The 67,009-nt window shown below is 41.4% G+C and overlaps 3 protein-coding genes across 3 annotated transcripts; 1 reads left to right on the plus strand and 2 right to left on the minus strand.

Moving 5' to 3' along the window:
* The first annotated feature begins 19,947 nt into the window (after nucleotides 1-19,947).
* Nucleotides 19,948-20,439, plus strand: LOC143019920 (uncharacterized). The gene has a single exon (XM_076175896.1). It carries the CDS (start codon nucleotides 19,948-19,950, stop codon nucleotides 20,437-20,439), a length of 492 nt encoding a protein of 163 aa, XP_076032011.1.
* Nucleotides 20,440-52,788: 32,349 nt separating this feature from the next.
* On the minus strand, nucleotides 52,789-56,633 carry LOC143019921 (uncharacterized). The gene is made up of 3 exons (XM_076175897.1): nucleotides 56,579-56,633; nucleotides 53,328-54,313; nucleotides 52,789-53,173 (listed from the first exon to the last, which is right to left on the minus strand). Exons 1-3 carry the CDS (start codon nucleotides 56,631-56,633, stop codon nucleotides 53,165-53,167), a joined length of 1,050 nt encoding a protein of 349 aa, XP_076032012.1. The 3' UTR covers nucleotides 52,789-53,164.
* A 2,239-nt stretch (nucleotides 56,634-58,872) lies between these two features.
* Nucleotides 58,873-60,409, minus strand: LOC143019777 (uncharacterized). Its single transcript, XM_076175760.1, has 2 exons — nucleotides 59,560-60,409; nucleotides 58,873-59,316 (listed from the first exon to the last, which is right to left on the minus strand). Exons 1-2 carry the CDS (start codon nucleotides 60,267-60,269, stop codon nucleotides 59,025-59,027), a joined length of 1,002 nt encoding a protein of 333 aa, XP_076031875.1. The 5' UTR covers nucleotides 60,270-60,409; the 3' UTR covers nucleotides 58,873-59,024.
* Between the last annotated feature and the right edge of the window lie 6,600 nt (nucleotides 60,410-67,009).

Consider the following 67,009-nt stretch of genomic DNA (forward strand, 5'->3'; position numbering starts at 1 on the left):
TATGACAGTGAAGAATGGAGATGACCTATGGGGAAATGCATTACTTGATATGATTATTGAACATACAATGACACAATGGATACAAGAGAATACTAGGTATAGAAATGAGGAAGAACCATCGAGACTGGACCTAATAATCACATCAGAACCTGAAATAGTGGACAAGATTGAATATAAAACACCAATAAGTAAAAGTGACCACATATTGGTTGAACTGGAACTAAACAAAGAAAAATGCATGGAAAAAAATGAATAATATAGAAAGGTAAGATTAGTGTATGAAAAAACAAACTTTGACAAAATGAAAGAATTCTTTCAAAAAGCTGACTGGGAAAGAATACAAGAAAGAAACAACAGTAGAAGAAAAATGGAGTATTTTGACAAAAATTTATAAAGGAGTGGAAAAGTATGTGCCAAGACAAAAGCAAGAAATAGGATATGTAAAATGTTGGTACAACAAGAGATATAAGGAGTTAAAAGACAAAAGAGATAAAGCTTGGATAAAATGGAAAAAAGACAAAAAAAACTGAAAAATGGAAAATATATAATTAGTTATAGAAATGAATATGTACAAGTGCGCAGAGAAGAAAAGATAAAATATGAAAAATATGTCATAGAAAAATGTAAAGATCAACCAAAATTATTTTACAGATTTGTAAACAACAAACTGAAAAGCAAACAAGAATTAGAGAAACTACCAAAAGGAGGAGTCGAATACACAGAGGAAATAGAAATGGCAGAAATTATGAATCAGCATTTTAAATCGGTGTTTACAAGGGAGAACATACAACCTAGAGATGTCGAATGGGAGGAGAGAGTTCCCCCTATGAAAGAGATAGAAGTATCAAGAAATGAAATAATGAAACACTTGAATAATCTCGATGTAAGAAAATTGCATGGACCGGATGAAATGGCAAACTGGATTTTGAAAGAATGCAGGAATGAACTAACAGACAAAATACATAGCCTAATAAACAGTTCATTGAAAGAGGGAAAAGTTCCAGAAGATTGGAAAAGAGCAAATATAGTACCTATATATAAAGAGGGAAACAAAGAAAACAAAGAAGACTATACTAACTATAGACCGTTCTCCCTTACAAGTATGATAGCTAAAATCTGGGAAAGAATTATCAAAACTAGATGGGTAAAGCATTTGGAAAAAAACAACGTACTAAATCCAAGACAATTTGGATTTAGACAAGGACGATCATGCATCACAAACTTAACGTGTTTCTATTCAAGACTAATAGATGTAATACAACAAAGAGATGGATGGAATTGTGCATTTCTAGACCTGAAAAAAGCTTTTGATAAGATGCCACATAAGAAGTTACTTAAAAAATTAGAAACTGCAGGAGGAATACAGGACAAACTACTGAAGTGGATGGAAGACTTCTTGCATGAAAAAAAAAATGAGAGTGGTGATAAGAGACAAACTCTAATTGGGATGAAGTGATGTGGGGTTCCACAAGGAACAGTTTTGGCCCCAATAATGTTTGCTATATATATGTTAATGATATGGATGAAGGAATTGATAGTCATATGAGCTTCTTTGTGAATGATGCAAAATTGTTTAAAAAAGTGAACACTGAAGAAGAATGTGAGTTGCTACAGAGTGATCTCAATAAAGTATGGGAATGGAGTAGGAAGTGGGAGATGGAATTCAGTATCAAGAAGTGTAGTATAATGGAATTTGGAAGAAGCAAAAAAAGAATAGTGGGATCATATAAATTGGGAGAAGAAGAATTAAAGAAAAGTAGAAAAGGAGAAGGACCTGGGAGTCATTATTATGAATAATATGTTCCCTGAGAAGCATATAAACAAGACTTTTGGAGAAACTTAGAATTTAATAAGAACAATCAAAGTGGCTTTTACATACCTGGACAAAGAAATAGTGAAAAAAATACTAGTTACCTTGATAAGACCAAGATTGGTATATGCAGCGACAATGTTTTCACCAAGTACAAAAAAATGTATAACAAAACTTGAAAGAATACAAAGAGCAATTACAAAACTAGCACAAACTCTCTCAGAACTATCATATAAGGAGAGACTAACAAAACTTGAACTACAGACATTAGAACTAAGAAGAGAGAGAGGAGACTTGATAACTATTTATAGAATCATGAAAGGCATAGAAACTATTGATAGAGAGGATCTCATAAAATGGGATAGTAGAAATACAAGAGGACACAGAAAGAAAATCAAGAAAGACAGTTATAGAAGGGACCTGAAGAAGAACAGCTTTCCTCACAGAGTAATAGACACGGAAACAAGAGGACACGGAAAAAAATTGAAAAAGGATAGTTATAAAAAAAACTTGAAAAGGAACAGTTTCCCACACAGAGCAATAAATACATGGAACAAATTAGACAACAAAACAGTATGTGCTAACACTATACAAGATTTTTAGATAAAACTTGATGCAGAGAGATACAAAGACGGGTCACCACGAGCATAGCTCCCCTCCCATATATTACAACTAGGTAAATACAACTAGGTAAATACCTGGAACAAGTTGGATGAAAAAGTGGCGTGTGCAAAAACAATTCAAATGATAGGTACAAGCACAAACAGCTAAATATAAATATATGTATATATATATACAGGTACACCTCACCTTACGTCGTTAATTGGTTCCAGGAGACACGACGTAAGTCGAAAAACGACGTAAGTCGAATTTGCTTACAAGTAGGCTAGGTAGGCCTGGTGTAGCCTAGGCTAAACTGCCAATAGCCATTTTTCAGTACTTTATTTTACTTTTGATTGCATTTTTTATTAAACAAGGTTAATAAAAATCTATTTTAAGTTTCCAAACAGAACATTTATTTATAATTTTGTAATAAAGTATAAAAAAGTACCTGTACTTATTCATCAATACGTACAATTTGCTGTACTTTATGAATGCATTGTCAATTACATACGGTGAAACAAAACAAAAAACAAATAAATAAAAACTAGTTTAAGCTTACAATAATTTTGTAATAAGTGAAAAATTGAATAAAGTATTTTTAATTTACCAATGCAGTACATACATTATGGCGATGTTTACGCGTTGCTATTTCGCGGTGCTGTACTCTATGAATGCATTGTCAATAACATACGGTAAAACAAAACAAAAAACAAAGAAATAAAAACTATTTCAAGCTTACATATAATCATATTGTAATAAGTGAAAAACTTTAATGTATTTTCAGTTTACCAAAACAGTAGATACAATATGTTGATGATTACGTTGTAGACGTAGATGGCTGGGGATTGTCGACATCAACATCAGCTGATTCTCGTCGTTCGACGCGTAAAAACTGGTCAAGAGTGCCTTGAACCGTCTTCTTGTTCTTTTCTTCAAGGATTAGATTATAAGGAGCAAAAGCTTCATAACAAGCTCCCATTATCTTGGAAAAGCGTTGAGCATTTGGATCCATATCCTCAAACATAGCAAGACCTTTTTCGATGTGCGCAAATGCTTCCTCCATTTTCTTAACCCCTTCCATACGGTGCCGCACAAGTAGGCGTCATGGACTTAGATATAGGTGGCAGCAGCCAATGCCAGCCGTACGACGTGTCGTAATAATACTCGCATCATAAAATATAGTCACCGCTTATATTGATCGTTCTCTCTTCACCCGTGAATTCTGATAACCATAGAAAATGCGATTACAAAAGAATTAGAAAGAATGTCATTATGGAGGGGCGACTACAATATATATAATCAAGACGCCGATATGGCAGCCTCGCGAATACACTCGCTCCCCATGACGCCTACGTGTGCGGCACCGTATGGAAGGGGTTAATGGTGAAGTGGCGTGGCTCAGATTCATCCTCCTCCTCCTCTTCTTCTTTCTTTTGTTGCTCCTGAAGTTGCATCAAATCCTTGTTTGTCAGTAACTCCTTGTCTTTTTCAAATAAATGTGTGAAATCCTCTTCCTCCAAATTCATATCAGCTCTTTGCTCATTGTAACCAAATCTTTGTTGACAACAACAGTATCGAAGCCCTTTAAACTCGTGCACAAATTGCGGGCAAAGCTTTTTCCGTACACCATTCATAGCAGTGCTCTGAAGATCATTCCATGCTGCTGCTACATTCTGTAAAGCTTTGTAGATGTCACATCCCTTCCAAAAGTGGCAAAGTGTGATAGACTCATCCATTTGAATTGCAGCTATTGCTTGCCGTAGCGTACGCTTCATATAACAACATTTGAAGATAGCAATTATCCCCTGATCCATTGGCTGGAGAATAGACGTAGTGTTTGGGGGGAGGTATATGACGGTAATGTTGGGGTGAAAATGTGCAATGTTTTGTGGGTGGCCAGGAGCATTATCTAAGATAAGTAAAACCTTATAAGGAATCCCCTTCTCCTTACAATACTTCTCTGCTGCTGGGACAAAATGATTGAAAAATCAATCTTGGAAAGTAACAGTGACCCAAGCTTTTGAGTTAGCCATCCATATAACAGGGAGAGATGCTTTGGGTATATTCCTGAGGGCATGGGGGTTGTGTGCATGATAAACAAACAGAGGCTTTAATTTAAAATCTGCACAGTTACCTCCCAACATTATGGTCACACGTTCTTTTGAGACCTTGTAACCTGGAATCGTTTTCTCTTCCTTGGAAACAAATGAACGATCTGGTAATTTATTCCAATATAATCCTGTTTCGTCTACGTTGAAAATTTGCTCAGGAAGAAACCCGTTTTCTTGGATGATTTTCTTCAGTGTAGCAGGAAATTCCGCTGCTGCTTGTTCATCAGCTGATGCGATTTCACCTTGTCTTTTAAGGAAGTGATAATTTCTCCTGTTTTTATATCTCATAAACCATCCAGGACTTGCTTTGAAATCTACATCTTTCTCATCTGGATATTTTTCCTTTAGGTCCTCAAACAAAGACAACGCTTTTTCCTGAATGAGCTCTTGACTAAGATTCGCATTCTGACGATTCCTCCTATCAACCCAAATCGAAAGAAGATTTTCCATTTCTTCAAATATCTTTTCTTGTTGATGATCGTGTTCTTCATCAATGGGGCTTCAGATGTGACATGTGTTAAAATCTTGTCTTTATTATGCACAATCGTTGATACAGTTGTCCGACTTACTCCAAAACATGGTGCAATCGATACAACTTTTTCACCATTACAATGACGTTTTATCATTGCCATTTTCTCCTCCAGCGAAATAGCATGACGCTTAGCACTTTGACTAGAACTTTTCTTAGGAGGCATGGGGGCAAATATTACAGTTACAGGTGAATGTTAATGAGAAAATTGACAAAACTTGAGTAAATAGATAATAATCCAAAAGAATTGCGGGAGTGGAGACGCCGCTTACGGTAAATACGTATTGGCAGTACCGTTGCGATTATATGTTCTAGTGGACTAGGCCATACTACTTTATGGTATATATTTTAGCAGTTACTGAATCTTGATATAATTTTACATGCTTTTATTCATATTTATTGTAACATGAATTGCTTGAAACGCTTGAAACGTTTTTTGGTGTTTATGCGATTCCATTATTGGCTGACCGACGTAAAGTCAAGTAAAACGACAACTTGAATTTTTTTCCATATTATTTTTGAAAACCGACGTATCTTCGAAAACGACGTAAGTCGAAACGACGTAAGTCGAGGTGTGCCTGTATATATATATATATATATATATATATATATATATATATATATATATATATATATATATATATACATATACATATATATATATACAAATATACATATATATTAATACAAAAAGGTAGGGAGGTTCTTAGAGTGAACTCCTTGAATGAGAAGGAAAAGGAGAAGGAGTACAGAAAGAAGCTGAAGGAGGAGTGGGAGGGAGTAAAGGGTAGAGTAGAGCTGGGTGTGGAGGAGGAATGGGGATGGTTCAAGGAGGGAGGCATAAAGTGTGCAAGGATGGTGTGTGGAACAAGAAGGACAGGGGGAAATAGAAGAAAGGGTAGTGAATGGTGGGATGAGGAAACAAAGAAGGTTGTAGAAGAGAAGAAGCGAGCTTTCACAGATTGGTTACAAAATAGGACGAGGGAATCATATGAGAGGTACAAAGAAAAGAAAAGAGAAGTAAAGCAAAAGGTAAAGGTTGCAAAGAGGAGAGCAGATGTGAAATGGGGTAAGAGTTTGACAGAAAATTTTGAAAGTAATAAAAAGATATTTTGGAAAGAAATTAAGAGAGGAAGAGGAGGCGAATCAAGTAGAGAAGAAAAGGTAAAAGGTGCAGATGGAGAGATGATAATGGAAGAGAAGGCAGTAAGGGGAAGATGGGCAGAATATTTTAGGGAGTTGCTAAATGTGAAGGAGGATAGGGAAGAAAAGATTGCTGCTGTGGGAAGTGCGAAGAAAATGAGAGTGATGAATGAGGAGAATGGAGGAGAAATAAGGAAGGATGAGATGAAGGCAGTTGTTAAGATGATGAAAGCAGGTAAGGCACCTGGTCTGGATGGATGCCATGCGGAATGTCTGAAAAAGGGAGGTACAGTGATGGTGGACTGGTTGGTGAGGTTATTTAATGTTTGTTGGAGAGAGGGTGGAGTGCCGGAGGACTGGAGGAGTGCCTGTATAGTTCCTCTTTACAAGGGAAAAGGGGACAAGTGTGAATGCAGTAGTTTCAGAGGGATTAGCTTGTTGAGTGTAGTTGGGAAGGCTTATGGGAGGATCTTGATTGAGAGGATTAGGAGAGGAACAGAGGGAGTAATTGGTGAGGAACAGTGTGGCTTTAGGACAGGTAGAGGTTGTGTAGATCAGATCTTTGTGGTAAGACAGACATGTGAGAAAGCTATAGGAAAGGGGAAGGATGTTTTTTGGGCTTTTATGGATCTGGAAAAGGCTTATGATAGGGTAGACAGGAAGGCACTGTGGGAGGTTATGCAGATATACGGGATAGGAGGAAAGCTTCTGGGAGCTGTCAAGAGTTTTTATGAGAGTAGTAGAGCTTGTGTCAGGATTGGAAATGGAGAGAGTGAGTGGTTTGAGGTAAAGGTGGGACTTCGTCAAGGATGCGTTATGTCGCCCTGGCTGTTCAACTTATACATGGATGGGGTGGTGTGAGAGGTAAATGCAAGGGTAGTGGGCAAGGGATTGGAGATGGTTAAAGAAAATGGAGAAAAGTGGGAGGTGAGCCAGCTGTTGTTTGCGGACGACACTGTGCTTATGGCAGGATCGGAGGAGGGATTGAGGAAGTTGGTGGCAGAGTTTGGGAGAGTATGTGATAGAAGAAAGCTAAAGATAAATGTGGGTAAAAGTAAGGTGATGAGATGTACAAGGGGTGAAAGTGGCAGTAGACTGGAAGTGAGCATTAAGGGAGAGCGAATGGAGGAAGTGGATAGTTTTAGATACTTGGGTGCAAATGTGGCAGGGAAAGGTGGAGTGAAAGTGGAGGTAGAATGTAGATTGAGAGAAGCGAGTAAATGCCTTGGTGGATTAAAGAGTGTAATGAGGAATAGTCATTTGGGAATGGATGCTAAGAGAAGACTGTATGAAGGAGTGATTGTGCCAACAGCACTGTATGGGGCAGAAACATGCAACATAAGAGAAGAAGAGAGAAGGAGTTTGAATGTGTTTGAGATGAGGTGTCTGAGAAGTATGATGGGGGTTACTAGGCTAGATAGAGTGAGAAATGAGGAGGTGAGGAGGAGAACAGGGGTGGAAAAAGAGCTGGGAGATAGGGGTGATGAAAGAATATTAGGATGGTTTGGACACATGGAAAGAATGAGTGAAGAAAGACTAGTGAAAGAGGTGTGGAAGGCAGATGTGGAGGGAGTGAACAAGAGGGGACGTCCTAGGATGAGGTGGATGGATGGGGTGAAGGGGGCTTTGGGGAAGAGGGGAATGTCTGTTGAGGAAGGACGGGAGAGGACAGAAGACAGGGGTGAATGGAGAATGGTTGTATATGGATTATGTTGTGATTGCATGAGGTGGAATGGGCAGGTGGATGGGGGGTGAGGTAGTATGTGTGAGCAAAATTTGACGCAGCCCGAAGGGATTTCTCCCCATCCTCTCATTTTATGCAATGGGGGACGGAGAGGGGGGTCGCCGATTTAATGAAGCGGGCTTGCTGTGGATGTGCTGTGTCTTGCGACACTGCTTCTGACCCAGGGCAGTGGACAAGGTGCAGGGATGACCCATCATTTCAGGAGGTGCTAAGATAAGAGGGAGCTTGGAGGGGTGTGGAGTGTATTCAGGGATGGAATGATTTTATGCCTTTTTCTTTTTGGCTACCCCCCTTGTAAGGGGGAAAAAGCCTTGGTATATGTATGTATGTGTAATACAAAAAACATACAACAATCTACCACCTGTACTATACATACTCTGACCACAAAACAAATTTCATGACAGTCCACCAAACTCAATACTCCACCACTCCCAACCCTTAATATCATCCCCACAATAAAAAAAAAAAAAAAAAATCCTCTTATGTGAAGCAAGAAGTACATTAGCACACTTGAATTTAGCTCGAAGGAATCCAGTTCCAAGAAAGTATTAGCACAAAATAGGCCTGGCAACAGTATCAAACTGCCCTAAATGTATCCATCACGCAAGAGACAATGAGCACCTTACTCTATACTGCCCTACACTATCCCTCAACAGATGCAGGATATTTCTATCCTGAGAACCTGGGTTTCCTGCAAGAGAGACTTTTGGCAAAGGATTGATTAATTGAATAAATAACACTATTTGAATGAAAAAACATCACTATGGTGAAAGGATTAATGTCACTTGGGGCAACTTGTCTTATTTCTCGATCCATTCTCTCACTCTAGTAACGTGATCAAAAGTTTGCAGATCTAACATTTGCTAAGTTGTGGGTTTGAATCCTGCACTCCTCTGATTCCCAACAGTCCAAACACATATCACAAAGGTAACAGCTTCAACTACAGCTATGTGCCTCTTCACCACCTACTTGAAAAGAAAGAAAGCCACTTACGTCGACATATGACATCAACCATATTGTCAAAATTGTCATACAAAAGGATGGTTTTGTAGATGGGTGTGTTGCATGCACACACCTTTTTAATGCATACGACTGAAGGGGGTTTACAGTCAGCATCATTAATGCAAGAATCAAACACATGGGCTGTACCTGAAAAGATACAAATTTACTCATTCGAATACCTAATTCCAAAGAAAATAAGGCAGTTATATACATTACAAATTTGAATTCTCATGGAAAAAAATTATCTTTTTGACAAATACTACAAAAATACTGTATATGTACGTACATGCTGCAATAAAGTTTAATGCACAATAGCATGTTTGCTTTTTATCTCACTTTGTAAAGCTGGAACCATACATGAATCTAAAATGAGTATGATAACAGGAGAGTAAAAGATAGGACTCTATCAGCAAAATTTCTTTCCTATCTACAATTAGGTGATATTATAGATATAAGTACCTGCAAACAATGGTTCCTTAAAGTGCATCAAAGAGAGTAATTTCCCTGTCACCTATCTTCAAAATTTGTCAACTACCTCACCTCCATCTGAAGGTGCATCATTGGTCTCTGAACCAAGTTTAAAATTTCTATTAATTTTGACTGTACTTCCTCCTTTTTAAATAAGGAGAGCTGATTGCTCCCCTCCTTGTACTACTATAAGTAGATGATATAAAAGTCCTGTTATAGTACAGCACAGGCAGCAGTCAGAGAGTTCTTTGACAAGTCTTAAGGTTCATTGCCAGCTCCTGTGAAACTCCGGTTTTCCAGTCCGTGAAACTTGAAGCAACAACCATTATTACTGGTAAATGTGAAGGCTCTGATTTGATTCCCCAACAGCTACTGTTGATTGCAACCTCCTTGTACTACTATAAGTAGATGATATAAAAGTCCTGTTATAGTACAGCACAGGCAGCAGTCAGAGAGTTCTATGACAAGTCTTAAGGTCCATTGCCAGCTCCTGTGAGACTCCAGTTTTCCAGTCCGTGAAACTTGAAGCAACAATCATTATTACTGGTAAATGTGAAGGCTCTGACTTGATTCCCCAATAGCTACTGTTGATTGCAACCTCTGATAGAAATTCAAACACATATAGTCTTGGCTGCAGCTAAAGGCCCGCAGCCTGGTGGACTACGCTGCCCCAGCTCTCATAAATGTGGCGACTGCCAAGCTTGAAGACCTGGAGCCTTGCCAAAATGCCGCAGCAAGGATTATCTTGGGAGCTCAACCTTGGACTAAGATCGTTAACCTCCAAATGGAGGCTTCACTGCCTTCATTAACATCACGGGTCAGAAGGCTGGAGGTCGACTTTCTTGGCAAGTTGGTCCAGAGCCCCAGGATAACTGAGCTGAGTCAGAACCTTGTAACAGCTCTGGGACGGGTGGGTACTTTTATCCACTCTGATACCTGGCTGTCACAAGTGGCTGGGATCCTGGACTCCTTCAAGCTCACCAGCACTCTCCTGGAGAAGGGTAGGGACTCTCCACACCCAGAGTTCAAGCCCCCACCACCATGGCTGTCGATACCTGCTACCTTCGTTGTCACAAAGCTTCCCAGTAAGAAGTTATGTGACCAGGAAAGAGTATGAGCGCAGGCCCTACAAGGTGTCCGCGCACTGTCGAGACCTGGAACGGCGGTCTATTACACGGATGGCTCCGTAGACCCCAACAGGCCTCGCAGTGCGGGGGCTGCTTTCGTGACGGATGGTTTGACCTACGGCAGGAGAGTATCCGATCATGCGTCCACTCTCCAAGCTGAGGCCATAGCGGTACAAGGAGCGTTAGAGCATGCTCTAATATCTCGAGCTGGTCCTGTGGTGATCCACACGGATTCACAGTCTCTGCTAGGCAGCTTAGAATCGACACAGCCCAGCGACAATGTACGCCTACTGACCTCCATCCTAGCACTCCTGCTGAACCTGCATCAGCAAGGCAGAAGTGTTACGCTCAATTGGGTGCCAAGCCACGTAGGTGTCCCAGGTAACGAGCTAGCCGACGCCGCAGCAGAAGCGGCGCGCCAAAGACCCGAAGTCGATGTTGTCGTCCCTCTTAGCAGAAATCAGTTGCGCCTGCGCACCAGGGCCCTTAATCAGGTGCAACGGTTCCTTCAGCACGGACTGGAGGCAGAGGAGTCAGAGAGGGCGAGGTGGTGCAGGGCAGTCACAGACTATGAACCCCTTGTACAGTACTTCCTCGCTCCACACCTAGAAAAGTGGAAACTCTGCTCTTCCGTCTGCGGCTGGAGGACCGTTGCTTCTGGCAAATAAAGAACAACCCTTCACCTGAAGAAAGAAGATGCTGCCATTGCAGCCACCTAGAAGCCACCCTTGACCACTACCTCAAGCATTGCCCCGCAACTGCTTTTCTGAGGAGAGGGCCTCCGACAACATCTGAGGGTCTTGTGCGCCGCCTATGCAGCCACTTAAGTCCGTTCGAACTGCGTCGGCTGGTGGAGTGTCAGCCCCCCGTTTAATATATATATACATGTTTCAACCTTGTCCGGAAGGGTGAATTCACAGCGATGTGTATACGTATATTGCATACGTATGCACATCTAACGTATGTATGAGTGTGTGTGACCAAGGCCACACACACTCATACATTGAATCACCCCCCCTTTTATAATTTTTATGTTCTACTCCGGAAGGGTGAATTCATAGTGATGTGCATACGTATATTGCATACGTATGCACATCTAATGTATGTATGAGTGTGTATGGCCAAGGCCACACACACTCATACATTGAATCACCTCCCCCTTTTTTTTCCTATAATTCTATGTATTAAGATGTCACCACATATACATCCGTAACCAGTTATATCGAGAAGGGTGCATTCACTGAGATGTGCATGCGCATTTCGTATACGTGTGCACATCTTGTGAATGTATGAGTGTGTGTGGTTGGGCCCACACACACTCATATGCTCAATCACCCTCCAAACGGGCTCCCATCAAAAGCCCGTGGGAGCTTAACTCCCAAATTTAATAGACTAGACTGTGTGACGGCCAGTCTAGTTTTGACTAGCGGCGCGTCAACACTAAGGACATAGTGAACTATCAGTGTTGAATGATTGTTAAATTATGTGGAAAGGTCGTTTGACCAATCCACGTGATCAGTGGTTACTCACGAAACAACTGTGTAAACGGCTGAAAAGACATGTGGGGGAAAACTGGAAACCAAATGCCCCGTTGAAAGCCAGTGCCCATATTCCCGAACCGTGACCTGGAAGCACAGGACTTATTCGTTCGACTCCATTCACCAACGGGCGCACCAAGAGGGCAAAAAGGTGCTTGCCTAGGTCCAAATGGTTCAAAGCCATCATCACTGAACCCACTCAAACTACCACCGGCATTTGTAATTGTTATTTCGAACTATGTGTTCTTTTCTTTATCTGCACTTCATGTATAATGATTCAATGCCAAATGAAATTAATTATTACTAATCCCGCCAGCCAACAACATGGATCCCGGAGCTTCCTCTCTCGGAAAGCAGGCCGAGACACAGCACCACCTCGAAAAACGGCATGGAAAATGCCCCCAACAACCTCTTCCTGCCCTTCAGAAAATCCACCACTCACCAGCACCATGAATGACTTCACATAGTACGCAGCCTTAAAGAGGAGATTGCCCGCTTCCTCAGGCACCGCGTATCCCGGATGGAATCTTCATGATCCTTCAAACGGTTATGGACATTGCTAACCATGGCTGTACTTAGGATGCTTCAGTGGAACTGCAAGGCTATCAACACCACCCGGAAACTCTTTGTGGCTCACCTCGTAGAGCACACCTACAAAGTGGTTGCCCTTCAATCACTCCGAAGACAGCCACGTAAACTGCCACCCCTGCCAGGTTTCCACTACTCCTCCTTCCTCGAACAAATTGAGGACGGCGATGTTCATATCGCCACGTTCGTTTCCATGGAGGCACAACATGGACCCCTCCCGCCCCCAAACTACGAGGTAGGGCAGTAACGTGCACAAACATTGCAAGGGGCAGGTGCTTTGGGCTGGAAATTGGGCACTTCACTCTTTTGTATTATTCGTATTTGGCAACTATCTGGTAGGGTGCAACACCATTTTCCACATTATAATTTCTGAATGGTAAGAAAATGGAAAAAAGCCTGTGAGAAATCATTTTTCATTCATTTTATTATATTTTTGTGAAGGGCATTTTTGGATAGGTGCTCGGGCACCCCCAGCAACCCCCCTCTGCACGGGCCTGAGATAGGGTGTGGGGGTGTTACTTCCATCAACATTGAACGCAGCAATATTATAAACATCCTAAACTATTACAATCCCATGATGACGCGGGTCTTCAACTGCGTATTACTCTCTCCCTACGTCACTTGGCCCAAAGTAACACACACATGCACGCGTGCATAGTTTCGATGTAAACAAAGAGGACCCGTCTATATCTTCGCTCGGAATTGTAGAACATCAAAAGTTCGTTCCTTTCAGGAAGTATTTTAGATGTAGATGAATTAAGGAAATCGAAACATGTTGTTCATATAAAACTGATTGAAAAAATTACGGTTCTTTTGAAATCAAAGTTAATTAACTATGTGTCTCAAGGCAACCAATGAAAATTTTGACAAATATAAACAACGAATTCTTTAAGCTATTATCAAAGTAAATAATATATGGAAAACAATGAAAAAAGAAGAATGTCAAAACGTGTGGTTCATACATACATATACCAAAGGCTTTTCCCCTTACACGGGGGTAGCCAAAAAGAAAAAGGTATAGAAATCACTCCCACCCATTCCATTTCCCATATATTCCACTCCCCTCCACCCTCCTCCCTCCCTCCTATCTTGGCACCTCCTGGATGACGGGTCATTCCTGCATCCTGTCCACTGCCCTGGGTCAGAAGCAGTGTCGCAAGACACAGCACATCCACAGCAAGGCCACTTCATAAATTCGGCGACCCCCCCTCTCCGTCACCCCATGCAGAAAAGGAGAAGATGGGGAGAAATCCCTTCGGGCTGCGTAAAAAAAAAAAAAAAAAAAAAAATCCATACATACTTCCTCACCCCCCATCCCCCCACCCACTCCCCCTTATGCATGACAGCCTCATCTATACACAACCCTTCTCCATTCACCCCTATCTTCTGTCCTCTCCCGTCCTTCCTCCACAGACATTCCTCTCATTTGTAAAGCCCCTTTCACCCCATCCATCCATCTCATCCTAGGACGCCCCCTCATATACACTCCTTCCACCTCTGCCTTCCACACTTCTTTTACTAATCTTTCTTCACTCATTCTTTCCATGTGTCCAAACCATCCTAATACTCTTTCATCAACCCTATCTCCCAGCTCCCTTTCCACCCCTGTTCTCCTCCTCACCTCCTCATTTCTCACTCTATCCAGCCTAGTAACCCCTATCATACTTCTCAGACATTTCATCTCAAACACATTCAAACTTCTTCTCTCTTCCTCTCTCATGTTCCATGTTTCTGCCCCGTACATTGTTGTTGGCACAATCACTCCTTCATATAATCTCCTCTTAGCATCCATTCCCAGATGTTTATTTCTCATTACACTTTTTAATCCACCAAGGCATTTACTCGCTTCTTTCAATCTACATTCTACCTCCACCCCCACTCCTCCCTTTCCTGTCACATTCGCACCCAAGTATCTGAAACTATCCACTTCCTCCAGTTTCTCACCTTTAATGCTCACTTCCAGCCTACTGTCACTCTCTCCCCTTGTACATCTCATCACCTTACTTTTGCCCACATTTATCTTCAGCCTCCTTCTTTTACACACCTTCTCAAACTCTGTCACTAACTTCCTCGATCCCTCCTCTGATCCTGCTACAAGCGCAGTGTCGTCAGCAAACAACAACTGGCTCACCTCCCACTTTTCTCCATTTTCTTTAATCATCTCCAACCCCTGACCCACTACCCTTGCATTCACCTCTCGCACCACCCCATCCATGTAAAGATTGAACAACCAGGGCGACATAACACATCCCCGACGAAGTCCCACCTTTACCTCAAACCATTCACTCTCTCCATTTCTAATCCTAATGCAAGTTCTACTACTCTCATAAAAACTCTTGACTGCTCTTAACAGCTTTCCTCCTATCCCATATATCTGCAGTACCTCCCACAGTGCCTTCCTGTCTACCCTGTCGTAAGCCTTTTCCAGATCCATAAAAGCCAAAAAAAAAAAAAAAAAAAAAAAAAAAAAAAAAAAAAAAAATACGTACCTTTTCCCATAGCTTTCTCACACATCTGCCTTACCACAAAGATCTGATCTACACATCCCCTACCTGTCCTAAAATCACACATTTCCTCACCAACTACTCCCTCCGTTCCTCTCCTAATCCTCTGAATCAAGACCCTCCCATAAGCCTTCCCAACTACACTCAACAAGCTGATCCCTCTGATACTACTACACTCACACTCGTCCCCCCCTCCCTTGCAAAGCGGAACTACACAGGCATCCCCCAGTCCTCCGGCACTCCACCCTCTCTTAAACAAATACTAAATAACCTCACCAGCCAGTCCACCACAACTGCACCTCCCTTCTTCAGACACTCTGCACGGCATCCATCCAACCCAGGTGCCCCACCCGCTCTCATCATCTCAACGGCTGATCTCACTTCATCCTTCCCTATTTCTCCTCCATTTTCCTCACTCATCACTCTCATTTTCTTAGCGCTTCCCACTGCAACTACCTTTCCCTCCCTATCCTCCTTCACATTTAACAACTCCCTAAAATACTCTGCCCACCTTCCTCTCACTGCCTTCTCTTCCATTATCATCTCTCCATCTGCACCTTTTACCTTTTCTTCTCTACTTGATTCGCCTCCTCCTCCTCTTTTAATTTCCTTCCAAAACATCTTTTTATTACTTTCAAAATTTTCTGTCATACTCTTTCCCCATTTTACATCTGCTCTCCTCTTTGCTTCCTTTATCTTATGCTTAACTTCCTTTCTCTTTACTTTGTACCTCTCATACGATTCCCTCGTCCTAATTTGTAGCCAATCTATGAATGCCTGCTTCTCTTCTACACCCTTCTTTGCTTCCTCATCCCACCACTCACTACCCTTCTTTCTATTTCCTCCCGCCCTCCTTGTTCCACACACCATCTTTGCACACCTTATGGCTCCCTTCTTGAACCATCCCCATTCCTCCTCCACTCCTAGTTCTACTCTATCCTTTACTCTCTCCCACTCCTCTCTCAACTTCTTCCTATACTCATTCTCATTTTTTTCCTCATTTAAGCAGTTCACTCTTAGTACCTCCCTACCTTTTGCCCTTTTCCTTTCTCCATCTATTCTCCACTCTCAATTTACCTTCCACCAGGAAATTATCTGATATTCCCCCACTCTCTCCCCTTAGCACATGTACATCCTTAACCCTTCCTACCATACTCCTGGTCACCACTATATAGTCCATTAACGCTCTATCTGCCACCCTTCCATCCACCACTCTCTCCCATGTGTACTTATGCTTGACTTTCTTCTTAAACACTGTATTTGCTATCATCAACTCTCTTTCAAGACACATCTCCACCATCAATTCTCCACTACGATTTTTACCTGGAACTTCATATTTTCCAATCACTCCGTCAATTGGTTCATTTCCTACCCTAGCATTTAGGTCTCCCAATACAACTACATTGACATTTCTCCCTAATCCCTCTATGCACTCATTTATATCCACCCAAAAAGCCTCCCTTTCCTCTACGCTCTTCTCACTACCAGGCCCATACGCACTTACAAAAACCCACATCTCCTTTCCCAGCTTCTTCTTCATCCACATCAACCTTGATGACACTTCCATTCCACTACCCGCTTACTTATCTCTTCTCTTACTAGTATAGCCACCCCTTCTCTCCCTCGTCCCCTCTTCACTCCTGAGTACCTCCCAGCTACACTCCCAAACTCACAGTTTCCCTTTCCTTTCATTTTAGTTTCACTCAAAGCCAGTACATCCATCATTCTTCTCACAAACATACTGCCTATCTCTTCCCTTTTACTCTCATCTGTACCACATCCACGAACATTAAAAGAGCCAAACCTTAGGGTACTGGTTGGAAAGCTCCCAGACCCTCTTATGCCTTTACTTTCTTTTTTTTAGGAATATCCCCTTTTGGAGCTACAGGTAGTAGGACTCCTAATCCCATCCCCCATCCCTTTTTTTTTGTCGCCTTTTACGACTCAAGTGGAAATACTTGGTGGCAGTATTCTTTTGCCCCCACCACAGGGTAGGTAGGCGAAAAAAGGAAATGAATATTCAGAGAAATGGTACAGGACAATAACAAGGGGTTGGGGGACAGCATAACGGAGGGACAGTCGTAGTATAAAAGTGTCATCATTTCTCTATGTACAGACTTTTCCTCCATCACAGACAAAATGATGTGTGGCTCTGGTCCGTAGGGGCGCCCCATATAGACCCTAAAGTATCAACTGCATGCTACTCTGCCACAATAGCATGTAGCCAATACCCCAGACGGGAAGGGAAGGTGTGGTTCATATAAAACATTGTTTGAAAAAAATGTACGTCCTTTTGAAAACGTAAATATGTGAGTCTCAAGCAAACCAATGAAAATTTTGATAAACAGAAACAGCACGAATTCTAGATACTACCAAAATGACTAATACACGGGGGGGAATGCGAAATTTCCAATAATAGAACTGATCGAATATAATAACTTACACACACACAAACACACACACTCGACCGCGCAGTAGTAGCGTTCGCAGCAGCCACTACGGCGGTCGGAGTTCGAATCCCGCCCAGGGCTGAAATAATTTCAGTATCGCTGCTCTGCTAGTCTTTACATCCTTTCAGCATCTTATAAAATGGCAATTACTTCTTTTTCTCAGTTCTCCTATTCGTGCAGCCAACTGCGCAACACGTTCGAGGCACATGTGAAGCAACAGTACCGTATGTTTTGCGAAATAAAAACTATTTCTTGACTACATAGATGCGCGCACATCGTTTCAATGTAAACAAAGGGAACACGTTTAGCTGTTGAGGTACATAATTTGCAAAACTGATAAAAAAAAAATCATGCATTTCTGAGTACCACCCCTTCTTACACAGATGCTCCTGAAGATCTTAACCCAGTGAAAATTTGTAATCAAATTGTTCAAGATTATATTCGTGATAAATTCAATATCCACAAAAACCATACGAGTGATTAGAATAAAAAACTAGTGTGACGTTTGATCATAGTGTGGTGAACAAAGTCCCCCACATGTGCTTCGACGCGGTATTTTAGCTTATAGCATCGCTGCTGCAGAAGTGGAAGGGACAGGATATTTATATGTTGTGTAGAAATAGCTGGCCTTTGGCCTTGTGTTATATTTGTGTAGGTTAATTCTATATTACTCCTGTACTACATGCATATATATCCTCATGAAAGCACAACCTAGGCCCTGCCGAGCCATGTTTCGGTCAGGATGAGTCGTGTGCTTCTTTAGCGTACGCATGAAGAGTATATAAGGACGCCATATTTGGGTGTCCAGCTAACCGGACAATGGGTCGTCCTTGGAGACTTTAATCGCCTAGACGCCCTGTAGGAAGATGGCTACCCCACTCCTCACCAACCATAGCCTCACAGCTGGATCTGGTTGACCTAGTCCTTCTCAACAACGGCAGTCACACCAGGATCCCTGATGTCTCGTCCCACAGTACGTCAGCCATTGATCTCTCCTTTGTGTCCCCAAACCTAGCTGGAGCGACGGACTGGTCCCCCCTGGATGACCCCCTTTCTTCAGACCATCTCCCCATACAAGTAACGATCCACCTGGCACCCACAACCTACCTACTTCCAGCAAGACAGCAGCTCAATCTAAATAAAGCAGATTGGAAAAAATACAAAGCATCAACTCCCAGTACTGTCCGGACCTCACAAGAACAGCGGATGATATCAATGCAGAATTTACTGAACTTCTGCTCATCGCAGCACGCCAAGCCATCCCACTGACGAGGGACCTCCAGGGTAGACGTGGACACCCCTGGTGGACTCTCTCGTGCAAAGAAGCGGTTCAACGGAAACGACGAGCCTATCAACGCTTCATGGAGGAAGGCTCCGACGCCAGTCACAAGGAAATGAAACAAAGTAAGGCACAATGCAAAAAGATCATTGCACAAGCCAAACTACAATACTGGGAAGACACCAAAGGGAAGGACGAAGACCTCGGTGCAGCCTGGAGGAAACTCAAGGTACTCAAGAGGCGTTACAACCCCCCCGACAGGAACCTGACCACCACAGACGGGAGAATCCTTCGCACACCTGAAGAAAAAGCCGAAGGATTCCTCCACCACTTCGGGAACGCCAGTAGCACGGATCACCTACCAGAAGCGCAGCAGAGCAGGCGCCGAGAAGAGGAAAGCCACATGGACCTCTCTCCACCAAAGGGCTCGGACACCCACCTTACATTGTTTGAACTTCGCAGAGCCTTGAGGGTCACCCAGGGTTCCACGGCATCCCCGGGAGCTGACGAAATCACCTACCCCCTACTGAGACATCTCCCTCCTCCACTCCAGGACACCCTCCTGTCTATTTTTAACAAATATTGGGCAGAGGTAATGGTCCCGGGTGCCTGGAAGGTAGCCACGGTCACCCCAATCCCCAAAACCAACAAGCCACGTCACATGGTGGCCAGCCACAGACCCATATCCCTCACCTCACACGCTGGGAAAATCTACAAGAGGATGGTCTTAAATCGCCTCACTCACACCATCGAGACCAAGGGTGCACTCCCGAAGCTTCAAGCAGGGTTCTGAAGAGGAAGAAGCATCAATGACCACATCGTGCGACTCGCAGAACATGTCCGTAAAGCCCAGTGGCAGAAGAGGATTCTGCACACCTGCTTCCTGGACATCGCCCGAGCCTTCGACACCGTATGGCACGCCAAACTTCTGCTGAAGCTTAAATCTATCGGAGTCTCCCCAGCGCTGTATTCCTTCGTTCGCTCCTTTCTCTCCGGCCGCTCAATAACAGTCCGCTGGAAGGGAGTCCTGAGCGGGCGAGTGCCTGTCGACATGGGAGTCCCCCAAGGCTCAGTAGTAGCACCCACTCTCTTCGCCCTAATGTTAGCCGACATCGGGAAAGGGCTGAGGAAGGACACCACCATTACCGCCTATGCCGACGATATAGCCGTATGGCGCCGATCAAGGCATAGACGTCCGAAGAAGGACTCTGCTCAGCACAAGGCAGAACTCCGCCTCTTCCAAAGTCAAGTAGACAGTGTTGTCCGCCACCTCGAAAACCTCGGCTTCCTACTCTCTCCAAATAAGACAGTGCACATGCCTGTGCACCTTCCTGGCTACAGCAGGGGCCATTACCCAACCTGGAACGTCCTCAGCATCTGCGGCACAGAAGTGCCCCCCTCACCCTCAGTCAGGTGCCTGGGCGTCATCTTTCAAAAAGATGGTCGCTGGACTAGTCAGGTCCAACAAGCCATAAATAATGCAAGACGTGCCCTTAACCTCATTAGGGCCGTCCGACACGAACCATGGGGGCAGCGGAGATAAACACTCATCCACCTCACTCAGAGTCTAGTCCGCTCCCGGCTTCTGTTTGGTGCAGCTTTGCACGACCTGCCGATGTCGGCCATCCGTCGCATGGCTACAGTCGAGTGCCAAGCACTTGCTAGGACTCGGACTCTCAACTTACCTTCCACCAAAAAAAGATCTAATCTTCCCCCACTCTCTCCCCTTAGAACATGTACATTCTGACAGTGTTCCAGCCCTTCTGAATGAACAGGGTTTAAGGGCAGATTTAAGGTCTAGAAAAACACTTAATTACACATACTTATACCAATGGCTTTTCCCCCTTACAAAGGAAGTAGCCAAATCAAAGCCATAAATTCACTCCCACCCATTTCATCGCCACATACTCCACTCCCATTCACCATCCCTCCTTCCCCCTTTTCTTGGTTCCTCCTGGATGATGGGTCATCCCTGCATCTCGCCCACTACATTGGGTCAGATCCAATGCGGCAAGAAGACACAGAGGCATGAATGATGACTTAATCATTAAATATGCTACTATAGTCTGTCTATGAGTGAAAAGTGCATAGAAACAGGGTCCTCACATGCGTGATGGCAGGGGACGCCCGGGACGGGGCATATGCTCGGGGGCGACAATTCCAGCCTGACTCGCCCACAAGTTTGACAAAATAATGATAATATAAAAAGAAGTCAAAGAAGCACTGAATATTTTACCGAAATCTACAATTTTTGCGTAAGAATGAAATAAACATGAAATATCAACCCTTATTATTTGCGCAGTAGGGACACTAAATTCAAAATTTAAAAACCGTTCGATTGTTTTGAAAGCCAGTGGCTAAAATGTCTACGTGAAAAAACGAGTAAGTTTAGTTCATTGCTTTCATTGAGAAATATTGTAAAGGATTCGTTAACCTTCGTGTTCAACTGAGACTTTTACTGAGGATATCAGTTGCCTCTTGTGAAAGGTCTTTCAGCAAATTGAAGCTCATCAAGACATACCTGAGGAGTCCCATGGGCCAAGATAGACTGACAAATCAAGCACTACTCAGCACTGAATCTGACACTGATTGATATGAACTTTGATGACATCATTCATGAATTTACCAGAATCAAAGTAAGAAAATTACTAAAGTAATACATGATCAATCATTATCTTCTGATCTTATTCCTATAGTAATTGTTTTATTTTGTTTGAGGAATGTTTTTTCTATGATGAACAAATGAATTATACGGTACAGACACCAAATACATTTTTATTATGTATACCGAAATCCTATAATCACGTTGCACAAATTAGGGTAATAGACAATAAGGGATGGTGGAGGTGGGAAATAGTGATGGGGGGGGGGGGAGCATCACTGAGAACTTTGCCCCGCGGCGACACTTGCCATGTAGGAGCTCTGCGTGGAAATTGTTTTTTTTTAACTTTGACTTATCTTCGCTGCCTTCATTATCATTTCGATTGAACTCCTGCCCTATTTTGCGTTTCTTATCTTGTTGCAACCGAAAGGACAACATTGACTCCCGTTCTTAGCCATAACCTACAGTACGTACTATCCTACGCCTGAATGGTCTTAATAATATAACGCAGGCTTCACTTTTTGCAGACTGACAACAATAGAAGGCTCGATCCAGTCTTTCTTTGAAATCAGTGGGAGAAACTTTAAAATCTGATAGGATTTGTTGTATACAAACGCAACTGTATACAACAACGTATTTCTTTTTTCTTTCACTACATTCTTTGGTATATGTATGTATGTACACTCTTCAGTGCATGATTCTTCGTACTTGTTGATGTCTGTGAAGACTTTTCAATCTCGTTTACTTACCGACCGTTGTGTTTATTAGTACAATATAAAGAGCGGAACAATATAGCAACTGCATGTTATCTTCATGCTTGAGCACTAACTACGTTTGTGGCACGAAATCTGTCCGATCGATTTCTAATAGTATGCTTAAGGTTATGTGTACACCTCGTTCCTAAGCAACGATTGCACAGCCAAGTTTGTCTATATTATGAACACTTCAACAACGTTAAATATGTTTAAAATTCTAATATATTTAGATGACCTTATAATTACATCCTATGACTTTTACTTTTTAATAATAGAAGTACTGACAAATATTCTAAAATCCCATGTATATTTGGATGACCTTATAATTACATCCTAAGACTTTTACTTTATAATAATAGAAGTACTGACAAATATTTTCATATTTTGTCATTACACAAAATAAAGCTCAATGACGTCATGAGTTTTTCTTTTTCAATTAATGCAAAATACGCGTTCACGTGATAGCGTTACCATTGTAGTAGGAGGACGATACTTGAGTTCATCATAGGGGAGTGTTATAATTTCAGAGACCCTCCAAAAATTGAGTTCCCCCAAATCCTTCAACAAATGCCCTTGTGGTTCTGAAATCCCAGTAAAGGCGTATTGATTGATGTCTGTTTTCTTTCTATTCCCATAATTCTCTCGTTCGTATTGGCGAACTCGCCACTAATGTGCAAGTCACTATCCTATCCCTGTACGGAGAGTTTTTTTTTAATTGCCTCTGATCCCTTTGCACTGGGACTTTCAAAAAGGGATTTTAAAGGTAAATTTTATACACCGGCACTTGACCACGAACTTAGCCGCTCTTCGAAATAAACGTAGATATCAGGGTTGCCAGATTACTGAAGCAGAAAAAAGCCAAAGGTAAAAAAAAAAAAAAAAAAAAAGGCCAAATGCACTACAGAAAAAGGCCAAAAATATGCAGTAAAAATGCCAAACATTTAATTATTACACTTCTCAATTCACCAAATACTATACGATATGTACTGAGCACTGAGATATGTCTACTGGAGTGGCGATCTGTGTATACGTAGTTCGTCAGTCCTCCGCCTGGGCAACGGGTGATGCAGTGGCCGCCATATTGGACCCCCTATGATTATATTGCGTACGAACTTAGATGTTCTATATATCTCAGTGGTACCAAGTAAAATATCATATGCATACAATGAATTAATGGTTCTTTATTTTTCATAAATAGTATTAAAAGTAACTCAAAAGTATGATAATTTGTTTCATAATCCTTTTAATGAGAAACAAAAATTAAATTAAATTTGTAGTTTTTTGCAGCATGCAAGTTTCATGGTTATTTTTTCCACAAACAATATAAAAAGTATAATCCTTTTCATGAGCAACAAAAAATAAGTCAAAATTATATTCTGCATTATAGCACCAGACTTTGGTAACCAAGGAAACATAACCAGTTTTCAGACATAGTCAATCACATCATCACATACATCATATTCATCTCCATACATATTTGCAGATGAAAATAAGCGGTACATATCAGGTGTGACCACAAAATTCCTGCAACACAAACCTCTGAAGTGAAGATGGTTCTGATGCGAATAATGGCATCTAGAGTTCTTGTACTCAGTCTGTTTCTTAATTTTGTTTTAACTATTGTAGCATGAGAAAATATACGTTCAACAACAGCATTGCTAACTGGTGTGACAAGACAGGACAATGCATATGTTGCTAGGTCTATAAAAGATTTGTTACCAAGTGTATCATAGCGATTACCTACTATCCAGAACTGAACAGAGTCATCTGGTATTTTGTTGTCAAATACTGCCTCTTCAACCCAGTTTACATGTAATACATTCCTATACTGCTGTTCAATGGCATTATATTTATGTGCTCGTAAGGTAGGGAATGGTAGATCCTTACATGGCACCCTTGCTGTTTGACTCAAAATTTTTGATGGGTGAAGACTACTGAGACCCTTGTATATGTTCCTCGTAGTAGGCAGACGTTTCTCAACTTGCTTGATGGCCTCCACGAGAAAGCTGTAACATCGAGCCTTGACGTCCTGAACTTTTGTTTCACCACTAACTTGATGCATCTCGATATACATCTCCACTTCCATGGCAAAGTGAGCTCCAAAATCTATTTCGGATATAACTAATTCACTTCCATCTGGGCTGAAAACTCTTGCCCGTAGACTATGATGTTGAGCAAGCTCACTTTCCATGCTCTGAGGATCGGCATCCGTGGCTTGAAAATATGAGTTGACGCGTTCAAACTCCATAACAATGGGTGTGACACAGTGAAAATACCAATAGTTGATTGGGTCATTTAGGATCTCAGAAATCATACGTGCCTTATACCTGACATCAGCTCCACTAGCCTGCTCAGCACACATGAAGTATGCCTTCAGTTCTTCCCAGTTCATCAAGATGCTGTACATTACTTTCCCGCGTACTAGCCATCTGGTCTGAGAAACTTGCTGAAATGGCAGCGAGGTTCCTTTTCTTTCTTCAGTTGGGTCCATTATGCTAAACAATTGTTTGTAAGCTGCCCTCCTTACTGTACTCTTGGAAAACCATTTTCATATTTCTGAAATTAAAAATCCCAAGCATGAAGGCAGCTTCTCAAATGCATGCTTCACACACAGTGCTAGAGTGACAAATACATTTTACTTGCACAAAATCTGGAGACTCCTGCTGTATTCGGGTCCAAACAGTTATTAACTCCAATCATAACTGAGGCCCCATCACTTGCAAAACCAATGCAGTTACCAAGTTCTAAACCTAGATTTGTAACAGCAGCTTTAATGACAGTGAATTATGCTTCCCCTGTTGTGTCATTGACAGGAATAAGACCAACAGACTCTGATACTATATGTCTGTACTTGAAAAAGCGGTAACAAGCGAAACGTCGTATAACAATAAAGGTTTCGATCTCACGGTGTTGATTCTCACTCTTACTTGGATTAGTTTTGTCTTAGGAGGTGGCGAATGAACTCAGTATTCAACTCACTATTATCAGATGAGCTTACTGAAACCAAATGGAATATATTTAAGCCACATTCTAAAAAAAAAAGCAAAAAAAAAAAAAAAAAAGCCAGATTCAGTAATTTAGGCCAAACTAAATATCCTTAGGCCAAATGCTTGAAAAAGAAGCCAAAATTGATGTTTTTGGCCTAAAAAAAAGGCAAATCTGGCAACCCTGGTAGATATCCCCAACTTGGATGTCCGTTTCATAATCAGAAGGTTGCATTTTTGTATTAAAAAAAAAAAAAAAAATGCCCATGAAATAAGATATTGACATTTGGCAATACCACGTGGATGGTACAGTTACTGCCACGCCAGTGGAAAAGTCATTACAGTTTTATTTTGTGACATGTGGATATACAGTATACTGTATAAATATCGAAATTCTTAAATGACCATGATTCATAAAATTATCAAAATTGAAATTATGTCTACTGTATAGCTTATCCATGAAGCAGCATTTTATCACATCTTTCGAGCCTCAGGGTTCATTGCAGGAAGATGTCTTAAAAACACAAGTAGAACTATATATGGCATTACATTATTTCTTGTTTATTCAAGTATCGTAAACTTCCGTAAAAATAATTAAGTTACTCTTACTTATAGTTTTACTTTTTTGTTAATAACAGGAGAAAATATATTCAAATTACTGGTTATCTCTCCTATCTAATTGATAAAATATGGATTTATGTCATGTCACGTCTATAAAAAAAAATTGGAACGTTTGTTGTAATTGTTTTTATTTTTGACGCGAGGCGTAGGATGTCGGCGGTGATCTATTGCTGTGGACGGGTAGTATTTGATTACACATTTTCTCTTCTTTTTTTTCTCACAATTTGGTGGTGACTGCCTCCTACACTTTTACCGTATATACCACCTGCTGCTATGTCTTTCTCCTGGACTCTGCGTCGGACACAGAAGCGAAAGTTTGAATCCTACTTTCCAGAAAATGTCAAGGAAGTTGCCGGTAGTATTGCCAGTACAAGCAAAGAGCTAATTCAGCATCAGAGACAGGGATACCGTTTTGTGGGAATTTTCCACAAATTTGTGGGAGAAATTTGCTCACATGGGATGTTTTGTGGGAGGACTTTAACACCTCAATATCTGTGGGATTTTTTGTGTGGATATTTTGCATTTTTGTTGGAGGTCTCATGGGAATTTTGATTTTTGTGGAATCTTTATGGGATATCAAGTAAATGTTAAAATAATAGGGCAAAAGTACATACACAGCTAAATAAGGCAAGACACCCCGTCAATTTTCAAATATGTATCAGCCAAGTATCAACAGAAACGGTTATAGCTGGCCCGGGCCTGGCGGTGGGGGGTGGGGTGGCATTGGTGTTCTCATAAATTCGTATTTCGTGTTGCCACTCCTTATGTTTTCCTTCTAGATCTAGTATTTTTTGCTTTGATCTTGGAGTCTTGTTTTTTTTTTCTGAAAACACCACAAATCTTGTAGTTTTTCATTAACCAAGATAAAAATGTGACAAGTGCCCTAAATTTGTAGATAAATAGGCACTGGTAAAGAAATTAAGACTACCGAATACCGATTATATTCTAGCTAAGTCTACCCTAATACGGAAAACATCACATTTAATCTTTATTGCTTAATGTCAAGTTATATGATGTATGTATACGTACAGAACCTATAGAGGTAAAGAAGGAGAACGTTTTGCACCTCTCACGGGACCACAAGCGTGATTTCACATTGAGCGTGTGAGAGCGGACAGAGGAGAGTAGGACCAGCGTACAGAACGAATTACGAAATTTGAATTGAGTGCGCAGTAAGACTCGGACGTACCAAACGTAGACCTAGTGACGACATACAGTTTACATAAAGTAGGTGGACAGGAACAATCACTTTTTACCATTTAGTATCTCTAAGGGATGCAAAAGCAGACACCATTTATATAACTGTCAAAAACTGTTTGATGGAACATGGATTAGATGTTAACAAATTGATAGGTATAGGCACAGATGGGGCAAATTCAATTTTAGGTTGTCATCACTCATAACATTGAAGAATGACAACCCTGAAATAACTTATTAGATGTGTGCGTCATTCCCTGCATCTGGCTGCAAGTAAGGCATGTGAAAACCTCCCCACTGTTCTTGATTTTTTAGTTAGAGACACACACATGGTTCTCTAATAGTCCATATAGGATCGACAAATATACAGAGTTGTATAAAGTTCTTGAGGATCGTGTACCCGAGAAAGTGCCTGGGTTAGTTAGCACACGTTGGTTGTCCCGTTTGGAGGCAATCAGTGTTATCCTTGCTTGATCAAAGGGACTCCCTAAAACTGCATTTTGAAATGTGCGAAACAAGGAGCGTTGCTACACAGCAAAACAACTAATCCAAGCATACAATGATCATCATAATAAGTTGTACCTTTTATATGTTCGGAAAGTACTTAAGGAGGTGGTGAGAGTCAACACACTTTTCCAAGGGCAAAATGTTGAGGTAGCTAAACTTACTGAAGACCTGATCGATATGTATCATAATATTATGCATATGGTGGTAGAATCAGCTCACTTATCAAAATGTGTCAAAGATCTCCCTTCTTTAAGATTTCAGAATTATATTTTGCCTTTGAATGCTATCAATTTTGGTTATGAATTCAACACATTTGCAGACTCTTGTACCTTAACCAATAAAAAGTTGATTAACGTCAAAGAGAAATGTAAATATTTTGTACTTGAGTTGATTAATCAAGTGCAGCTGCGCCTGTCAGATAATGTTGACACCCTATTTCTTTTACAGAAATTGTATCCTCGTGTAGCCACTTCTCAAATCAAGGGTTCTATTGCAACTATTGCTTCCAGGTACAGATCTATAGTCAGAGATATAGATGAACTAGAAAATGAATGGTGGTGTACTTAACCTTGAGCAATGGCCAAAATCATATTTGGAAAGCAGTGTTGCATTTTGGGAAGAGGTATATGAAAAACTAGATTCTGCAAGTAACCGGAAGTTCCCAAATATTTCTGCCTTCGCCTTGGCATTATTGTCTTTGCCTTTCTCAAATGCAAATGTGGAAATGGTATTTTCGGTTATGAACATCGTGCACTCAAAAGGAACAAATTTAGTGTAAAATCTGTTGAGGCTATTTTGCAAATTAGGTATGGCTTGTCTCTTCAGGGTTCATCTTGTGTTGACTTTATTCCCACTGAAGACATTTTAAAGAACTTTTTTGCTAAGGCTGAAGAGAAAACACGAGGAAATCAAGATATTGTTTATTTGGAAGTAGACATAGAATGAAATTGTGTTTTGAATTATTTTTTTTTATAATTTCAGTGTAGTTTTAGAAGAAATCATTTCAACTTAATTTCAATGTAAAAGACAATACTCTATTTTTATTCTGAATTATATCTTTCATACAAAAGTAAACTTTAAGTTACTGTAACTTCCAACCTATCATGATTAAACTGCTTACCATTATTTTTGTGTAGAATTTGATTAAATATATGTTGCAATGAACTTATTTGTGTTTATAATAATTCCTTTTTTGTGGAAAAAATGTGGGAATTCAGATTCCCTTGTGGGAATTTTGTAGGGAAAAACTCACTCATTTGTGGGAACTCCCATGGATCACAATGGCAACATGATCAGAGAAAGGACAATTGTAGTACCAGTTTAGATGATTCTGAGGTACAAGTTACATGTCTATCATGCTCTGATAATACCAGTAATAATGCAGACGAACTTTACGAGCTGCTGGCCAGTTATAGTAGTAGCGAGCTATCAGAGGAAAGTGAAATTGAAAATGATGCACAAACGGAAGTGTTGTTGCCTTACAAATCTTTAGACACTGAAACCTTGGAGAACTGGGCCATCAAACACCAGATTAAGCACTACGCTTTTAGAGACCTAGTTAAGATTTTCAATTTGATGCAAATTTGCCATCAGACCCTTGGACAATTTGTAAAACTCCATCAGATAGATAGACTTTATTTGGCAAAGAATCAATATTAGATACATGAAGTGCAGATAATGACAAGAACATAGTTCGAAATAATAATAATAATTGCAAATTGTCAAGGATAACACAAAAAGCATGTACACTTATTTCTATTGTGGTCCTCATTAGATTGTTATTCTACACTAAGTCACACAGACAACATAGTAGGGAGGTGGGGACCAGAGACAATATTACTAAAATGTTCGCAACACATAGGATATTGAGACCAAAAATTGAGCACCATCCTAATAAGGAACATTGCATTAAGCAAAGGAACAACAAAATAATGTTAAATTGTAACAAAACAGCTCGAGTGAGTACTATATCAGAGTAGTACTATTGTTATAGTTTTGTTAATATTACTAAAATGTTCGTAACACATAGGATATTGAGACAAAAAATTGAGCACCATCCTAATAAGGAACATTGCATTAAGCAAAGGAACAACAAAATAATGTTAAATTGTAACAAAACAGTATGAGTGAGTACTATATCAGAGTAGTACCATTAATGATATACTACCTTATTTTACAGCTGTATCAACATGTTATAGTGAATGCTACATTGCAGCTAGGGTCACCTATTAATTAATTATAAAAATTTACCTGAATTTCAGGACGGAGTGGTCAATTAGTATGAGCACTAGGAAGCAGTAGGTCTTACTGACCTGATAAAGAAAATCAGTGGGACTCGGGGTGAGTATTTTCATTTTGAATAAAATAACTCTCTCAGAGAGTTTCTTGAATCTGTTCCTGATGCAGAGTAGTCACAACAGTTTCCTTGAAAATAAATTGTCATGGAATTCCACTATCACTATGTAAGACAGAACAGTGGGAAGCAATTTTGGCCAATCTTTATCTTAATTCGGACAATTTATAGTTTCACCCAACCAACGATTTTGTGATGTGGCTTATGTGTTTCTGGTGAGAAACGTTGTGATATGAACGATGGTGTGAATCATTTCCGTTGTAAATGTGTACTTTTAAAGTAATGAGTTATTGAATTTATGCACTTATGCCTACAATACATCTCCTCTCCAACGATCTGGGGGGACCTGTGGGAAATCGGGGTTTTTGGGTGGGGGGCACTAATAAATCGAGTAATGCGCATTGCATAACATGTCTACAATCAACAAGAAGACATCAAAAATACATGAAAATACATAAATTTCACCTTTGAGGGCGGGAGTGCCGCTGGCTGATGCCACCACTCCAATGTTATTATTGAGCCGTGTTACCAACGAATCACTAAATTTCTCGAAGTTAGTTTCACCCAACCAATGTTTTTCTTATGTGGCTTATGTGCTTCTGTTGAGATATGTTGTGTCGTGATTGATGATGTACATCATTTCCATCGCAAATGTGTAGTTTTCATGTAATGAATATTTTGATAATATAGTTTCACCCAACCAACGATTTTGGCCAGTGTTGCCACATTTATGATTTTTCTGCTTCATTTACCCAAGCCTATCAGAATGCCTATGCTATCACAGGTTGAGGTTAGGTTAGGTTACGTTACGTTACGTTACGTTACGTTACATTAGGTTTGGTTAGGATAGGTTAGTTTACAGTTAGCAGGTTAGGTTAGTTTACGGTTAGCAAGTTAGGTTATGTAAGATTTGGTTAGGTTAGTTTACGGTTAGCAACTCTTAAGTGGGCTGAGTGGCCTTCGCTAAATGTAGCAGATATAGCGAGAATTTTTTTGATTTGTTGGTAACACTCCTGAACAACATGGCTGCATGCGTTAGCTGACCCTACTCCCGCCCTCAAAGGTGAAATTTATGTATTTTCATATATTTTTGATGTGTTCTTGTTGATTGTAGACCTGTTTTGCAATGTGCATTACTCGATTTATTAGTGCTCCCCACCCAAAAACCCCAATTTCCCACATTTCCCCCCAGATCGCTGGAGAGGAGATGTAGGCATAAGTGGATAACTTTAATAACTCATTACTTTAAAAGTATGCATTTGCAATGGAAATAATGTACACCATCATTCATATCACAACATTTCTCACCAGAAACACATAAGTTACATCACAAAATCGGTGATTGGGCCCTTAATTCAGTTTTGCACTGATAATGAAACAATTATTTCAGAACCAGCACCAGTGGGCATATTTTTAGGGGTTTCTAAACTAAACCTAAAAGTATGCAAGAATATTTACAATTTTTTTAGTAGAAATGCTTGATTTAATTAAGGGGTCTAAACTCACTGTACGTATCCAGTCTTTTATCTGTAATGTTCTCGCTTGCCAATTTTTAAAATATATTAAATCACATTCTAGTTACAGTTGTTGTTGTTGTTGTCGTTCCCTAGACTGTCTGTCCGAGCAGTCCCGTCTCCCCAAGGAAGGCCACAGCCGAAACTGGGTTTTCCCACAAATCCTTTATAGAGTGTATGTTGTGTTGTTTGCGTGCATGATTGTGTATAATGCAGTCTTCCATTATGTGTTGTATGGTATGGGGTGAAGTGTTACATCCTGGGCAGCTGTTCACAACACGGTCGTCCTGGAGCTGCAACGTCTACGTCGTGGGACCACCCCCCAACCCCAAGAGTTGGGGGCCAATCAGCAGCAACCACCCCTGGCCATCAGCTCTACGCAGATGGCACCGATCCCCAAAGAGGAGCTACACCAGTATGAAGTTAAACCAAGAGGTACTTGTGTCAGTAATTTCAGTATATTAAGACAAAAGAAGGTATGAAAACATATGAAGGATAATGATACCCAAAAAGTATGTATGATATACATACCTTTCAGTATCATACATGTTCAGCTGTAACACTTGACCTTGTACTGTACTTGTATCAATAAGGTTTATTTTCTCTATATTTACTGTTTCCTTTCAAGAAATTTGCCTAAACTTCTTTTATAAAGTATTTTCATTTTTTTATTTTGTATTTGCAAAACTATGTATGTAAAAAAAATCTTCCATTATATATTTTTTATTAGGTTTGATATCATTTACAAAGGTTATTTCAACCTTTGTTTTATTAAAGTACAGTATTTTTGTTTTTGAAATGTACTTATCACTTATTTGGAAAGATATATGTTATGCCAAATGTCTTATAGATTTTCTTTTTTTTTATACTGAATTTTCTTCAATATCCTTTCAAAAAGTTTGTCTCTACTTCACTCTACTTATAAAGTATTAATGAAGAGGTCAAACATAGGAAAGCTACACTATAACATATATATCTATTATTTGATATAAACCAGTTATAATGATATAAGTCTACTCAAGATTGGAGCGTATGTGTGTTGTATAGGCTTTATAAAATATGTAGGCCCTAATCAGTTAAATACATGAAGAGGAGTCAGATTTGGTGGTGCCAAAAATAGAGGAGTCGGAGTCGGAGGTTTTGTGTTCCGACTCCACAGCCCTGCTCCTGCCCACTACCCCCGCATTCACCTCCCGAACCACCCCATCCATGTACACATTGAACAGTGAACAACCATGACGACATGATACACCCCCTTTTCCTAATATGATAGACAAATATAAAATAACGTAAGATTTAAAAATAAGGATATGTAATGCTGTTAATAAAGACCATTAACATAAAGTTTCCCTCAATGTATTTGCAGGGGTTTTGCTTGACAACTGAAACTTCCAAACCACAGAGGATGAAATTGGAAAAACCATCATGAAGTATTTGAAGAATATATCAGACAGATGTGGTGGTCGCCAGAGGTATTCAGATATCAATGCTACCATTAGTGACACATCATAGGCCTCCTTTATGTAAACATTAGTGTAGCTGGTACATATACACTAATTGTTGCTGCCCAATGCAGAACAGCTGGACCACTGCATACCATGATTAGGTTACATTCATAAGGAATGTCTGCCCTTTCTTTCATACCAAATAATATAATTATACTTTTGTTCACACCAAAGAATATGGATTTTGTTTAATTATACTTTTGTTCACACCAAAACAATATGGATTTGTTTAATTTAGGAATAATTGTGCCATGTACACTTGTACCCGGGTGTTTGTGTCCATGACCCTAATTCAGCTAACATTGATATTTGGCATCCTTGCAGTCGTGGATACAAAATGGAAATAAGTTGTTTTCAGCTTTACATCTTATATCCATGACTGAAGGTGCCACATGTTCAAATTGACTGGGAATTGATAGAAACACCTGTAGGTGAAGTCATATTCTGTAGTAATATTGCAATGTCTACCTTGGTCTGTTGTAGCAATATCAAAGCATTCAATACTTCTGTGGTAGAGGGGCAGTATAGCTGCTGTTTTTTTTTTTTACTTAATATTTGTTTCTTTTGAAAGCTACACATACACTGTACTTTTACAATTGTTTAATGGCTTAAATACTATATTTTGTTCAACACTGTGATATTTATCTGATATTTTCATATTTGAGAATATGAACTGAGAATATTTGATATTTTTGATACTGAAAAAGTACATAAACATATTATGTTTTATATATATATATATATATATATATATACATCAATGTGTATATAGTTCCTACTAGATACTAATCTACATACTTATATTCTCATTTTTTACTGCAGTATGTATTGTAATAGAAAATTTATGTATTCATATCTTAATAAAATCTACTTGTACATAATCAGGTGTGTTTTAGTTTGTGAGCTTCATCAGTATTGCATGATATCCACTTTAACATTTGACTGCATCGGTTAGATGTTTATCTGCATACACACTGGACTAAGTCGACTAGATGCTGGTAAGTGCATTGGACCAGTTGATATAGTTATTCATTTTCACATTTGACTGCATCAGTTAGACATCAATGCCTTTGATGGAGAACTACTTTTATGCCTACATGCCATGTGTATGATTCAGTACCAGACTAGGTGCCATGCACACTCACCCTTCATTCCTACTCCATAAACCTTTTACCATACCTGCTATACTTCTTGGTGCATTTAACAGATCCTGGAATGCATCCAAAAATATGTATCAGGTGTGGTAATAGGTTAAAGTGGGAGGGGTGAAGGGTGAGTGAGGTGGCATGTAGCCTGATACTGAGCTATGCACATGAAGCGTAGGCATAAAAGTAGTTTTCCATCAATGGCATCAATGTCTAACCAATGCAGTCAAATGTGAAAATGAATATCTATATCAACTGGTCCAATGCACTTACCAGCATCTAGTTGACTTAGTCCAGTGTGTATGTGGATAACTTTATTAGTCGGACCAATTCTGGGAATAAGAATTAACGGATGTGGCCCAATGTAGTGTAGGCCCAATTTAGGGTACCAGTTCATTGCCCCTGCCTTGGCCCAGCTTCTAGCCGACACAGTCCAGTGTACACTTGGATAATTTTATTAATCGGACTAACTCAGGACACCTGAGTGTACGTAATTGGCCCAATTTAGTATAGGCCCAATTTAGGTTTCCCAGTTAATTGTCCCTGCTTTGGGCCAGCATCCAGCCAAGATGTTGGGAAGCACAGCATTCCACACAGAAACATCAATTTGTGGATTTTTTTTTTTTTTTATAAAATGTTTAATTCAGCCTAATAACAATAATGAACTTAAGGCTAATTTTGATCAATGGGGATACAGAGACGGGTTACCATGAGCTCAGACGCAACCCTAGATACTACACTTGTAATGCTAAAATTTACCCATTCATTTATATTATTTAAATTGGTGTTTATGTTAGATATCCAGAGGTTATTTCAGCTTGTTAATTTCAATTAAGCGTACAGTAAATTCATAGGGTATAACCCCCCTCTTTCTCCTTGCCTACGTGATCAACGCACAGTTTTGCAATTAAAAAGTCCCCCCCCCTTTCTGCCCCTCCCGCTCCCTTTTGTCTTCGTGCCAAATGTTACCCATGTGCGTCATTGGTAGAAATGTTCGAAACAACAAAATTAAAGTTTTGTTTTTCAAAATTTACCATAATTACACACACACACACATTTATGTTGGATTCACAGCAAAGATTGGAACTCCGGAAAAGAAGTGCAATTTTCAGGGATCCAAACGAGGTAGTACCTTTGTTGTATTGGTACGGAAGGGGAAAGCTCGTGGTGTAGTGGGAAGGTGAAGAAAAATGAGAAAGAGAGGGATTACTGAGGAAAATGGAAGGGGACGAACGAGCCCCAGATGTTAGGAGGGGTGTAAAAAACATGGGGCAGAACACACAGACGAGGAACAAGGAAGCAGAGGTGTCAAAAGTAGAAATATAGATAATAGAAGCTCAATGTAAAGAGAAGATAATTGCTTTTATGGATTTAATGAGGGAGGAAGGTGACAACCTCCCCCAACTAGTAAATCTAGAGGAGAAACTAAAAAAAAATTAATGAAACATGGGAGATTAGGATAAACACTAATTACCCAAAGAGTTGATAGACTGGAAGAACTAAAGAAGGAGAATCAAAATATAAAGAAATAGAAGAATTAAAAAGACAGAAGTAAAAGATGAGAACGAGGAATTAAAGAATAATAAAATAAGAGTCCATAGCAAAAGAAGCACAAGATTGGAGAAAAGTCCAGCAGAACAACAAAGTTGTATTTAGAGATATAGTGACACAACAGATGAAAGAACAAACTCATGACGCAGTTATTAAAGTGATGAGAGAAAAGGAGAATATAGTAAGAGATTTAGCAAACAAAAAGAAATGCATAATATATTAGGGATGGAAGAGAAATATAATCCAAATAGGACCACAAGAATAAAAGAGGAAAAGGTAAACAAGATATTAGAAGTAGTTCAAGAGGATGAACAAGAAACAGGGAAAGAAATTGAAGAAATATATAGACTAGGGAAATATAATACAGATAAGACCAGACCAATTAAGATTAAATTCAGGTCACAAATGACAGCAGAGAATATCTTAGCAAAAACAGGGAAGCTAGCAGACAGTGATCAATATAAACAGGTATGGATATAAAGAGATGAATAAAGAGGAAAGAGAGGATGAGAAAACAAAAAGATTAGAAGCTAAGGAAAAAAATGAGAAGTACAGAGTCAGAAAAAGATAAATTCTATTAGAGAGTAGTGGATGTGAAAGTGATGAAATGGTTCACAGCAGAGAAAAACAGAAAAAAAAACATGATAGAAGTAGCAGAAAATTAAAAGTGTTTCACACAAACATAGATGGCTTAATAACAGGCTTGAAGGAACTGAATGAGTACCTGAGGGAAAAAGAACTGGACATAATAGGAATTGTAGAGACAAAATTGAAAGGTCCACTACCACCCAACAGTGTAGGACATGGTGCATATAATTATTGGATTAGAAACGGAGAGGTAAAACAAGGGGATAGAGTGTTCCTAAGGATATAAATGTGAGGAATGTCACATATGGAAAGAATAGAGATGATTATGATGGAAATGGAGGACAGGGATGGGAAGAGTAGGAAGTTTGTAATAAGTTATGTGCCTCCTAAAACGGCTTCGTGGGAAGAGAGAGAACACAAAAATATGTTAGAAGACACAAGGATAACACTAAATAAGATAATGGAAGATAGAGGAAGAATAGTTATAGTGGGTGACTTTAATTGTAAAGAAATCTGCTGGGAAGAGATGACAGTGAAGGATGGAGACGACCTATGGGGAAATGTAGTACTTGATATGGTTATAGAACATACAATGACGCAATGGTTACAAGAGAATACTAGGTATACAATTGAGGAAGAACCATCGAGACTGGACCTAATAATCACATCAGAACCCGAAATAGTGGACAAGATTGAACAATGAGTAAAAGTGACCACATATTGGTTGAACTGGAATTAAATGAGGAAAAATACATGGAAAAAACGAACAATATAGAAAGGGAAGATTGATGTATGCAATTTTTTTTTTTTTATAGAATAAGAGAATTATTTAAAAAAAACAGAATGGGAAAGGATATACAAGGAGGAAACAACAGTAGAAGAGAAATGGAATATTTTGACAAAAATATAAAGGAGTGGAAAAGTATGTTCCAATACAAAAAGAAAAAGAATATGTAAAGAGTTGGTACAACAAAAGATGTAGGGAGTTAAAAGACAAATGGAAGAAAGCTTGGATAAAATGGAAAAAAAGACAAAAGACCTGAAAAATGGAAAATATATAGTAGTTATAGAAATGAATATGTACAAGTGTACAGAGCAGAAAAGAGAAAATATGAAAAAGATGTCATAGAAAAATGTAAAGATCAACCAAAACTATTTTACAGATTAGTAAACAACAAACTGAAAAAAACAATAATTAGAGAAACTATGACAGGGAGTTCAATACACAGAGGAAATAGAAATGACAGAAACTATGAACAAGCATTTTAAATCAGTGCTTATGAGGGAGAACATACAACCTAGAGATATTGAGTGGGAGGAGAAAGTCACCCCTATGAAAGAGATAAAAGTAACAAGGAATGAAATAATGAATCACTTGAGTAATGATGTCAGAAAATTGCATGGACCAGATGAAATGGCAAACTAGATTTTGAGAGAATGTAGGAGTGAACTAGCAGACAAAATACATAGTCTAATAAGCAGTTCATTAAAAGAAGGAAAAGTTCCAGAAGATTGGAAAAGAGCAAATATAGTACTAATATATAAAGGGGGAAACAAGAAAGACCCTACTAACTATATACCAGTCTCTCTTACAAGTATGATAGCTAAAATCTGTGAAAGAATGATCAAAACTAAATGGGTAAGGCATCTGGGAAAAACAATGTACTAAATCCAAGGCAATTTGGATTTCGACAAGGACGATCATGCATCACAAACTTAATGTGTTTCTATTCAAGGCTAATAGATGGATGGGCTGATTGTGCATTTCTAGACCTGAAAAAAGCTTTCAATTAGGTGCCATATAAGAAATTGTTAAAGAAATAAACTGCAGGAGGAATACAGGGCAAACTGCTAAAGTGGATGGAAGACTTCTTGCATAAAAAAAAAAAAAAAAAATGAGAGTGGTTATAAGAGACAAACACTAATTGGAATGAAGTGATTATTGGAGTTCCACAAGGAACAGTTCTGGCCCCAATAATGTTTGCTATATATATTAATGATATGGATAAAGGAATTGAAAGTTATATGAGCCTCTTTGCGGATGATGCAAAATTGTTGAAAAAAGTGAACACTGAAGAAGATTGTGAGTCGCTACAGAGTGATCTCAATAAAGTATGGGAATGGAGTAGGAAGTGGGAGATGGAATTCAATATTAAGAAGTGTAGTATAATGGAATTTGGAAGAAGCAAAAAAAGAATAGTGGGATCATATAAATTGGGAGAGGAAGAAATTAAAAAAAGAAAATGAGAAGGACCTGGGAGTCATTATTATGAATAATATGTCCCCTGAGAAACATATAAACAAGATTTTTGGAGAAACTTATAATTCAATAAGAACAATCAAAGTGGCATTTACATACCTGGACGAAGAAATGGTGAAGAAAATACTGGTCACTTTGATAAGACCAAAATTGGAGTATGCAGCGACGACGTGGTCACCAAGTACAAAAAAAAAAAAAAAAAAATGTATAACAAAACTTGAAAGAATACAAAGAGCAATTACGAAATTGGCACCAACACTCTCAGAACTATCATATGAAGAGAGACTAGCAAAACTTGAGCTACAGACATTAGAGCAAAGGGAAGAGAAGACTTGATAACTATTCATAGAATCATGAAAGGCATAGAAACTATTGATAGAGAGGATATAATAAAATGGGTAATAGAGATACAAGAGGACACGGAGAGAAAATCAAGAAAGACAATTCTAGAAGAGACCTAAAAAAAGAACAGCTTTTCCCACAGGGTAATAGACGTTTGGAACAAGTTAGATGGGAAAACAATACACGAATTTAAAAATTGTCTAGATAAAACGAGATATGAAGACGGGACACCACGAGCATAGCTCCCCTTCCCGTGAAATACAACTAGGTAAATACACACACACCGACTCTGGAGCAAAGAAGAGAGAGAGGTGACCTACTGACCATCTACAGAATCATGAAGAGGCACGGAAATACTCGATAGAGAGAACTTGTTAGACTGGGACAAGAGAAGCACAAGAGGACATGAAAAACAAAACAAAAAAACAAACAAACAAAAAAACAAACAAGAGATCTGAAGAAAAACAGTTTTCCACATAGAGTGGTGGACACTTGGAACAAACTGGACAATGAAATAGTGTGCGCAAAAACCATCCATGAGTTTAAGAGCAAACTAGACACTGCGAGATACAAAGGCGGGTCACGACGAGCGTAGCTCCCCTTCCCGCAAATTACAACTAGGTAAATACAACTAGGTAATACACACGTCAGTCGAAGTGACAGCGAAGTTTGGAACTCCAGGAAAACTTCAAGTTTCGTCGATCTGAACAACGAGGGAGTACCTTTGTTGTATTAGTAGTGGAAGGAGAAAGCTCGTGGTGTAGTGGGAAGGTGAAGAAAAGGGAGATAGGGAGGGATTACTGAGGGAAATGGAAGGAAATGAGGAAGGAGACGAAGGGCTCCCCCGGACGCAAGAAATATCAACAAGACGACGACGCAGGTAAAGTCGAAAATATCAGTAAAGGCACTAAGATCAGAAATACGTTTAAGAACAACACAATAGAAAGTGAAAATAATAATTTCCATGGATTTAATGAGGGAGGGGATGCCAACCTCCCCCGATTACCAAGTCTAGAGGAAAAACTAGAGAAAAGGATCGGACAGTGGGAGGTTAGGTTCAGCCAACTTACACGGATTACGCAGATAAATTGGAAGAACTAAAGAAGGAGAACCAAAACCTAACTAAATAAATAGAAGAATGAAAAAGACAGTTAAAAGAAGTAAAAGATGAGAATGAGGAATTAAAGAATAATAATAAAGAGAATAAAGAGTCCATAACAAAAGTACAGGGTTGGAAAAAGTCCGAGAACAACAAAATTGTATTTATAGATATAGTGACACAACAGATGAAAGAACATACTCAGGACACAGTTATCAAAGTGATGAGAGAGAGAGAAAGGCAATATAGCAAGAGACTTAGCAGACAAAAAGAAATTTATAATTATATTAGGGATGGAAGAGAAGCACAATCCAAATAGGACTATAAGAGTAAAAGAGGAGGAAAAGGTAAATAAGATATTATAAGTAGTTCAAGAGGATGAACAAGAAACAAGGAAAGAAATTGAAGAAATATATGGAATAGGGAAATACAATACAGATAAGACCAGACTAATTAAGGTTAAATTCAGGTCACGAACGGCAGCAGAGAATATCTTAGCAAAAACAGGGAAATTAACAAAAAGTGATCAGTATAAACAAGTATGGATAAAAAGAGAAATGAATAAAGAGGAAAGAGAGGATGAGAAAACAAAAAGACTAGAAGCTAAGGGAAAAAAACGAGAAAAGAACAGAGTCAGACAAAGAGAAATTCTATTGGAGAGTAGTGGATATGAAAGTGAGGAAATGGTTCATAGCAGAGAAAAACGGAAGGGAAACAGAAAACATGATGGAAGTAGCAGAAAATTAAAAGTGTCTTACACAAATATAGATGGCTTAATAACAGGCTTGAAGGAACTGAATGATTACCTGAAGGAAAAAGAACCGGACATAATGGGAATTGTAGAGACAAAATTGAAAGGTCCACTACCACCCAACAGTGTAGGACATGATGCATATTATCGTTGGATTAGAAACAGAGAGGTAAAACAAGGGGGTGGAGTTATGTTCCTGACTAAGAAGGATGTAAATGTGAGGAATGTCTTATGGAAAGAATAGAGTAGAGATGATTATGATGGAATTGGAGGACAGGGATGGGAAGAGTAGGAAGTTTGTAATAAGTTATGTGCCTCCTAAAACGGCTTCATGGGAAGAGAGAGAACACAAAAATATGTCAGAAGACACACGGATAACACTAAATAAGATAATGGAAGATGGAGGAAGAATAGTTATAAGGGGTGGCTAGTTTGTTACGGTATTCGTAGCTGTGGTTGGTCATTTTGCAGAGCCTAAAACATAACTTCTCTTTGATCAAATTATATGAAAATCACACGTTTTAAAGAAAATCGTTCAAATATTTCAACTATATGCAATCTACTACACTAATAACACAATAGTAAGAAACTTAATAGAGTGAAGTTTGATCCATACCACCAGTGATCATAGATGGCGGGCTGGACGGTATTCATAGCTGTGGTCGGTAATATTGCAGAGGATAAAAACAAAACTTCTCTTATGTCAAATTCCATGGAAATCACACATTTTAAAGAAAATAATTCAATGCAACCATATGCTAATTTGTTACGGTATTCGTAGCTGTGGTTGGTTATTTTGCAGAAGCTAAAAACATAATTTCTCTTTGGTCAAATTACATGAAAATCACACATTTTGAAGAAAATAGTTGTAATAATTCAACTATATGCAATATTTTACACTAATAACACAATAATAAGAAACTTAATAGAGTATAGTTTGATCCATACCACCAGTGATCTTAGATGGCGCGCTGGGCGAATCGTAGCTGTTGGTGGTAATTTTGCAGAGGATAAAAACGTAACTTTTCTTTGATTAAATTACACGGAAATCACACATTTTAAAGAAAGCAGGTAAAATAATGCAACCATAGACTGGATCAAAAGCTCTACAGACTAGGTCCTAAGACTCATTAAACTTGGCTAGGTCAGAAGACTTCCTAGGCTGGTCTAGGTCAGAAGACTTCCTAGCTTGGTCTAGCTGCCAATACTCCTTAGGCTCGGCTAGGTCAGAGGACTCCTTAAGCTCGGGTAGGTCAGAAGACTCCCTATGATGATCTAGGCCAGAAGACTCCCAAGCCTCGGGTAGGTCAGAAAACTCCCTAGACTCGTCTAGGTCAGAAAACTCCCTAACCTGATCTAAGTGCCAACACTCCTTAGGCTCGGCTAGGTCAGAAGACTCCCTAGACTGGTCTAGGTCAGAAGACTGTCTAGGCTGGTTTAGGTCAGAAGACTCTCTAGCCTGGTCTAGGTGCCAATACTCCATGGGCTCAGCTAGGTCAGAAGACTCCCTAGACTGGTCCAAGTCAGAAGACTCCCTAGCCTCGGATAGGTCAAAAGACTCCCTAGGCTGGTTTAGGTCAGAAGACTCTCTAGCCTGGTCTAGGTGCCAATACTCCATGGGCTCAGCTAGGTCAGAAGACTCCCTAGGCTGGTCCAAGTCAGAAGACTCCCTAGCCTCGGATAGGTCAGAAGACTGTCTAGGCTGGTTTAGGTCAGAAGACTCTCTAGCCTGGTCTAGGTGCCAATACTCCATGGGCTCAGCTAGGTCAGAAGACTCCCTAGACTGGTCCAAGTCAGAAGACTCCCTAGCCTCGGATAGGTCAGAAGACTGTCTAGGCTGGTTTAGGTCAGAAGACTCTCTAGCCTGGTCTAGGTGCCAATACTCCATGGGCTCAGCTAGGTCAGAAGACTCCCTAGACTGGTCCAAGTCAGAAGACTCCCTAGCCTCGGATAGGTCAAAAGACTCCCTAGGCTGGTTTAGGTCAGAAGACTCTCTAGCCTGGTCTAGGTGCCAATACTCCATGGGCTCGGCTAGGTCAGAAGACTCCCTAGACTGGTCCAAGTCAGAAGACTCCCTAGCCTCGGATAGGTCAAAAGACTCCCTAGGCTGGTTTAGGTCAGAAGACTCTCTAGCCTGGTCTAGGTGCCAACACTCCATGGGCTCAGCTAGGTCAGAAGACTCCCTAGGCTGGTCCAAGTCAGAAGACTCCCTAGCCTCGGATAGGTCAAAAGACTCCCTAGGCTGGTTTAGGTCAGAAGACTCTCTAGCCTGGTCTAGGTGCCAATACTCCATGGGCTCGGCTAGGTCAGAAGACTCCCTAGGCTGGTCCAGGTCAGAAGACTCCCTAGCCTCGGATAGGTCAAAAGACTCCCTAGGCTGGTTTAGGTCAGAAGACTCTCTAGCCTGGTCTAGGTGCCAATACTCCATGGGCTCGGCTAGGTCAGAAGACTCCCTAGGCTGGTCCAGGTCAGAAGACTCCCTAGCCTCGGATAGGTCAAAAGACTCCCTAGACTCTAGGACAGTCGACTCCCTAGCCTCGGATAGGTCAAAAGACTCCCTAGGGTCTAGGGCAGTCGACTCCCTAGCCTGGTCTAGGTCACAACATTCCTTAGGCTTGGTGTATTTACCTAGTTGTATTTACCTAGTTGTATTTTACGGGAAGGGGAGCTATGCTCGTAGAGTCCCGTCTTCATATCTCATTTTATCTAAACTATTTTTAAATTCATGTATTGTTTTTGCACACACCACTTTCTCATCTAACTTGTTCCAACTGTCTATTACTCTGTGAGGAAAGCTGTTCTTTTTCATATCTCTTCTATAGCTGTCTTTCTTGATTTTCTTTCCGTGTCCTCTTGTATTTCTTTCATCCCATTTTATTAGATCCTCTCTATCAATAATTTTTATGCCTTTCATGATTCTGTAAATAGTTATCAAATCTCCTCTCTTCTTTGCTCTAGTGTCTGTAGCTCAAGTTTTGCTAGTCTCTCTTCATATGATAGTTTTGAGAGTGTTGGTGCCAATTTTGTAATTGCTCTTTGTATTCTTTCAAGTTTTGTTATACATTTTTTTGTACTTGGTGACCACATCGTTGCTGCATATTCCAATCTTGGTCTTATCAAAGCGATTAGTATTTTCTTCACCATTTCTTCATCCAGGTATGTAAATGTCACTTTGATTGTTCCTATTAAATTATAAGTTTCTCCAAAAATCTTATTCATATGTTTCTCAGGTGACATATTATTCATAATTGCTACACCACGCACAGACCCGTGCTCACTCCTGGGGTGGTAAAAGGATGAACCCTCGGCCCCAGGACATGTCGTCGACCAAGTTTAGAGTCCTCAGTGTCAACATTGAGGGAATGTCTGCATCAAAATCTGAGATTCTCGCTAACCTGGACACTGACATATTGTGTCTACAGGAAACACACAAGGATCATGTGCCACCAAAAATATCTGGTATGCACCTAATTATCCATCACGCAAGCCCCGTTCATGGCAGCGCAATTTATGCACGAGACAAGTCAATTATCAAGAACAGTATTGACTATTCAGAAAGAGGGCTAGAGATCCTACAGGTAGACACTGTACACCTCAACATCACTACAGTGTACAAACCCCCACCAACCCCCTTCACATGGCCAAATATACCCCAAATCGACAAGGCAAGTTTGCTTGTCGGTGATTTTAACAGCCACAGTACTACCTTGGGGTACAGCCACACAAATATAGATGGGGAAGCAGTGGAGAATTGGGCAACATCAAAGGACCTAACAATCCTCCATGATGCGAAGGATAGCACATCCTTCCAAAGTGCACGATGGAGAAGGGGTTACAACCCCGACCTAGCATTTGTATCATCTAGGCACGTCTTAAACTTTGATAAATCCATCGGCGACCCAATACCAAAAACCCAACACCGCCCAATTGTAATCACAGTAAGACCAGTGATCAGACCCCAAATAATAAAGCCCAAGCCGAGGTTTAACTTTCGCAGAGCCAATTGGGTAGGTTTTACAACAGACCTAGAAGATGCTCTTACTAACATCATCCCTGCACCCAAACATTATGGTGAATTCCAAACACAAGTTTGGAGGGTTGCAAAGACAAACATCCCCAGAGGATGCAGAAAGAATTACATCCCTGGCCTCTCTGAGCAAAGCAAAGACCAATACAACGAGTATATTCAGGCATATAATGAAGATCCTCTCTCTGAAAGTACCACTGAGCTCGGAGATAGCCTACTTGCCTCAATCAGCGAGGAAAGGAAAGAACGCTGGCATGAGATCATAACTAATATTGACATGACCCATAACAGCAAGAAAGCTTGGGCAACAATTAAAAAACTCAATTCAGACAAGGCCCCCCAGCCCAGAGTAGCTGCTGTCACACCGAACCAGGTGGCTAATCAAATGCTACTCAACGGCAAGCCAGCCAATAAAGAGAGAGGCTTTTTAAAGAAAATGAAGCATGAGATGGGTTGCATCATGCAAGATTGTAAACAAGGCCTTGTACCCTTCACACTAGCTGATTTAAATGCTGCAATGAAACATCTGAAATGTGGCAAGGCCTCTGGAGAGGATGGCATCACTCCAGAGATGATACACCATTTTGGTGAAAACGCCAAGACATGGCTACTGACCTTATTTAACAACTGCGCCATGTCCTACCAAATTCCTAAGATATGGAGAAAAGCCAGAGTAGTGGCCCTTCTTAAACCAGGGAAAGATCCATCATCTCCCAAAAGCTATAGACCAATATCCCTCTTGTGTACCTTATACAAGCTGTATGAAAGAATGATCCTTGCACGCATTGAGGGAACAGTTGATGAACAACTTTCAGCTGATCAAGCAGGCTTTAGACCAGGCCGCTCATGCTGCAGTCAGGTATTGAACCTAACGCAATATATTGAAGATGGATTCGAGAAAAAGAAAATCACTGGCGCTGTCTTTGTAGATCTTACAGCCGCCTACGATACAGTCAATCATAGGGCACTCCTCTTGAAAGTCGCCAAAACACTACAGAATCACACCTTGGTTCACATCATCCAGTCTCTTCTAACAAACCGCCGTTTCTATGTGGAAATGGATGGCAAGAAAAGCAGGTACCGTTTCCAGAAGAACGGACTCCCACAAGGATCTGTGTTGGCTCCAACACTGTTCAACATTTATACCAATGACCAGCCACAGTATCAGAATACCCATAGGTACATCTATGCAGATGATCTGTGCATTGCCACTCAGTCTGATTCCTTCAACACCATCGAAGACCGACTATCAGAGGCCCTAACCACACTCTCCACGTACTACAAAAAGTGGCATCTCAATGCGAACGCAAACAAAACACAGGTGTGTGCATTCCACCTTAAAAATCACCAAGCCAAGAGAGAGCTACGAATCAGATGGAACAACACTGATCTGGCACACCACCCACACCCTGCCTATTTAGGTGTTACTCTCGACAGGACTCTCTCTTACAAAGAGCATATCAACAAGTTGATTGGAAAAATCTCAACCAGAAACAACCTCCTCAGCAAACTTGCCACCACCAGCTGGGGAACAGATCCAAACACCCTGCGACAAACAGCTTTGGCACTGTGTTACTCCACTGCAGAATATTGCGCACCAGTATGGGCCAGGTCATGCCATGCACGCAAAATAGATCCAGAACTGAACAGGTCGTGTCGAATAATTACAGGTACCCTAAAACCAACGCCATTACATACTATCTACAGACTGGCAGGGATTCCACCTCCCCACATTCGGCGCGAAATAATGACCAAGATAGAAAAATATAAACAACAAAATGATCCCAGGCATCCACTATACGGTCACCTTCAGGTTGGACAGAGACTGAAGTCTCGCCAAAGCTTCATGACGGTGGAGGGACTGGATCCAACCCAAGCTGTGGCCCATAGACTAAAATGTTGGCAGGAATATGACAATTTGGGCCATAACGAGGCCATACCATGCCCAAACGAGACCTTGCCCCCAGGAGCAAACCTAACCAGGAAGGACTGGGTTACCTTAAACAGAGGAAGAGCCAAGGTGGGCAAAACGAAAGAAAACAAACACAAGTGGGGATACACCAATAGCCCCCAATGTCCCTGTGGCGAAGTACAGACGATGGTCCACGTCCTCCGGGAATGTCCATTGAGTCCCCATTGCTCCGACCAAGACCTTAGGGAAGCAAATGAAACTGCCCTTATATGGACACGGTTCTGGTGCGACAAGATATGATGATGATGATGATGATGATGATGATGATGATGATGATGATGATGATTCATAACAATGACTCCCAGGTCCTTCTCATTTTCAACTTTTTTTATTCCTTCTCCCAATTTATATGATCCTATTATTCTTTTTTTGCTTTTTCCAAATTCCATTATACTACACTTTTTAGTGTTGAACTCCATCTCCCACTTCCTACTCCATTCCCATACTTTATTTAGATCACTCTGTAGTGACTCACAATCTTCTTCCGTGTTTACTTTTTTAATAGTTTTGCATCATCTGCAAAGAAGCTCATATAACTTTCAATTTCTTCATCCATATCATTAATATGTATAGCAAACATTATTGGGGCCAGAACTGTTCCTTGTGGAACACCACTTATTACTTCATCCCAATTTGAGTGTTTGTCTCTTATCACTACTCTCATTTTTCTTTCTTGCAAAAAGTCTTCCATCCATTTAAGCAGTTTGCCCTGTATTCCTCCTTCAGTTTCTAATTTCTTAAGCAACTTCTTATGTGGTACTTTGTCAAAAGCTTTTTTTAGGTCTAGAAATGCACAATCAGCCCATCCATCTCTTTCTTGTATTATATATATTAGCCTTGAATAGAAACATATTAAATTGGTGACGCATGATCGTCCTTGTCTGAATCCAAATTGCCTTGGATTTAGCACGTTTTTTTTTTCTTCTAAATATTTTACCCATCTACTTTTGATAATTCTTTCACAAATTTTTGCTATTGTACTTGTTAGAGAGACTGGTCTATAGTTGGTAGGGTCTTCTTTATTTCCCCCTTTATATATACGTACTATATTTACTTTTTTCCATTTTTTTTTAAATTTTCCTTTCAAGGAACTGTTTATTATGATATGTATTTTGTCTGCCAGTTCATTCCTGCATTCTTTCAAAATCCAGTTTGCTATTTCATCTGGTCCATGCGATTTTCTGACATCAAGATTACTCAAGTGTTTCATTATTTCATTCTTTGTTACTTCTATTTCTTTCATAGGGGGGACTTTCTCCTCCCATTCAATCTCTCCAGGTTGTATGATTTCCCTTGTAAAAAATTATCTAAAATGCTTGTTCATAATTTCTGCCATTTCTATTTCCTCTGTGTATTCAACTCCTCCTTGTCTTAATTTCTCTAAATCGTGTTTGTTTTTCAGTTTGTTGTTTACAAATCTGTAAAATAGTTTTGGTTGACCTTTACATTTTTCAATGACATCTTTTTCATATTTTCTTTTTTCCTCTCTGCACGCTTGTACATATTCATTTCTATAACAATTATATACTTTAAAATTTTCAGGTCTTGTGTCTTTATTCCATTTGGTCAAGGCTTTATCTCTTTTGTCTTTCTTCAATTTGGTCCAGGCTTTATCTCTTTTGTATTTCTTCCATTTGGTCCAGGCTTTATATCTTTTGTCTTTTAACTCCCTACAGCTTTTGTTGTACCAGCATTTTACATATTCTTTTTCTTGTTTTTGTCTTGGGACATATTTTTCCACTTCTTTTTTTTATAAATTTTTGTCAAAATATTCCATTTCTCTTCCACCGTTGTTTCTTCTTTGTATATTCTTTCCCAGTTTTCTTTTTGAAAGAATTCTCTTATTTTATCAAAATTTGTTTTTTCATACATGATTCTTCCTTTTCTATATTGTTCATTTCTTTTCATATATTTTTTCTCATTTAGTTCCAGTTCAACCAATATGTGGTCACTTTTACTTATTGGTGTCTTATATTCAATCTTTTCCACTATTTTAGGTTCAGATGTGATTATTAGGTCTAGTCTCGATGGATCTTCTTCATTTCTATACCTAGTGTTCTCTTGTATCCATTGTGTCTGTGGCGCAGCGAATTACTATGCTGCGCATAGGGGAAACGTAGCGGGTGCCCTCTTAGCCCTCTTACATAACGAAAACAAACGCGTGAGGGGAAAGGATCCACTGAGTACCTGGTGCTACGTTTATTTGACGATAGGAAAGGCTTTCTCCTTTACAAGAGGCATTTTCCTCTTCACATTAAAGGTGTTGCCATTGAAACTTTGGGAACAGAAGAAATTTTTAGAGAAGGAGGAGGAGGAGGAGATGAAAAACTGTAAAAAATACAGAGTGGCGCTCGTTACTAACAGCTTTATAAAGAATTACAAAGAATCTGAACATGAAATACGAGCAGCTTAAGACTAAATTCGTTATGACATACAGACAATGCAATATAACAGATCTTCTAAAACTAAATTCGGCTAAAAAAACTTACTGAGTTGGCCGCGGAAGGGAGGGGTGTGTACACCTTACAGTAGGCGTTTTGAACCAGACTGGCAACCGGTCTTACACACCTTCTTAATTCTAATTCTTAAAGTGAACATTGTACAAATAATGCGATGTTATCTTGCGACATAGCTTGCAGACAACTTACAAAGGTGGGATTTCGAACAGATGAGGTCTCTGTTCGAAATACACTTAAAATTAAAGCATTACAAAAAACAAAATTGAAACCCCTTCCGAGGGGAAACGAGCCTTACGACAAAAAATATGTAAACATGGAGGTACACGGAATTATAAAAAAAAAGCCCCGTTACTGCTCGTAACGGCACAGTGTCATTGTATGGTCAATAATCATCTCGAGTAGAACATTTCCCCATGAGTCGTCTCCACCCTTTACGGTCATCTCTTCCCAGCAGACTTCTTTGCAATTAAAGTCGCCCATCATAACTATTCTTCCTCCATCTTCCATTATTTTATCTAATGTTATCCTTGTGTCTTCTAACATACTTTTATGTTCGCTCTCTTCCCACGAGGCTGTTTTTGGAGGCACACAATTTATCACAAACTTTCTGCTCTTCTTATCTCTGTCTTCCACTTCGATCATAATCATCTCTACTGTATTCTTTCCATATGTGACACTCCTCACGTTTATATCTTTCTTAGTCAGGAACATAACTCCACCCCCTTGTTTTGTCTCTCTGTTTTTAATCCAATAATTATATGCATCATGTCCTACACTGTTGGGTGGTAGTGGACCTTTCAATTTTGTCTCTACAGTTCCCATTATGCCCGGTTCTTTTTCCTTCAGATAATCATTAAGTTCATTCAATCCTGTTATTAATCCATCTATATTTGTGTAAGACACTCTTAATTTTCTGCTACGTCCATTGTATTTTCTGTTTCCCTTTTGTTTTTCTCTGGTATGGTCCATCTCCTCACTTTCATATTCACTACTCTCCAATAGAATTTATCTTTTTCTGTCTCTGTTCTGTTCTCGTTTTTTTCCTTAGCTTCATGTCTTTTCATTTTTTCCTCCTCTCTTTCTTCTCTATTCATTTATCTTTTTATCCATACCTTTTTATATTGTTCACTGTTTGCTAGTTTCCCTGTTTTTGGTAAGATATTCTCTGCTGTCGATTGTGAACTAAATTTAATCTTAATTGGTCTGGTCTTATCTGTACTGTATTTTTCGAGTCTATACATCTCTTCAATTTGTTTCATGATTTCAGGTTCATCTTTCTGAACTAATCCCTAGTAAAGTGCTTACTTTTTCTTTTTCCTCTTTGATTCTTGTGGTCAGGGCCGTTTCTAGGCACAGGCGACACAGGCGGTCGCCTGGGGCGCCATTTGTTGGGGGGGGGGTGCCAAATTGCCATCCAAAATTAATATATAAATAAATGAGAGACAAGTATTTTTTTACGTGAATAATTCAAATAAATAAATAAATACAAGTGCAAACGCGAAAATAAATGAATAATGAAAGTGTTGATACTTGATGCAACGGTGTTTAATGTTTGAAAGCACATTTCACATTTTAGCCGGTTTTCGGTCGAATTTAGCTAACTTATGGACTCAATCTGGCGGTTTCAGAAAAGTTGGCAACACTGTATAGGTGGATGTCGTCAGTATCAAGGAGCTTTAAAACTAGACAGTCGCCTGCTCGCCACCTTAGGCTTCTAAGCATCGTGTTTACTCCAATCTTAACTTCTTTTTTAAGTCTTCTTAAGTTGTCAACTCAGCTGTCAAGCATTCAAGCTTTTATCAATCATGAAGAGGCAGTCCAAGCTGTCAGGTGCAGCAAACAAGAAAAGAAAAAAGGTTGAAGAGTAAAAACGAGCCCAAAGTAGAGGTATGTCACCGTATGTGTGCAGCTGTGTTGTGTGTGCATTAGCCTAGCCAAAGAGGTGTGTGAAGTGATGAATGTGGAAGCTGCACTAAAGCAGAAAAGACTCAGAACTACTAAAAGGCAGTTCTCCTATGAGGCCTCTGATGAACCTATTACCGATGCCTTGAAGAAAATGGAGTTTTCATTTTTCAATGTAGTTGTGGATGTGGCCATTGAATCTCTGAGAGAGAGAACTGGAATGATGAGTGATGTTGCAAAGAAATTCAGTGTTCTCATAAATTTCCCTGATCTGCCAGCTAGTGAGCTAGAAAAGCTGGCAAAAGATTTGTGTAATACGCTCACATCTGGGGATCAGGCTGATTTAAATTATGATGAACTGATTGTAGAGATGCAGTCATTTCCAAAACAATGGCCAAAAAAAAAAAAAAAAACATGACAACATTAGACCTTCTTGTTTTTCTCGAGGAAAAAGGCCTAAAAGAGATCTATCCAAACATGTGGGTGGCATTAAGAATTGCTGTCACTACACCTGTGACTGTGGCATCTGCAGAGAGAAGCTTCTCTAAACTTAAGCTCATTAAAACATATTTAAGGTCTACTATGTCACAGGAGCGCCTAAATGGGCTGGCAATAATTAGTATTAATAGAGAAATATCCAAACAGGTTTCATATGATGACACTATAGATGATTTTGCTGCAAGGAAGTCAAGAAGAGTCAGGTTTTAAATATGAAAAAAGTGAAGAAAACTTTTATTTAATAGTTTTAGCATAGACCTCAACATATATGCATTGAGTTCTATGGTTTTAAATTGGCAAGATCACCTTTTCAGTTTATCTTAGGTAGGATTTGCAATAAGAATATATAATGGTGTTATTCTATTAAAATTTACAAAAATCGTTAGTATACTTTTGAGTCTATACTTTTCCTTGCTGTGTATGCATATACGTGAAGATGATTTATTAATAAAATATGTTGTTTTTGTTATGGAACTTGTGATGATAGTTGTGTTCGAAATTGTTTACTAAGTATTTCAGCGGCTTTGACCCATTGTTTTTAGCTCATATTTCCGAAATAACCATTCACATCAGCATGATATATTAGCACAGTCTAATTCACACCCTGCCCTAATTTTTGACGTTATAGTGCAGTCACAAGGGTATTTAATTACGACGTTTACTCTTGATATTAAGTGTGTCGTAGCCGACACCGTCAAGTAAATCAAACAAGTGAAGTTGTGATGTCATCACAAACTACCTCGCTTATCGCAACCAAGGAGGTGTGGGCGGGTGCTGTGAGAAGGTCCAGATCGTTCGAAGAAGAGTACTGGTCATCGGACAACATACATGAAAGTGTGGAACCCGTCATCATCACCATGGACAGCGATGACGAGGATGAACTGTTTATCCATAGTGGCATGGAATGAATTAAAATGCATGTCCAGTTATTATCATAATTTCCCTATCCATCATATGTATAAACTTGTTGCATGGTATTCAATTATCATTACATGTTTTTTTTTTTTTTTTTTTTTAGAGAGAGAGAGAGAGAGAGATTTTTGGTTTTAATAAATTTATTACGCCCGTGGGCGGCAAACAATAGTACATCTATCACAGCATTGTGTTAGAGGACATGTCATATATTACACACATTCTTTAAATGGAGACATAATACAATAATCATTCAGGATCCCCCGAAATGGTGATGGCGGGATAGTGGTACTATGTAAGTGTTTACATACAGTCATCATGCCCCGTCTCCGGGGAATATTGTCTGTCACCATGGGTCACTGGAGACAATAATACCAAGGTTGTTCGTGTTAGGACGGTTACACAGCCCGCACGGTGATCACCGTGGCATATCATCCGTCTGGGAGCCCCGTCACACAGGTCGACTCCCAAGTCCGAGCCGAGCACTGACATTATTGTGCCTTCGTACCATGGTCTTGCGTCGGCGTTACTTGTGGCGGTTGGGTAGGAGGTGGTCGTATGGGGATATCGGTAGACCGTTCCGCATCTTTCGGTGTGTTGACATGGCATGAGTGGCTGCGTGTACTCGTATCTTGTTTTAAGGCATGATAGGGTGAGCATTGCGCGTGACGTCCATGACGTAGGTATAGGCTGCCTTGGTAAGATGGTCCACCGTTTAATAAATTCATTGCTTCTGAGGGCGGCAAACAATAGTATATTAGTTATAGTATTATGTAAAGAGATACAAAAGGAGGTATGGTTGGATTTAACAATCAAAATCCCCCAAAATGGGGGTGGCGAGCTAGGAGTGTATCTAAGTTGTCGTCACTAAGTAAATATTTACATACAGTTATCACGTCTTGTCTCTGTGGAATACTGTCTGTCACAATGGGGCATTGGAGACAGTAATGTTCAAGAGTGTTGGCGTTAGGGCGGTTACACAGCCTGCATGATGAGTGATGTGGCATATCTTCCGCCTGGGATATTTGCCACACAGGTCGATATCCGAGTCTGAGCCGAGCACTGATAACATTGTGTCTCCGTACCATGGGTCCGCGTCGGCGATACTTGTGGCGGCTGGGTAGGAAGTGGTCGTGGTGTTGAATGGAGACACTGGTGGCTCGTTCCGCATCCCTTCGGCGTGTTGTTATGGTGTGAGTGGCTGCGTGTATTCTGTTTTTGAGGCATGTGAGAGAGGGTACTACGCGTTCGTTGTCTAAGACGAAGGCACAAGCTGCTTTGGCAAGATGGTCCACCGTGTCATTGCCAGCAAGGTCGACGTGTGAGGGCACCCATATGAAAGATACGACCATAGATGCTTCATGAACAACGGCGAGTTGGGTCAGTATGGCCTGTACAACACGATAGTAGTTGGGTCTGGGTGAGGAGAGGGCGTGTAGAGCTGGTTGGGAGTCACAAACGATCACACCATTTACGTTGCAGTCTACAAGATATGTTACTGTGTCGAGGATTCCGTGTAGCTCACAAAACGTGGAGCTTGATGTGACAGGTAACCTGCGGCCAATCCATCCAGCTTCCACAGGTGGCTGTAAGATGGGTGAGTACATGGCACACGCTGCTCTTCCATCAGCCTGTACTGAGCCATCCATGTAGATGACATGCGCTGCGGGGATCTTTGAGGATACGCTGTCGATGGTCTCTAGTGCTAGTTGCTTTTGAAGTGCAGGAAGGTCATCTTTGGAGATTGGTGTGAAGGTGACGTTAGGGAGGGAGATTCGCCACGGGGGCAAGTCGGGTTCAACCGTTTCTTCAGGGACGTGGAGGTCAAGGTTTCTGAGTGTGTTGCACACTGTAGTGACGAGGTTGAGGCCTCCTGGTCGAAGTGGGAGGTGGGGTGTACCGTTAGGTTCGAGCGACGCTCTGATGGTAGCAGTAAAGTTTGGGGACAGATAGGGCGATCGGAGGCATTTTACAGAGAGAATGGCCATGTTAGCATATATTCTCTCTACGAGCGAGGGTAGACCAAGTTCACTTTGCATGTTAACGATGCGAGTCGAAGGAGGGCAACCTAAGATAAATCTCATTATTCTATTTTGGAATTTTTCGAGAGGTTCCAAAGCTCTCCTGGGAAGTTGACAAAGGGCAGGTGATAAGTAGTCAACGAGTGATCGAAGAAATGTGGTGTATAGAGTTCTGACCATTGGTAATGAAACGCCGGTGGAATTTGTGGCAAGCCACTTGATAGGGGTAAAACGGGCCTGCAGACGATCAAGGAGATCATTAACAAGGGGATGGATACGTTGTCGAGTCGGTATGGCTGGAGTGATCCGGGCTGGTACTCCAAGGTATGTGTACTGTGTGCAATGAGGGAGAGCATCACCTCCCATGTTGAACGTCGGTAGTGCTTGGAGAGTACGAGATGAAAATATTCTGCTCTTCTCAGGGGAAATGATGAGACCACAAGCGGTAGTTGACGTGTAGAAGCCATTGAGGACGAATTGGAGGTCAGCGGGCGAGTTTTAATGGATGCAGATGTCGTCCGCGTAGCAGAGAAGGGTTGTACCGGGAACGTTAGGAAGAAGTGAGAGTAAGCGGTGCATCAAGACGTTAAAAAGAAATGGACTTAGTACGCCACCTTGCGGGGTACCGAGTTCGAACTGCTCGTAGGAACTGCACACACCTCGAAAGAGAACACGTGACTTCCTGTTACTCAGATAACCTCGAATCCATCGAAGGAGGTTTCCTTGCACTCCGAAGGTAACCAGCTGGTCAAGAATTATTTCATGGTTGGCTACATCGAAAGCACTTTTGAGGTCCAGGAAGGCAACTACGCTGGTGGGAGAGAGGCGGGTGTAGAGCTCAGTAAGGCAGTGGTGCGTACTTCGTCGTGGGAGGAAACCATACAGCTGCGGGGAGAGTTGACCTTGTAGACGATTCATGAGCCGGGCAAGGATGATACGTTCAAGCACCTTGCTGAAGCATGAAGTTAGGGAAATGGGCCTGAATTTATCAGTACCTGGTTTCGGTATCGGAACAATCGTGCTTAAAGTCCAGGCTGCAGGTACATGTCCACGAAGGAGGCAGAGGTTGAAGAGGCGAAGGAGGGGGTTGCCAGGAACTTCCAGTAGGGGGCAGAAGTAGGGGGCAGAAGTTTTTGTATTAGTCATGACTAATCGTAATTCATTTTCCATATTCGAGACGTCGTCTTCTTCATCTGGGCGGAGAAGTGTAGCCATAAGGTGGAGATTACGGGTGTTGCGACGGGTGGAGAGTGCCTCTTGGATATGCGTAGGAAGATTGTTAGTCCGCGACTGTGACGACCACAGAGTAATGAGGTCCTGGGCGTAGGCGTCTGGACTGTGATGGAGGGCGCTGGGAGGTTGCTTCTTAACAACCCTTTTTACAAGGCGCCACATGGTCGCGATACTAGTCTGGTGATTTATGGAATCAGTGTATTTCTGCCAAGACTCTGTGTAGGCACAGTTCTGGAGGGCGACCATATTATCCCGTGCTATAGATATTCTACTTTATTTCTTTCCCCATATTCAGAAACAATTTTTGATATTCATTCATCTGCTTTTCTGTATTTTAGTCATTTGATTTGAGGTTCATTTCCGGTTGAAAGTTTCTCGAAATATTCATCTCGTCCCTTTTGGACTCGTTCGAGAGCATGGAGGAAGTTCCATATGGATGGATGCAACCAAGATCTAAGAATATAAGGTCTAACCACTTCCGACCGAATTTCGAGGGAGTTGGCGCAGCGGGCCCGTGAACGTCACCTGGCTGTTCAAAGTGGGGTTGGCGGGTCCTATAGCTGTCAGTTGAAGCTGGTGCAGCGTATAGAAAAGACGTTGCCTTCGCTCGCACAGCTCCACGCAATTAGTTATATTCTGACAAATATTATATAAAATATATATATAGATATATATAAAATATTATAGTTCCTGTCTATATATATGAATATATAATATATATGATATATAATATATATATATATAATATATAAAATATTATAGTTCCTGTCTTCCTTGGCGTTTCACAGTTTTCTTCAGTGTTTCACAAAGAGAAAATGGACTCAGCCAAATGACGCCAGAAGCTGCGCACAAGAATTCAAACGGTCTGACCTGTATATTTAGACCTTGAATGCAATATTCCTTGTTTGCTTCGTAGTCGTCTGCTTGTTGCCTCAGCATGGTTATTGGTTCTATCTTCTCCTTATAAATTTTGTTGGTACATGTTCCACATATGCGTGGGAAACAATGATTGTCTTCTACCAGTTCCCCTCCGATGTGGACGACCAATTATCTTCAAACCAATTTAGAAACAGAACCAATTCATCAGGCAAGGCCGTCACGTGACGGTTAATATCATCACTTGGTACAAAAGCAAGTGTCATTACCATTTTAGCATTTAAAGCAAAGTCGGGAATACTATTATATGAGCCCATGAGACCCATACTTTTGATTTGTTTTAGTAAGTTTTGGGAGAAATGGAACAAACCGCATGTGATTTCTACATTAGGAAAACAGGTTTTCATAGTTGCAAAAGCTGCAGACTCAAAATCACAGTTTGTGACATCGGGGAGGGCATTTGGTACCATCTCCTTCACCATTTCAATCATTCTCATATAAGTTACACTTTGCTTATTCTGTAGGAGTGTATATAGTACAGGGTGCATGCTCTCATGTTCCTTGACCAGAATTATATACGCTTGCTGAAACAAATGTGGTGTAATCGCAAATGTTCCATCGACATATCAAATGCTTGAAGTTGCTAGATGTTCCAACCAGCTCTCTCTTCCAAAAATAATAATTCTATCGTTGCCTGTTCCTCCATTCACCAAACAAAAATTCCTCTAATCCTGGTGCCAGCTTATATATCTTGTATTCGTGAGACAATTCTAATTCTTGAATAGAACTTGGGTTTTCAGGAATTTGGTCGAATTCATCCCATTTCCGCCGAATTATTTTACGCATTGCTTGCCGATTAGATAACTGTGTAATGCCAGCTTGAGACCTACTTTCTATGCACTTGTTAATAATACTTCTTTGTCGCGGCTAGTGCCGCTTAAATTGTTTTTATCGGCTTAAGAAACCTGCACAGCGAAGCTATAGCGGTAATCCCCTACCACACTCCTGGCCAAATGGCCACTTCCGGAAGGGAGTGTGTGGTTGGACATTCCGCATAAATCATCGGAAATTTAAAATTCCCGGCTCTGTGCAGGTGGCGCAAGCGTCTACAACCCCACCTCCCCCTCCCTATCCCCTCCCTTCTTACTCGGCTGCACGGATTGAGCCGTCACTTCAATGAGAAATGAAGGCTTCGCCTGTGGGAGGAGGGAGGGACCCTAAATCTGTGCAGGTTTCTTAAGCCGATAAAAACAATTTAAGCGGCACTAGCCGCGACAAAGAAGTATTATCGGCTGAGAAGAAACCTGCACAGCGAAGCTAAGCATGAGACGAGGATAGGTGGGAGGAGAAGGTGAAGCCCAAATTGTAGTCGAGGACAGGGCTCAAGCCGTTATTACGTGTGTCTCGTATGGGAGACTATTCATCTTATCATTCAGTAGAGGGGAGACAAAAAGCATCAAGTACTTATATCGATATCAATATCAATATATATATATATTCATTTGTTTATTTTTTATAAAAATAATATTGTACAATTTACATAGTGCATAAATTCTATGTAGAATATTGTATCTTGCTCAGCGGTTCCTGGGCCTTCCCCTACCCCTCGGTCGCCCTTTGCCCCCCTTCTTTTGCGAAGAGAGGGGTGGAGCCGTTCCCATGGCGACACATGGGACAGGGGTGATTGAGTGGTAGAGATACCGTGTCTTGAAGGAAGTTGCTGATGCCCAGCCCCCGAGGTCCTGCACCCGTTCCACAGAGTGGGTGCGGAGAAATGCCAGCGATGCCGCGAGGCCTCTGATGTTGTGGGCGTGGGGGGCATGGCCCGGGTCGGCCTTCTCTATAATGCGGCAAAGTAGACGCGCCAGGGACCTCGGGGTTAGGGGGTTCCGAGATTTCGAATTGTAGAAGAGATGATCCTCGGACACCCCTTCCGTGCGTTCCACGTAGTCTTTAAACGCACGGACCGGGCACAGCGGGTGTGGGTTTCCTTCCTCCAGGAAGGATGGTATTCTGATAGGGCCAATCATGTCGTCCGCCTGCTCATTCTTGGCTAGGAATGTAGGTGATGGAGCGAGAGTTAGGGCAGAGCAGTCCTCCTCCAGGTTGGAGAAGGACTGGTGGCGGGTGATCGCCGCCAGCTGTGACGCCCTGTAACCCGTAGCCAGGGCGAGCAGAAAGACGGCACGTTGAAGGAAGTGTTCCCCCTCCATGATGGTCCCTTCGAACGTCAGGTACTGCAGAACACGATGCAAGGACCAGGCTAGGACCGGCTGACGTCTCGGCTCTCTCGAGGCGCGGATCCCCTTCATTAGAAGGTTTCGCTCCCTTTGTGGCACTCTGATGTTCATGCCGAAGCAGAGTGGATCAGCGAGGGCTGCGGAGTGAGCCGAGATCGTCGCCGGTGCCCTGTTGGTGGTGTCAGCTAGCCAAGACAGGAAGTCCAGAACTGTGCTAGCGGAGATGGTCACTATCGCGTGTCTCCGAAGGTTGGGAGGGTTGTTGGATCTGGATGACGGTCGGGACCGTAGCGAAGACGCGGTCTGTCGCTTCCTGGTCGAACAGACCACGGGAAAGGGGAGCTGCTCTCACCACGCCCCGGCGAGCTATCTCCGGGGCCGACCGCGTTGCAGACTGACGAGCTGCCAAACGAGCCGCGGTGAAGGCCCTCGCTGCTGGGGGTAGGGCTGATGACGCCATGTTGGCTGTACCCTCTGCCACGGTAGAGAGTGCCGCCAGGGTGTGTCTGCATACAGAAAACACGCGAATCAAATTAGTAGGGCGAGAAGGATCCCGATCCCCGGAGGGTGTAATAAAGTCACATCGCTCAATTGTAGAACGTATAACATATGCGAGGCCGAGGTCGTTTCCGAACGACCTCGTCCTCGGGCGCTAGTCAAGAGGCTCCGTCCTGGGTGAAGACGCTACCTGAGCGTCTCTCGCCAGGACAGGTCTGGACCCTCTGTATAGATTGAAATATCCCACTCACCTCAATTCTTCCCGCGGGAAGTCCTCAAAGCTCGTGGCGAGCGTCGTCAGCCAGTTCCTCATCATCGCGATTGCCGTGACGGTCGAGATGGTAGAGGCAAGGTCTTGTCTGGTCGAGGCCTCCGTCGTCAGCAACTTAGCCTCCGGTTCACTAAGTTGATGGGGGAGGGCGGGGTCCCTGCCCGAGTGCCATAAGCAATCGCGCAGGCCCTCCGGCGCGAAGGGTGGTGGCAGGACGACGGGGAATGATGAAGGGATATGCCGTCGAGGAGGAACCGTCTTGGGTTGGTCTTGGGCCCGCTCGAAGAGAGCAGGGATGTCTAAGGCCTTCTCCCCTTTCTCCTGCGGGAACCAGGCGTTTGGGGAGAGTGCTACCGCCGGCGAGTCCCCCGACCTGTCGACAAACATATGCCCATCAGGGTTTAAACGAGGGTTCTCCAGGAGAGCACCTAATGCGTCCAGAGTGTTAGAGGTGGAAATCCTGGAGGGCGTGGAGGCCGGGGCGGAGAGGGGTCGAATCTTATATAGAACCTTAGCCCCCTCCTCGTCGTTGGCCCACTTTAGGATAACGTCATCTCTCCTCCTCCAGCCCTCCGGTAGCGAGTAGTCGGGAGACCAGGCCACTAGCTTGTGGCCTTCTCCAAACGAGTACTCCCAGGACCGGGGAAGGTCACACCATGAGAAGGGGCGGAACTCAAAAGAGTCCGTCATGGTAGGAGGATAAGGTAAAGAAGAACTGTAGTGGTCCTCCACCCCGTCCAACCCGACGGACGTCTGATTGGGGGGTTCCTCCTGAGAGGGGCCTTCTAGTCCTATACCTGTCGCCGGCACGGAGGGGCGGAGGGAAGGACCAGGAGGGAGAGTGGGAGGGGGGGCTAGAGCCGTAGGTTCAATAGGAGGTTGCTCTGGAGAGGGGTGCGTTATGATTTGCGCGGCCTGAGAGGCCGGATAATGTGATAGGGCCGATTCAAGGACGGGGCCTATCAGGGACGGAAGGAGGGCAGCCACTTGGGCAGCCAGAGTTCCCTCTCCCCTCGTTTCGTCCTCCGGCTCCCTGCCCTTGTGGGATTTACGGCGAGGAAAAGGAGAGCGAGGAAGGGAGGGTGAGTTGGGGGGAGAGGCTGTGGAGGGTGGGGACAAGCTGAGCGTCCTGGACCTCGGTGAGGCAGACCTCTTTTTCGAGCGAGATTTCCTGCCGGGTTCACGCGAGTGAACTAGGGAGGAAGACGAGTTCGTGGGGGTGCTTGACAAAGCAAGCCGTAAGGGTTTTAAGGACCCTTGATGGTCGGATGTATGGGGCTGCCGAGAGGCCTGAGGACGCTCGGGGACACCATACTCCGCAACATCAGACTCGTCCCCTTGTACTCCGAGAGGCCCAGGTTGTGCACCAACGGAAGTCTCGGAGACATAGGGAGACGGATGGCGAGGGCGAACGAGGCCCAATTCCACGCCTAACGCCGGATCCGCCCACACTAGGGGGGGGGGTCGTCAGCGGATTTCAATTTCCGAGCTCTGCGCCATGCCTCCCGAAGGAGTTCGAGGGCAGCTAGCTTGGAACGGGTTTTGGGAGGAGCAGCACGAATCTCCTCAACCCGCGCTTTGCACACAACGCCAGCTTGTGAGAAACAAGGGGTATGGCGGGAGCAGAGCCCGCGGGCGTCCGTGACAAAGCAAGCCGTAAGGGTTTTAAGGACCCTTGATGGTCGGATGTATGGGGCTGCCGAGAGGCCTGAGGACGCTCGGGGACACCATACTCCGCAACATCAGACTCGTCCCCTTGTACTCCGAGAGGCCCAGGTTGTGCACCAACGGAAGTCTCGGAGACATAGGGAGACGGATGGCGAGGGCGAACGAGGCCCAATTCCACGCCTAACGCCGGATCTGCCCACACTAGGGGGGGGGGGTCGTCAGCGGATTTCAATTTCCGAGCTCTGCGCCATGCCTCCCGAAGGAGTTCGAGGGCAGCTAGCTTGGAACGGGTTTTGGGAGGAGCAGCACGAATCTCCTCAACCCGCGCTTTGCACACAACGCCAGCTTGTGAGAAACAAGGGGTATGGCGGGAGCAGAGGTCGTGGTGGCCGTCTGACGAGATCCTGGCTGTGCAGCCGGATTCCACACACAAGCGTTTGGTCTGAAAATAGAATAATGGAAAACATAGACGGGGTGTCCCAAAGGTGTCTGGACACAACACCGAAGGGGAAAAACTGCAGGAGAACAGGTAGGGCTCCCTACGAGACACGAGCACGAGCAGGAACCAGACTTACCTGCATGAAAAGAAGGTGGGTTGTTGAGTGACCGACTCGTCTGGTTCCGCGATGCTAAGTGACGGCTCAATCCGTGCAGCCGAGTAAGAAGGGAGGGGATAGGGAGGGGGAGGTGGGGTTGTAGACGCTTGCGCCACCTGCACAGAGCCGGGAATTTTAAATTTCCTATGATTTATGCGGAATGTCCAACCACACACTCCCTTCCGGAAGTGGCCATTTGGCCAGGAGTGTGGTAGGGGATTACCGCTATAGCTTCGCTGTGCAGGTTTCTTCTCAGCCGATAATAATGCTTGGAAGCTCACATGTCTTCTCAGCTCGATGTCTTTTATTTGTTTTTGTCCTCTCCACCTCGACTTCAACTGCAGATGGGGGATGGGTATGTTCGTTAATCTTCTTAATTACGGTTTCCTCTAATGTATGAATTCTGGCTTTGCATCTTCCATCTTTATAGCATCGCCAAAACTTGACATCATTCTCTGACTAAGATCAAATCGATACAGATATCCTTCATGAGAGAATTTCACTCTTCCTCTATTTCTTTGCACTGATTGCGCCATGGGATAAACTTTGAAATTCTGGGTCTAACAGAAATCAAAATAGCAGGCGTCAGCTCCAAAAGCGAACAATAAAGATGTGAAAAGCAGGCAGGCAGAGGCAGGAACAGGCAAGTAGGCATGAACCGGCAAGAGCAGGCAGGAGCAGGCAGGCAAGTAGCGTTCCACACCCAGCTAGCACCGTCTGTTGCTGGTAAGCTGAATAGTCTGGCGCTGAAATGGAAAAATCTGCTCCTCTTTTTCCCACCTTTTGTTTAGTAGTTGTTTAGTGGTTTAGTATGATATACATATAGTATCTAAGATAATTTCTAATATCTACAAAGATGGTAAATATTTCCCTAATATGTAAACATTGAGACATCAGCTGTTCCGTTCTATTAAGACAAACAATTGCTCTCTATAAATGTCAAACGTCATACCTATGTTGTCATTAATGGGTAAACTGTTTGCATCTTGTTTCCTCCTTCATCCAAAGATTATACGAACAGCAAAGACACTTATTATGGCTAATGAGAAGCGGACAAGCGCTGAATAGTCTGGCGCTGAAATGGCGGCGCTGAAACGACGGCGCTGAATCGTACCGTACCCCGAGTACGAGTATGAGTACATAAAATTGCAAGTGAGACTCAGCAAAGCAATAACTGAATACAAAAGAACATATTCGTTGCGATGGTGTCATACGGGTTAGGGGCTGACTCCATACATGGCTATTTTTGTAAATATAATAGGTCTAAGTAGATGCATAGGCAACAGGTAATATATATATATATATATATATATATATATATATATATATATATATATATATATATATATATATATATATATATATATATATATATATACATATATTTAGTTGAGATATTGGGACAATTTTGAGAAAGGTGGAAGGGGGAAACACGGATGTTGATCCAATTATTGAGTTTATTCCTGACCAGTTTCGCTTTATAGCAGCTTCTTCAGAGGAATGATGAAGCTAGTAAAGCGAAACCGGCCAGGAAAAACTCAATAATCGGATCAAGATCCGTGTTTCCCCCTTCCATCTTTCTCATATATATATATAGATGATCGATAGTGAGAGAGGGAGGAGGGTGTGTATGTGGCAAGTCTTGAATTGACGTATGACGTTTTTCGTACCAAATCACACGACTGACTACAAATAAAACTTAGAGAATGCACCAAAGGCTATTTGTCAGTAGCACCACCCAAAGAAACCAAATTATGAATTTTCCAACAAATCTTTGAAGGCGACACGGGAAAGGACAGCCTTAAAATAAAAGTTGAATTTGTTTCTGCAAATATTTCATTATTATCTTATGAAACAAAACATACCATTCCTTATCGTGTTTGATATTCCTTGATATTCCCTATCTTATCAGACTTTATAACTCCCTGAAATATTATATTGTGGCTAACGACAATTTAATTCATCTAAAGGTACAAAATGTCGGTAAAATGTCGTTTCTTGATCGATATGAATCACAATGGCAAAAGCCGACAAGACTGTGAGAATAAACACCTTGTGAGATTGAAACCTTTATTGGTACTATGTTTCGCTTGTTACAGCTTTTTCAAAAAGCTGTAACAAGCGAAACGTAGTACCAATAAAGGTTTCGATCTCACAAGGTGTTTATTCTCACAGTCTTGATCGATATATTTTCCATAAAGTTATTCGTAATTAGATACAGGAAAATTACTTAGTTTTAATGTAATCGTGTTGACCTTAATATATCTTATTCCAACAAATGCCTGATGACTTTATTTAGTTGAGGAGAGTTGGAGCGTAAACGGGTTGAAGCTGCATCTGATAACGCAGTGGTTCCCAAACTAGGGGGCGCGCCCCCCTAGGGAGGCGTGAAGTCATCTGCTCAAAAATATTTGTTTAATTAGAATAATAAAATCATTCAAAGAATAAATATCTGCCATTACATACATGCAAAGTATAATTATAGCAGTCACTCCAACCCGTTTTCTATTAAGCTAGTTCTCCTTACACGTTTTGGACACGTCACCGATACCAACCACACTGACGTCAGTGAGGGACTCGTCACAAAGTCCCAATACTTCAATCCTAGAAGTTCTAATCTTGTGAGGAGAAGCAGTAGCATCCATCTCACTAAATTAGCTCATAAATTGTGCCTTAATTTCACGAGTCTTTACAAATATTATATGCTATATTTTCAAATTATCTATTCTTTAATTTGTAAGTCAATTTTGCCAATTTGCTAATGTTCAAACTTTTTTTTTTCGCTCCCTTTGAACCAAATGTTTCGTTTTTAGTTACTTAGAAAAATGTCTCTGGAATGTACTATTATTTGTTTGAGTGGCTTTCATTATTAAAATCTAATACAAACAGAAATCTGTTTTCCTGAACAATGCTAAGAAATAAATGCAAGAATCATTTCACATGAACAAAAGAAGGAGTGGGGGCGTGCGGGTCTACTGGAAGCAAAAAGGGGGCGTCAGGTAAGATAGTTTGGGAACCACTGAGTTAACGCATTTGCGTCCGTATTGCTCCTGAAACCTCTTCATCTACCTCCAAATTGTTCACAACTCCATTGACCCTTTCGTTACAGTAATACCCCTTCAGGTGAATGAAATTGGCAACTATAAGTATGAAGAACGTCATAGCCTACAACCTAAATAAATGGCAGTACATACATACATACACCAAGCGAAGGAGGTAGTCAAAGGCATAAATCCACTCCCCCTCATTTCACCCCCACGGCCTCAAACAAAGCCCGTGGGAGTGATACTTCACTTCCCCCCCCCCCAAAAAAAAACAAAAAAAAAAAACACTCACATTCAACACCCCTCCCTCCCTCTTTTTTTCTTGGCTCCTCCTAGATGACGGGTCATCCCTGCAGTAGAAGTTGAAATCTAACATGAAAAGGAGGTGCAAATTTTACAACTGAAGACTTCAAAGATATAAAAAAAAATTCTACTCAAAATATAGGTATATGGTAAATAACTTGAAATTACATATCATTAATATAAACATTCAAATGAAAGTCAGCTATGCGATACAAATAAAAAATAAGAATTGAGAACTATTTTCCTCAATTATCGAGCGCAGTGATTCTTTATGGAAGACGGGAGAACATAAACAAAGCGATCAAAAACAAAAGAATGCCGGCTAATCCCGAATTCTCGGCGGTGTAACGAGTGCTTGTTTTGCACGTCATTGTTTAGTCGACATTTCCCTCGGCTTCCTGGCCCATTGTAAACGTGTTTTGTCAGCATTACGAGAGGTGCCAAGTCACTAGCTCTTAGTGCCAGGTCCCTCATCTTGCTGGTAGAAGTGTGAGTAATGTAATGTGTGTGTATATGTACGTAAGTATGTCTGTATGTATGTATGTATATATGTATGTATGTATGTATGTATGTAAGAGTGACCACTGTATGTATAGTATGAATGATGTATGTTTATTATATGAATGTGTACATGTGTATGTACATTATGAATGATATATGTCTATTAGTAAATATATACATTGTATGTATGTATGCATATGTATGTACATTATGAATGATATATGTCTATTTGTAAATATATACATTGTAGGTATGTATGTATATGTGTATGTAACTCCGCATGTACTGTATGTATGATGTATGTAAATATGTATATGCCGTGTGCATGGTTATGTATATACAGTATGTACATGTATGTATGTATATACATATATATATATATATATATATATATATATATATATATATATATATATATTTCTGGGGCACAGGTTTTCTCTAAGACAATTCTGGTTGAAATCAACTGCACTAGTTGCTTTAACAATCTTCAAGACTGTATTCTTTAATCTGGAGAATATCATCAAGAGAGGAGTCACCCCAACCAACAGAAATGCCATCATAGACTTGAGAATACTCTGCAAACCTAACCTCATTAGTTCCCTGATTATGAGGAATAGCACGGCGCCCAGGGTCCCGAGAGAGGCTACCACCAATGTTGTATACAAATTTTCATGTCAGGAGGGCCGCTGCGACGGCTCCAGCACATACATTGGCAGGACCTCCTCTACACTGCGGCGTCGCCTACAATCCCATAGAAACCAGGGATCAATTTTCCAGCATTTCACTGAAACACACAACATGAAGCCTCCTCTACAGAAGCTGCTAGACCAAACGGACATTCTTCACAAGGAGTCTGCCTTCAGGAAGCTGCAGATTGCAGAAGCAGTATCCATTACTTGCCAGCGCCCTACCATCAACATACAGCAAGCTGCCGATTTTATTCTCCCTTCCGCGCGCCCTGTAAAGAATAACCCCCTCCAGGAACAACAAGCCCTTAGACAGCAGCAGCCCCGCGAACAAATGAAACATGTCCAGCTAGTTAATCAGCGCCTAGGACCAGTAACCAGAGCAGCAGCAAATCAGGCCAGAGCTTCTAGACAAAATACCACCCCCTTGGCTCCCGGACAAAATCCCACCCTCTTGGCTCCCAGACAAAATCCCACCCTCTTGACTCCCAGACAAAATCCCACCCTCTTGAACCCCAGACAAAATCCCACCCTCTTGGCTCCTAGACAAAATCCCACCCCCTTGGCTTCCAGACAAAATCCCACCCCCTTGGCTTCCAGACAAAATCCCACCCCCTTGGCTTCCAGACAAA

This window comes from Oratosquilla oratoria, chromosome 38 (assembly GCF_046742065.1).
Source record: "Oratosquilla oratoria isolate Oo_2021 chromosome 38, ASM4674206v1, whole genome shotgun sequence".
Classification (NCBI taxonomy): Eukaryota; Metazoa; Arthropoda; class Malacostraca; order Stomatopoda; family Squillidae; genus Oratosquilla; species Oratosquilla oratoria.

Excerpts from the sequence above, each read along its gene's own strand:
- LOC143019920 (XM_076175896.1), top strand. The coding sequence starts at position 19,948 with ATGGGAGTCCCCCAAGGCTCAGTAGTAGCACCCACTCTCTTCGCCCTA.
- LOC143019921 (XM_076175897.1), bottom strand. The coding sequence starts at position 56,633 with ATGCTGAGGCAACAAGCAGACGACTACGAAGCAAACAAGGAATATTGC. Across the intron at positions 54,314-56,578 it reads CAAGGAATATTGCATTCAAG|GAGGCCTCAACCTCGTCACT; the intron begins GTCTAAATATAC and ends CACTTCGACCAG.
- LOC143019777 (XM_076175760.1), bottom strand. The coding sequence starts at position 60,269 with ATGACGGACTCTTTTGAGTTCCGCCCCTTCTCATGGTGTGACCTTCCC. Across the intron at positions 59,317-59,559 it reads TTCCCGCGGGAAGAATTGAG|ACACACCCTGGCGGCACTCT; the intron begins GTGAGTGGGATA and ends TTCTGTATGCAG.